Below are 72,089 nucleotides of genomic sequence, written 5' to 3' on the forward strand. Positions count from 1 at the left end.
GTTCATAAACTTTCCAGCGCCATTGTAACTAAAGAGAAGTCTAAGAGATGGAAAGAGAATTACGTACCTGTCAATGGCGATAATTCCCAAGGTAAGCATACTGGCAGAGCTGATCAGCATGTAAAGAAGTGCAGAAAAATTGCACCACACCACTCCAAAAATCCATTCTCTCAGGATTGAGCTGACAACAACGAATGGCAGGACCAGCATAGACAGTAGGAGATTGGAGAGAGTCAAGCTGAACACAAACTTATTACTGAGGGACAGCAAGTAGGACTTCTTATATAGTGTGATCACAATGACCAGGTTACCCAGGCATATCAGAATGTCTATGATAATAATGGCGATAGATTCCGCTACAATGGTCGCTCCGTTCTCCGCGGTTGGCTCCGTTTCCACACCATTTCCTCCGGAAGAGTTGTTGCTCATTGTCATTTACAGCGAAATCCTATCTGAGTCATGCTGGGAACCTGAAGAAACAGAACCGAATACATAAACCTCCTTGCCGTTCTGCAATAATAATACAATGTATTCCCCAGGGTGCGAGGAGTCATTTAAAATGGAAGCACATTTGGTACTAAAAAATGTAAATGGACATCAGTCAGTGTCCCTGTGGCGGCTACACCAGTAGAACAGTCTCACAGAATTACTGGGAATTAAAGCGTCCTGCGGCAAAAATATAAATTACAGACACAAAAGCTACTAGGGTTCACAGAAGAGTGCACTGCCCTTTACAAATAATATAGAACCTTTAGAAAATAATTTAAAAAGTCATCCTGTGCACTAGATGGAAAAGTGGAGTAACTCCCCCGAAAAGGGCGACCCCGCACATAAACTTAACCCTACGACACCCTAGCTTTCCTTTAAATAAAACAAATAGGAAGGTATCCAACATTCAGGGTTAGGAAAAAATGAGATTGGATCCACATAATGCACAGAAACAATACAAATTATTATTATTTTTGGTCATTATTAGAGATGAGCGAGCATACTCGATAAGGCAAACTACTCGAGCGAGTAGTGCTTAATTCGAGTACCTGCCTGCTTGTCTCTAAAGATTCGAGTGCCGGCAGGGGGCGGGGAGCGCCGGGGGAGAGCGGGGAGGAACGGAGGGGAGATCTCTCTCCCCCTTGCTCCCCGCCACAACTTACCTGTCACCAGCGCCGGCAGCCGAATCTTTAGAGACGAGCGGACAGGTACTCGAATAAGGCACTACTCGCTCGAGTAGTTTGCCTAATCGAGTATCCTTGCTCATCTCTAGTCATTATGCACCTAGTATGTGCAATGTTCAGAAGGTCATTGAAAGATTGGATGGAAGTTGGACCCATTAAAATCAGTGGGTCTTTTCACACTACCAAAAAGAAAAAGTTGCAGCAGGTCTTCTCCTGGTCTGATTCCCGGACAAAAGTAGCACATGCAATGTCCATTCTCCAACACAGCGCACGGCAGACAAGCGGGGTGTCCATGAGAGTCAAAGCGACGCAAGATGTGACCGAGAATCTCGAGCGTAACTCGCACTCTGCTGCATGAACGCGGCCAAATTCTCAAAAAATATGGGAAGCATAAAAAGTTGATGTCAGCGATGGCGGTTTTTTGATGACACGTTCCCTTTAATTGCTAGAGGGTCACCCAAGGACTTTAGACATCGGAGTGCTTGTCCATATACAGCTTAGCAGAGACCCCCATAGAGAAGACAGGTGGGGTTTATCACACGCTTCCTGATGGGCGGCTCACACGGGCGGAAGTGCTTTTTGGCTGCGCAAATGCGAGGCCCATTTGCACGACTGAGATGCACTTTCCGCGCTCCTGCGTGTATTTGCAGGTTTTCTGTGTCACATTTACACTAGCCCATTGATTTCAATGGTCTCATGTGGTGTGCAAATACAAGACGGGCCACGTCACGCCATCGCACATCCATGGTGGGTTCTATTCGCTGCCTACTATGTGCGTGTAACAATGCTGAGCAGATATGCTGTGTGAGCGAGCCCTAAGGGACACGACAATATGGGAAGTTAGATACAAGGTTTGCAGAAGTCCCTTATTTCTTCTACGTCCGCCGGCGTTCTCCCTCGGAATATTCCCGCAGCGGCGCCAACTTTCCTTCATACCAGTTTTTCGGCTGCCTGTCCATTGGCGTAGCGATACCCCACAGCGGAGATCTGCCACCGGGGAGCAGGGGGGAGCTGACGGTTCCCCACACTGACAGGCTGACCACTGAGAATCGCTATGACTCTCCGCTCATGGACAGGGGGCTGCGCTCTCCATAGTAACACAATGGAAAGCGTTCGCTGCATTAACCGCGGACGGATTATCACCGTGGGGAACGCAATGAACATCCGCCGGCGGACAGGAGGCCTTAACTGCAGGTATGTTGTGGTGAGATGCTTAACCGCATCCACAGGTGAGGGCGGCTCTGCGGGGGGCACAAGGGCGCAGGTGTGTGTAGTGCAGCGTCTTGCCGTTGGGCGCGGCGGCATGCTGCTGCGTAGGGGAGCGATATCACACTGCGGCTTTATTCTGTCTCTCAGCGGCGTTGCGTGTAAACCCGCTCAGACAGGGCAATCACCGCGCAGCGTTTATTACACACCCATAGAGAACAATAGGGCTCTCCTGTGTGTAATACGCAGTGAGATAGAACACGGGCGGGCGTATTACACGCAGTGTCACCACCACACAATAGAAGGAAGGTAAACAGATACAGCAGGGTGCGTCCTGACGGCGTTATCTGCAGACTAGTCTGGAGCCAGCACCCCGTATATAGGGGAGGACACGGGTTACTACACAGATTAGTCCCATCACTGTCCCCCTGCAGAGACATCACCGCCGCCTGTCATACCTTCTGTCCCTCCGCTACAACTCTCTCATCCACTGCATGCCCGCAGCCACCCGGAACTACACGGCAGCCCGACCACCACTTCCGGTAACCCTCTCACTGCCGGGGGGCTGACCTGCGCGCCTCGCACAGCGCTCCAGCAGGAGGACAATCAGGAGGTTAAGGGTTAATCTATGTAATCCCTCCAATACCCGCTGCAGCAGGTAGAGCGCCTAGAGCAGGACACAGCCCGCTGGGGGGCTTCCGACAGACGACCTTTCTGCAGTGACAGGGAGGTGCAGAGCTGCCATGTCCTTGTGTGCTACAGACACTACAAGTCAGAAGTAGTAAGAGAGGAGGATAAACCTGAAATAGTCTGCAGAAGAGCAGAAATCCCAAGGGAGGGACACCACAGGGTCTCCAATTACTACATGCATTAGTGGGGGCGTATAGTAAAGAAATACTCATCCCCCACTGATGGGCTGCTGCTCTGTTTACTTTCTCTGCGGTGATCATGTGGTTATTTAACCCTTAAGGACGTGGACCTTTTTTTTTTTCATGTTCAGTTTTTCCTCCCCACCTTTAAAAAAATCCTATCTCTTACTTCTGCATCCAGGTCGGTGTGTGAGGGCTTTTACTGCGGGACGGCTTGGATTTTCAGTGGTACTGTGCAATGTACCATATAATCTGAAAAACTTACAAAAATCCTAAATGGAGAGAAATGGAGAAAAACCCCTAATTCCATCATTATTTGGGAGGGTCTTGTTTCTACGGCGTATGCACGGCAGCAGAGATGACGTGATACCGCTATTCTGTTCATCAGTACGATTACTACGATGACAGATTTATATACGTTTTGTTTGTTTTTTATGAAGTGCTACTTTAAAAAAATAAAATATCTTTAGAAAAACCCAATTTCCTGCCCCCATGTGACAGCCATAGCTTTTTCGTTTCTCATGGACTGCAGTCTCTATTGGTACCATGTTGGAATACATACCACTTTTTGATCGCTTTTTATCACATTTTTCCTTGGATATGATGTGACCAAAAAAGCGCAATTGTGCTGATGCTTATTTTCCTGTTGATGTTCCCTGTGCGAGGTACATAATGCATTAGGCCCAATGTCCACGAGTGGGTTCTATGTGCGCAATCTCCACGGAAGATCCGCAAATTAAGCCGCCTACAGGAAAAAATGAAATAAAGCTTGTGGATTGCTTAATAGGCAATCTGCAGTAGCAGCCCTGGGGGCTTTCAGAAGGCACTCGGCTGCCATGGGAACAGAACTCCATGATCTCATTGTGGGGGGCCTTCTGTACCCCCAAACTCCAATCAGGGCATTTAGCGGGTTAACATCCACAATCAGCAGGAGTGCTGCTCATATCTGTTATCAGCAGGTTCAGCTGTACGAAAGGCTCAGGATCCTCCTCTATACATACCCCGAACCTCCATGATGTAGCTGTACGCCATGGAGTGCTGAGGGGTTAAAGGGGTCTCCAATTAGTAGATACATTGGTGGCAGCAGGGGAGATAAAATGTATGTTAAAAAACCCTCTCCACTGATCCGCGACAACAAACTAAACTTTAGTAAAGCAGAATTTGATCAGCTTAGAACTACTATCAGTCACATTAATTGGGACAACATCCTCAAAAATAATAGTACAGAGGACAAACGGGAGAAGGATAAAAACATCCTAATCGCCTCATGTGAGCAGTTCCTACCTCTTAAAGGGGTTGTCCCGCGGCAGCAAGTGGGTCTATACACTTCTGTATGGCCATATTAATGCACTTTGTAATGTACATTGTGCATTAATTATGAGCCATACAGAAGTTATAAAAAGTTTTTCACTTACCTGTTCCGTTGCTGGCGTCCCCGTCTCCATGGTTGCCGTCTCCATGGTTGCCGTGAAAAAAAAAAAAAAACGTTTCGGCGCGGGACAACCCCTTTAACAATAAAAGAACTACAAGTAGAGAGAAACCATTGTGGCTCGACAAATTGCTAGAAATGGCATGTATAAGAAGCCCGTGCTTTCCTATGGGTTCCTTCACGCATGCAATGTATTGTAGCTCATGTTTCCCTATGGAGCCTTCCTCTCTGTTGCAAAGCATGAAAACGCTTTTTTTGGGCGATGGGATGCAACTTTGACAATATATTCATGAACGACCTGATAGAGGGGCTGCACAGTAAAATATCAATATTTACAGCTGACACGAAATTATGCAAGATAATTAATACAACGAAGGACAAGGTACGGCTACAAGCTGGATAAGCTGGGGGCTTGGGCAGAAAAATGGCAAATGGAGTTCAATGTTGATAAATGTAAGGTTATGCACATGGGAAGGAGGAAAGGATGTCACCAATATACACTAAATGGGATACTGCTAGGGAAAAGTGATATGGAAAAAGACCTGGGGGTACTAGTGGACTGTAGACTAAACTGGAGTAACCAATGCCAGTCAGCTGCTGCAAAGGCAAATAAAGTCTTGGGGTGCATTAAAAGAGGTACAGGGGCGAGGGATGAGAACATTATCCTCCCAGTATATAAGGCACTTGTCAGGCCTCACATGGAATACTGAGTACAATTATGGTCACCGGTGTTCAGGAAAGATGTTACAGTGCTGGAGGGGTTTGAAAGAAGGGCAAATAAACTAATACATGGAATGAGAGGACTGGAATACCCAGAGCGGCTATCCAAATTGGGATTATTTACCCTGGAAAAAAGATGACTAAGGGGCGATCAAATAACTATGGATAAATACATGAGAGGACAATACAAGGATCTCTCCCATGATCTGTTTATACCCAGGACTGCGACTGTAACGAGAGGGCATCTGCTACGTCTAAAAGAAAGCAGGTTTCATCGCCAACACAGAAAAGGGTTCTTTACTGTAAGAGCAGTGAGACAGAATTCTCTGCCTAAGGACGTGGTGATGTAAAAATCCATAGAGGAGTTTAAGAGGGGACTAGAAGTCTTTCTAGAGCGGAAGGATATTACAGGATATAGACATTACATGACCAGTGGGGTTGTTGATGTCAAATGTTGATCAAGGGATTGCTCTGGCTGCTAGTATGGAGTCAGGAAGGAATTTCTTCCTGTAAATGAGCTAAATTGGCTTGTTGGAGTTTGTTTTGCCTTCCTCTGGACCAACGTGGGTGGGGGGAAACAGGCTGAACTAGATGGACATTGTCTTCATTCAGCCTAACAAACTATGTTACTATGTTGTCGCTCTGTCTGACCACTACAGCCAAAAAGAGGCTCCGACAATGGACATCATCAGTGACGTCCTGGAACTAGGCCAGCGTTTCTACAGGACAGGTGATCTGTTTATAGGATGTCACCAAGGCAGAAGACCCAGTGACATCACAGGTCAGGTGTCGTAGCTCTGGAATGCCAAAATGGCAATCCGGCGCCATGGTAAGTATAATGATAGAAGAAAATTTTGAGTAGGAGGGTTCAACACTTAAAAAAAAAAGTGAGGATCTTAATTCAATACAAAATCTAGCTCACAGCAAAACCATCCTATATGAACCAGCGCTATCCTGCTCACTCTCTCTGCAGTCACCGGATGCGGAATAACGTGTTGCCATCGGTGACATCACAGTCTACTCCAGGCACCCCAGCAGGTCATGTTTTCAGGATATCCTCAGTGGTGATGTGATTGTCAGTGCCGCGGATGTTCTTACTATAGGACATCCTGACAACATGACCTGTTGGGATGCCTTGAGGACTGGAGTTGGGAAACACTGCTCTACAGCATAATCATGGGAATTCCGGATCACTTAGCTCAGCTCACCACAAAGGATCAGCTCTTCATTTAATACTACCGTGTTTCCCCGAAAGTAGGTCCTACTCCAATAGTAAGTAATACTGAAATATAAGGCCTCCCCGGAAAATAGGAACTACACAACATGCTCCCACAACCCCCCAAAAAAATCAATACTCACCTGGTCCGCGGCGTCCCGATAGTCTCCGGTGGCGCTGCGGCAAACTTCAGAGTCCTCCCCGTCTGCCATCTCAGCTTTGCTGGTGACGGGGCTTTGAATACCCCGCCTCGAGCAAAGCGAGCGCTGTGATTGGCTGATCGAGTGCCAGCAGCCAATCATAGCCGGCGCTCAATGAGCCAATCACAGCCACTCAGTGATGTCATTAGTTTCATATGTTCTATTTCCCTCCGCAAAAGTGTGGGAAAATAGAACATGCATTTTTTGGGGGCAACGGAATTGCGCATGCAAAATACACGCTTGTAAACGAACCCATTGAAATCAATGGGTTCTGTTCACTGCGTATTGTGTGTGCAAATTTTGCATGTGCAAATACGCCTGTATGAATTCGTGCCAAACTCTCAAGATGGTGGCTGACGTGAGGCCACACTGCATGAAAGTGCCTAGAAAACAAAGAGGAGACCTCCAGAGTGTGATGGGGCAGGCATGGAACAATGGCCCTTTAACGAAGAGCCAAAAGAGTCATTGGGGAGCTGACTGGTTTTGGCGACCTGCGACAAATGACCTGTTTGACCTGTTTCCACGTATAATCATGTTGTCATTGCTATCCGGCAATCAGAACAGTTCCTGTGTCACTTTGTTCAAGCTCAGATGACCGTAATTCAACCAACAGGCTTGTGTGAGACAGTCCTTAAAAAGAGTGAGGGGTTACTTCAGTTTTATAGTCAACAGTGTAAGGGGTTAACTCCCTCAATGCACCTGTCTGTACATGGGTGGACTTGTGTATGTTCGAGGACCTGCAGAGACAGAGGTCACATGATTTTATTCACTGTGTTTTTGTAGATGTAGGCTGAAAGGACCTCTCAGTCCAGCTGGAATTCACTCATTCACGTGATTGGTTTTAGTGTATCTTGACGCCACTGGAAGCTAGGGGTTTGACAGGAGTAACGCCCCTCTCACACCCCCAGCTCCCGATAGGGTCAATGTAGTAAGGTCCTAGCAGCACAGTGTCCTAGCAGCACCACGCACAAATCAATGCACAGTGTGCTGCTGGCTGTGTGTGCTGCAGGGAGGACGTCTCCTGGGCGCCAGCTGCGTGCTATGTGCAGGGGGCCAACAAACTGCTGTGTCTTGCGCCAAGCGTCTGTCTCGTGGGTGCCGGGCGCTCCATATGTGGCAGCCCCGAATACTGCGGCCGCGGCTCACTGCAGTCCGTCCCCTGACTCCTCCGTACGGGGCGCCGGCTGCGTCCTCCGTGCAGGGGGCTGACAGACTGCAGTGTCTTGCACCGGGCGTTTCTCTACTGGGTGCCACCCGCTCAACCGGTGGCAGCTCCCAATACTGCGGCCGCCTCAGTGGTGGGTAAGGGCGGACACCTATGTGCGGGGGGCCACTGACTGCGTCAGCCTCTCTGGTGGGTAAGGGCGGCCGCCTCTCTGACCCCGGACGGGTGCTCCACCGACAAAACATCAGAAATACGTCAGGAACCTCTGTCATGTGCTAGCCGTTCAGTAGAGCAGCCAAGGAAATAAGTAGCACCAGGCCCTGTTATTAATTTAAGTGGCCTTGCAGGACCTGCAGGGCAACACCCAGTGCAGCCAATCATGTTGAGGGGGAGTCACCCCCTTGTCAATCTTGACTCCACCAGGAATTCCTGGTGGCGTCAAGATTCACTAATACACATGTGATCTTTAGTGCAGTATAGGAGTGATCTTTTCCCGCGCCTATACTGCACGCAAACAGCCATAAGGGAAGGAGCTGCATCACAACTCCTGAGCAGTGCGGAGCAGCATTGTAGAGCAGAGCCCAAGCAGCAACCTCCAGCAAGGACTCTTAAAGTGGCGGAGGCCCTGATGACCTGGGGGCAGAAACAGATGACAGCACCATAGACTTGGAGCAGTGTCTGCATGAGTGCACTTATTCCCTGGGACTGTGTAAATCCCTGGTCAGGACGGGGTATGGACTGGACAAATATATATCCCAATGGACTGTTACACGCTAGCTTACCGCAGTACGCATATAATATTTCAGGTGACATACAGATCACAGCAACATCTTTTGTGGAATTTACACAGGAATTAAGGAGTTGAACTAAATAAACCTGGATGTCAACAAAACTGCATTACACAGTGCATTACTGAACCAGCTACACGGTGACTCCTCCAAGCAGTGAGCATACCGCCAAACTGTACCAGTACCAGGATAGTCTGGTTTGTAATGTACACATTGTACAGGACTATTTCTCTTTTATTTTTGTACTGAAGTACACAACAAATAAAGTTGAGCGTTGGGACATGAGAGTAATCAGCAGATCTGATGGCAGTGCTCGGAGGGACTCGCAGAGCTGATGGTGGGGTCAGGAAATCACATAGTGACTGTGTACTGTGTAATGCATCCATCTATGTATTCTACTCCTTGTCTGGGTTCTGCCGCAGTCCCGCACAGACATCACAATGCTTTATACCTGTACATATAATCAGATTAGATGTAAGAAGATTTGTATTACTGCACTGAGATGTAACATCTAGCCAACCCTTCTGGTGTGCACGCCGGGGATGAGAATAGGTAAGGGGCCGTCATCCTTATCCCTTAGTACATCATTAGACATAGTCGCAGATATTAGATACTCTTTACTCTATTTCACTTTATATCTTTATGCAGCACTTTGTGGCCCAAATAATGAATGTATAGAAAGTCCTTAAATAAGCAAACCCTGTTTTTCCTCCCAATAATCAGAAAGGGGGGCTGAGGGCTCCGGAGGACTCGGTGTTATCAGCTATTATATGCCGTAGGCTTCCTGCATACAATTTTGTTGGCAAGATCGCGATCGCCCGTGTTGAATTAGCCTTAGTGTCTTTTTATTTGAACACCTTTTTTTACATGCATTTTTTCTAGTGTTTTTTCATGTCCAATAGAGAATCCTATACAAAAAATATCAGAAAAAAATGCATTAGAAAAAATGCCAAAGACCCATGAAGCCGCCTTCACACGGCCGAGAAAATCGCATGAGATTTGTGCGTTGCAAGACTGCAGAAATCTTGCATGAATATGAACCCTATTCTTTTAAATGGGGTCATACACATGAGTGATTTCCCCTCCCTCCCACCTCCGCATCTCAGCATGTCTAATCATTGGGCGTTCCCTCGAGACGAATCGCTCATTGTTTTCAATTGGACCGGCAAAGAATCGCACGGCGTGCGAGGTGCACGCGAATGCAATGCGATGGTTGCCATTGAAGATAATGGGAAACACTCAGCGGGGACATTGCATGTTGGTTGGTGAGTGCGATATTGGGCAGAGCTTTCACTCACCAGTGTAAAATTAGCCTATGGGCTTATTCAGACAGGCGTATATCGCCCAGGTTTTCATGCCTGGCTGACATATGCTGTCCCTCTCTCCAAGGGCCTGGCTGCGAGCAGTGCAATGAGCTCCTGCCCCCTCTCCACTGCTTGCAGTAAAAGGGGTAGGATGGGCAGAGCTAAGTTCCACCCCACCCCCTCCCATTGCAAACAGTGGCGAGGGGCGAAGAGGGGGCAAGAGCTCAGTGCGCTCCTCATGGCCCGTCCCGACTCCTCCCCTTGCAGAGAGGGACAGCGTATATAGGCCAGGCGTGAAAACCCGGGCGATATACGGCTGGCTCCACACAGGTGATCACGATTTTACTGTAAGAAAATCGCGGCAAAATTGCCTCTTTATTCACTGCGCTTTGTGAGAGTTAGTGATGCTTTTTTTGGAGAATAATCTCACATTGCTCCCGCCCGCAAAAAAATTCTTATTGCATAAGTCCATGGGACTTTGTAGTGTTGAAGTCGCATCGCATCACAACGTGCGTGTGTAGCATCCTGCAATTTTTCTCGCCCGTGTGGAGCCAGCCTCAGGCATCAGAGTATCACGAGTGTTGTCCATTGATCGCATCGCACTTGCATGCACATCACAAGGCATCCGAGTGCCATCCGATGTCTTTAAAGGTCCAATTGAAAATAATGGGCGAGGCGTTCTGAGGGAAAGTGAAAAGATACAAAGTTTCGATTTACAAAAAAATCGCTCATGTGAATAAGTCCATTCCAAAGAGTGGAAGTCATATGCTTGTGAGTTTTGTGCGTCTCGCTACGCACAAAACCCGTACGGGAGTCTCACCTGTGTTAATGCAGCTTTACTGCCGGAGAATAAACATGGGAATAAACATATTGCAATCAATGTGCTATTTTCATGCGCAAGTTCAGTCCCTATCTCTGTCGGACGGAACTCGCCCCGTGAATGCATCCTACATTTGTTGAGCTGTGGGGAGCCTCGTCCTCCCATCGCGCCCTTTTGCTATGTTGCACCCACTTTTCAAATCATCGGCCACTGTGGTGTAAGAAGCGAACAAATCGCACAAGATTTGCGTGTTGCTTTCCTCAGAGGACACAGCCAGGCAGAGTGGGCAGCGCCAGCACAGGGAGAGGGTGCCATCTTAGATCCTGATCTCTGGCGCACCTCCACACTGCTCGATTCAGCAGCTCACAGGTGGCAGCACAGCTACCCGGGCAACCTAGCCCCCCTCCAATGTATGAAGCTTGGAAAGAGGTGGAAGAAAAGAAACATCATCATAGTGCAGAGAAGTCCGTTGCCATGGTAAGGGGTAGCTACAATTAGGGCTCGTTCACACTGGGGTGCGCAGATTTGGTCCGTGAAATACACAGTGTTTTCAGACTGAAATTGTGCGTATTCACTGTGTATTTGGACATTCTTGTGTTTTTTGTACGCATATCCACTGTCACATGTGCACATATTTCTCCTGCGCTCATACCTAGATATGTGTACCATGCGCGGTCACTGTGTATTTACACAATCTCAGTGACTGTAAGGCTATGTTCACATGGGGCGGATACGCTGCAGAATTTCCGCAGGTCAGTTGATAAACTGTTGTGAAAAACTTAGGCCTCATGTCCACTAGGAAATTTGTGTCCGCGCAGATTCTTCATGCAGAATCCCGCAGCGGGTCCCTCCTTTCCCGCGGACATGAGGCCTGAAAATTGAAATAACTCACCTGTCCGGACGCTGCAGGTTCCCATCCGTCGCGGCCGGATCTTCTTTGCTTCTGTCCGGCGGATGTGCTCAGCACGCCGGCCGTGCGCCGCATACATGCACCCTTGCACTCTTTTTTTTTTTTTTGCACTTTTTTTTTTTAAACTCCTGCTCTCTCGCGCCGGAGAGCAGGAATTCAGCTGTGGCTGTACCGCGGATACGGACGGCTTCCATGGAAGCCTGCGGGAGACCCGCACTAAAATGGAGTATGCTGCGAGTGTTTTCCCTCACGTGCGATCCGCGCGGCAGGGTAAATTGACATCCGCAGGTATTTACTTACCTGCAGGTGTCCAATGCATCCCTATGGGCCCGGATCACGTGTGCGGGACTCCCGCACGGATTTCCTAAATAGATTTATCCAGTGGACACGAGGCCTTAGGTCTCATGTCCACTAGGAAATTCGGGCCTGCGCGGATTCTTCATGTAGAATCCCGCAGCGGGTCCCTCCTTTCCCGCGGACATGAGGCCTGAAAATTGATTTTTCTTACCCGTTCGGACGCAGCGGATCTTCCCTTCGTCGCCGCCGAATCTTCTTTCTTTGGCCCAGCAAATGTGCTTGGCATGCTGGAAGCATGTTGCGCGCATGCGCCGTGCACTTTTTTTTAAACTCCTGCTCTCTCGCGACGGAGAGAGCAGAAATTCAGCTGCGGTTGTGCCGCGGATACGGACGGCTTCCATAGGCTTCTATGGAAGCTTGCGGGAGCCGTTTGCGCGGGAGACCCGCAGAAAATGGAGCATGCTGCGGGTGATTTCCCGCACATGCGATTTGCGCGGCAGGGAAAAAGGACATCTGCAGGTATTTACTTACCTGTGGGCGTCCAATGCATCCCTATGGCCGCAGAAAATGCGTGCGAGACACCCGCACGGATTTTGTAATTATAATTGTCCAGTGGACATGAGGCCTTAGGCTGGGTTCTCACATGGCGTATTCCTGGTGGAAATCTCACGGTTTGGCCACAGCGAAAAACACGAGATTTCCGCCAGGAAAGCGCTGCTTCAAAACCCGCGGCACTTAGTTGCAGGGTTTGGAGCGGCTCAGCCGCAAGCTTTTCTGTTGTGGCCGACGCTCCCATAGAGGAGAGCACGTCCGCAATGGGAAAAAAAAAGTAATGGACATGCCGCGGCTGGCGAATCCGCGCCGGCTTGTGCCGGCTTTGCTGCGACGGATTCGCTGTCCCGTGTGGATGAGATTTCTGAGAAGTCCCGTCCACATGGCTGGCTGATCCTGGGATTAGCCGCGGAGAAATTCCGGACGGAATTTCCGTGACAAATCGGCCCTGTGTGAACCCAGCCATACAGTTGCTGTTTGTTGCAGATTTTGTGGCGTTTTTCTCGGCTATGGCATATGCACAACTATGCTCAGCAGTACGGCGCACAGTTGCGCAAGAATGTCTTTTTTTTTTTCTTCTTTAGGCTTTTCAAACTTTGCAACATAGCGCACGAGTTTGAAAGAAATAGTGAAAAGATGGGTCCTGCCCTGCCTTTCCTCACCCGTACTATTAATGGGCGAGAAACCCGCTAGTGAAAACAACACCACTAAAATCAATGGTTTTGTTTTGGCCCGTTATGCAACCGCGATTATTACAGCAGGACTAAAACACGTTCATGTGTTTAATCCCTATTGGTGTGTTTATTCGGTGCGCATTCTAGTACGATTTTCATTTCCGTTCTTTATGCGGATTTTCCTTTATGTTACTATCTATATTACCTCAAACTTAAATTCTGCAATGGAAACTTCCAGAAAAAGACGTTTATATGCTGCTTTTCCGCAACATTAAAATCTGTTCCGCAAGCACAATTACGCAGTGGATATTATCCAAATCACAAAAAAAATCACTAAAGGCTTACTCACACGTGCAAAATCTGCACACATAACACGCACTGAATAGGACCCATTAATATCAATGAGGCTGACTTCACACGGGTGGCAAAATTGCGCGATATTTGTGCGTGGCACGAATATGAACCCCATTCCTTTGCATAGGGTCATACATATGAGCGGTTTTCCCGCATCGCACTGCAATGCAGGAAACAAATGGCGGTACGTCCTATCTTTGTGCGTGCTCTCGCATCGCATCTCCCGCTGTCTGAATGGGGCCGGCGGCTGAGTTCGTTCACCTGCGTGTTATTGTATGTGCACTTTGGTCATGTGAAAAATACATTATATGCTCTATGTTGTGCGCAGCGACCATTGAAATCAATAGGCTCACGTAAATCTGTGTAACATATGCTGAAACATGCCACCACACACAAGGGGAGCCCTGCTGTATGCCACCACGCATTAGGGGAGCCCTGCTGGCACTACTGCATGCCACCACACATGGGGGAGCCCTGCTGGCACTGCTGCATGCCACCACACGAGGGGAGTCCTGTTGGCACTACTGCATGCCACCACACATGGGGGAGCCCTGCTGGCACTGCTGCATGCCACCACACGAGGGGAGCCTTGTTGGCACTACTGCATGCCACCACACATGGGGGAGCCCTGCTGGCACTACTGCATGCCACCACACGAGGGGAGCCCTGTTGGCACTGTTGCATGCCACCACGCATTAGGGGAGCCCTGCTGGCACTGCTGCATGCCACCACACGTGAGGGGAGCCCCGCTGGCACTGCTGCATGCCACCACACATGAGGGGCGCCCTGCTAGCATTGCACGTAGCAGGTAGTCAGGCGGCAGCACTATGGGGGAGTCAACAACAAGCACACGTTGCCAGGTTAGCGGCAGCCACACTGCCATTCCACGAGCCGCCTGCCAATCACAGCGCTCAGCCAATCAGAATCTTCTCCCTTCGTCTCCATGACGTGAGGGGCGGGACTGTCTGTGGTCAGCTGATCAGGATCGGAAGCTGCTGGAGACTTCATGGCTGCAGGTAGAGGGGTGTATAGAGCGGTCCTATATACATGCCGGTGCCACTGCTGACTGTCCGGCATGTACAGCCAGCTGCTTGTATGTGCCGGTCTGTGAGGGAGTGCCCGCTGTCACTGGGCGCGCCTCCAGCTGCTGGCATCTGTCAGAGTCCTGGCCTGATAATGTTACTACTTAGTGACACACTTTGGCGCACCGACATAATACTGCTGTACCGCTATGTGTGCACGACCCCGCGCCGTACAGCGCCATAGTCTGCGCAGAAAGCTGACGGCTGTGAGCGGCAGATTGGTGGCGCGGCTCGCCATCTTATTAATAAAGGAGATTCCGTGGAAGGCGATTTATTTATTCGTGTTGCTTGTATAGCGCCAACATAGTCTGCAGCGCGGTACAGGTCGTCATCGCTCACATGCGCCTACTAGTGGTTACACGCTATCAATCCCCCGCATGTACAAGAGGACGTATACGCCGTTGTCAGAAGTAGTCGGATGGAAGGACACTTACAACGTGTGACTGTAAGGCTGGCGCACCAACGTATTACATTGTGTATTACATAGTGTAATACATGGCCCATGCACATTGTAATATCTACCCACACATATTATAAACAGCGCAGCATGTGATATCACACGCGTACCGCCCAGTGTTTCTCTACGTGTGTTCGCACACAGCCTTACACAATTACATTGTACGCCGTTCTTTACACTCGTTGCTAGGAAACCGGAGTTAAAAGCTTAAAAAAAAAAATAGAAATCAGCTGCAGAAAATCCACCGTTCATGCACGGGCGAAAACGCAACAATGCGCAGCGCCCTCCGCTGGTAATACGCTGGGAGTTTTACAATTCATCTTACCGTACGGTCGTGTGAGCGCGGACTAACATCCATATATACAGGATTATATCATCAGAGCAAAAGCATCACTTATTGTGGAGAACCGACCCCTTGTAGGGAGGCTCTAGTACCCTGTTGGACCACCTCTAGCTTGGATGTAAGATGTGATATGGGTGGGCATGGCGGCTCTAGTACCCTGTTGTACCGCCTCTAGCTTGGATGTAAGATGTGATATGGGTGGGCATGGAGGCTCCAGTACCCTGTTGTACCGCCTCTAGCTTGGATACAAGATGTGATATGGGTGGGCATGGAGGCTCTAGTACCCTGTTGTACCACCTCTAGCTTGGATACAAGATGTGATACGGGTGGGCATGGAGGCTCTAGTACCCTGTTGTACCACCTCTAGCTTGGATACAAGATGTGATATGGTGGGCATGGAGGCTCTAGTACCCTGTTGTACCACCTCTAGCTTGGATACAAGATGTGATACGGGGGGCATGGAGGCTCTAGTACCCTGTTGTACCACCTCTAGCTTGGATACAAGATGTGATATGGTGGGCATGGAGGCTCTAGTACCCTGTTGTACCACCTCTAGCTTGGATGTAAGATGTGATACGGGTGGGCATGGAGGCTCTAGTACCCTGTTGTACCGCCTCTAGCTTGGATACAAGATGTGATACGGGTGGGCATGGAGGCTCTAGTACCCGGTTGTACCGCCTCTAGCCTGGATACAAAATGTGATACGGGTGGGCATGGAGGCTCTAGTACCCGGTTGTACAGCCTCTAGCTTGGATGTAAGATGTGATACGGGTGGGCATGGAGGCTCTAGTACCCTGTTGTACCGCCTCTAGCTTGGATACAACATGTGATACGGCTGGGCATGGAGGCTCTAGTACCCTGTTGTACCGCCTCTAGCTTGGATGTAAGATGTGATACGGGTGGGCATGGAGGCTCTAGTACCCTGTTGTACCGCCTCTAGCTTGGATGTAAGATGTGATATGGGTGGGCATGGAGGCTCCAGTACCCGGTTGGGCCATGTTTAGCCTTAATGTATGATGTGATATGGTGGGCACGATTCTGTTGTATCTTGTCGTACTGCTTCTAGCTTGGATGAAAGAACTTAACCTCTCAAAAACTGATCTTCTCATCTTTCCGCCCTCAACCAGCCAACCTCCCCCAGCATCTCCATATCAGTATCTGCCAGCATCATAACCCCCAGACAACACAACACTGGACTCTGACCTCTCCATTATCCCCTGCATCCAGTCCCTGGCCCGAACATGCCACCTGCACCTCAGGAATATTGCTAAAGTCCGTCCGGTCCTCACCATGGACACGCTAAAGACACTCATCGTCGCCCTCATCCACTCCTGCTTTGACTACTGCAACTCGCTATTCATGGCCTTCCCCACACCAGACTTTCCCCTCTTCAATCCATATGAAACGCGGCAGCTAGACTCATCTTCCGATTCTCAGAATCCTCTGCACTATGCCAGTCGCTGCATTGGCTGCCCATGTATTACAGATCTCAATTCAAACTCATCACCCTCACCCACAATGCTCTCTATGGCACCGCAGCACCATACATCGCCTCACTCCTGTCCGTACACCACCCAGCCCGTGCTCTCTGATCCGCTAACACACTCGGACTAAACACCCCTCTGACACTCACCTCCAGGACCTCACCAGAGCAGCACCCATCCTCTGGAACACTCTACCCCCAAACAGACAGACAATCTCTGATGCATGGAACTTAAGGCGTACCTTAAAGATGAACCTCTTCAAAGAAGTCTACCAAATCTCCTGATCTAGTTTGCCACCCCCACATTTACTCTTTGTTTGGCACTCAACACAACCGGCCTGTAGACATTTCTATGCTGCCTCATTCATTCCACTATTTTAATTGGCCGCTAATAAGAGGGTTGAAGGCTTACAGTCTATAAATGAAAGTACATATTAGACGCTGACAACTCTTGAGGTTCATGGACAATATGCTAACATTATTATTTCTTGGCTTAGAAGCTAAAGAAGCCAAGGAACCTCCAACCAAGTTGGAAGATTCGGAGGTAAGTAGTTTAAAAAGTGAATTCCTTACCTAGTCAGTTACCCATTGTATAGCAGGTGTTTCTTGGTTGACTGCTTGTTAGGCTGGATTCAGACGAACGTATATCGGCTTGGTTTTCACGACAGCCGATATACGGCGTCTCTCTCTGCAGGGGGGAGGCTGGAAGAGCCAGGAGCAGGAACTGAGCTCCCGCCCCCTCTCTGCCTCCTCTCCGCCCCTCTGCACTAGTTGCAATGAGGAGAGGCGGGATGGGGCGGAGCTAATTCTTGCCATTTGGCCCTGCCCCTGTCCCGCCTCTTTCATTGCAAATAGTGCAGAGGGGCAGAGAGGGGGTGGGAGCTCAGTTCCTGCTCCTGGCTCTTCCAGCCTCCCCCCCCCCCTGCAGATGAGGACGACGTATATCAGCTGGGCGTGAAAACCCAGCCCATATACGTTCGTGTGAATCCAGCCTTAGAGTCATTCCAAGTATTTCCCCACTCCTAAATCTTGTCTGTAAGGTGACAGGCGTCTTGGTATGCTGATGTAGGTCTATTGTGTAAAGGAGCAGATGGAGATGGCACAACTTTATTTCTCTTCTAGGATTCTGACTCCAGTGAAGAAAACAGCAGCGCCTCAGAAAGTAAGTCAGAAGGATAACGGAATAATTAGTGCCACAACTCTGGTTTATTATCCCACGCAGTAAGCTTGGATCCACACTCGGTTTTTTATTGAAAAGTGCCATCTGGTTTATTGCTTTATCTTTGCCAAAAATAACCCAATCACCAGATTTTGCTGGAACGGCTTATTCACACGAACGCATCTGTCTGCATATTATGCAATACATAGCAAATAGAACCCATTGATTTCAATATTTCGTTTGCTTAACAAAAGGCGCAGCATGTTCTATTTTCATGCATATTGCACATGCAAATAAACAAAATTTCCCATTGAAATTAATAAGAGCATGCTTGCAATCCAATGGATAGGGGATGACCAGCTGATTGGTGGGGGTCTGACCAATCCCCCCCCCCCCCCCCCACACCTCTTTAAGGGCTTTGCTATCTTCGTCAGTTCCACTGAAATGAATGGGGCAGTGAAGCCTTGTTGCTGTCCGTGCTGGGACGCTTCAGACACTCGCTCTCCTGATCAGAGGTTGGACTCCCAACTATTATTTAGTTATCAACTTAATTTCAACATGGCGCATGGTACAGACTATCACACCTCTGCTTTTACACAGGAGTGGTAGTCCTTCAGAGAACGGAGGTGGAGTGGGCCGGAGATATTTGCCAGCTGCCTGTTTTACGGGTCCATAGCCACTTTTCTGCTCCTTAGCTATTGTATTGTAAGCCTGACATTATATACTACTGATGTACAAACCTCTCTCACACGTATTTGCTCCTCTAAACACAAGGATAATGTGTCGCCGTGGCTTTTCGCATAGGCTTGTTTTATTTCAGTATTTCCTATGCGTGTTCCTTGTCCATGTGGATCCCGTATCTTCTGCAGAAGTTGGTGATTCTTATTAAAAGACACAGGGAGAATTATAAAAACTAAAGCAAAGTAAAATGGCGCCGTTGCCCATAGCGTCCTATCAGATTGCTGCTGGCATTTTACCTGTCGCTCAGAAAAATGAAAGCTGTAATCCGATTGGTTCCTAGAAGCAACTTCTGCACTCTTTTCCCCACATTTTCTGCTAAATCTCCTCTATTGTCTCTTATTGTATTCCATATTTACATTCTTATTTTCCAGTGGATTTTCTTCGTGATCTATTCAGTCGGACCTTGGGTATAGGAACCCCAGACAAAGTCCTCGATGAACTGAGCCTGGAAGGTGTAGGCAGGTTCTTGCTGAGTGGTAAATGTAAGTCAACTTGGATACATAACTTTTATTGCATAGAACAAAAGGAACACATTTTGACACTATATACACAAACGTTGCAGAGTTAGAGTGCTTTCACATCTGCACTGGGGATTCTACTTTCCTGCTCCGTTTGGGGAGCAGGAAAGGGGAATACATGCAGCCAAATGGTTCCATTTCTGGACAGAACTAAACAGCACCAGGCGGACCCCATTGATTATAATGGGGACCGCCCAGCTGGCCGGCTTTCAAACAGAAGAAAAGCCACTGCATACAGCACATTTACTTCCGGTATTTTCAGCCACATCTGTGATGGAACCTTCGGCCGGAGGTTCCGGCGCAGATGTGAAACCACCCTTACTGTGAAAGTGAGAGCTTATGCAGTGAACATACGAAAATGGCACCAGTATTTGTGCTTCTGGATACTTTCAGGTACTGAAAAGGAATACTTGAAGGTGTCGTCCAAGGATAAAAAACATGGCTGCTCTGTTACAAAAGCACCGCTGCATTCTGTCCACAGGTTGTGTGTAGCATTGCAGCTCATCCGCAGTCACTTCAGTGAAGCATAGCTGCAATATCAAACGCAACTGATAGATAGGTGTGCTGCTGTTTCTGGAAGGAATCAGCCATGTTTTTTTCTAATAATGTACAACCCCTTTAATCACCCCAACATCTTTAAAACATTATTACATTGTATGATCACTACAATGTTCCAATATGGAGAAAATTTAAAGGGGTTGTCTCGCGAAAGCAAGTGCGGTTAAGCACTTCTGTATGGCCATATTAATGCACTTTGTAATATACATCGTGCATTAAATATGAGCCATACAGAAGTTATTCACTTATCTTCCCTGCGCTGGCGTCCCCGTCTCCATGGCTCCGTCTAATTTCAGCGTCTAATCTCCCGATTAGACGCGCTTGCGCATAAGGGTCTTCTGCCTTTGGCTCGGTCCGGCAGAAGCGGCGTTCTGGCTCCGCCCCTTCTACGCGTCATCGTGTAGCTCCGCCCCGTCACGTGTGCCAATTCCAGCCTCCTGATTGGCTGGAATCGGCACATGTGACGGGGTGGAGCTACGCGATGCCGCATAGAAGGGGGCGGAGCCAGAATGCCGCTCGTGCCGGACCGAGCCGAAGGCAGAAGACCCTTCAGCGCAAGCGCGTCTAATCGGGAGATTAGACGCTGAAATTAGACGGAGCCATGGAGACGGGGACGCCAGCGCAGGGAAGGTAAGTGAATAACTTCTGTATGGCTCATATTTAATGCACGATGTATATTACAAAGTGCATTAATATGGCCATACAGAAGTGCTTAACCCCACTTGCTTTCGCGAGACAACCCCTTTAAACATAAAGGAACACTCCCGGCACATTTGATGTTCTTTATATCATTTATGTCCGCAATGTAGCTTTTAACTCTTCCTTTTATATTTTGTAATTTATATGTTATATATGTTGCAGGTAAGAATGTGGTGTTTATGGCTGGAGCAGGTATCTCAACATGTGAGTATATTTCTTTGTGTGTTAACCATTCTGTGCACACTTGCATATTAGAGATCAACCCCTCAGCAAAGAAAAAAGCTTGCAGCATTTCCGATGCCACAGGTGTAGAAACCGTGCAGCTCCAAGGAGTAGTAAGGGAAGAGCCAGGAGTCAGAAACAGGTGGTCTCAGGTTCAGAGTACAAATGGAGGAGGCGGATGTCATTTTCAGGAGGGAAGCCAGAGGTCAGTATCAGTATGTCTCGGTACGCAGTACAGATGGAGGAGGTGGATATCATTTAAGGAGGGAAGCCAGAAGTCGGTATCAGTAAGTCTCAGCAATTGTATCGAGAGGAGCAGCAGTACCAGGAGCTAGACTAAATGCAACCAGCACAATAATCTCGTACTGGGGTAGAGGCAGTGACAGGCTTTTATAGTTTGTTTGATTGGGAACTGGGCGGAGCTAGAACAGGGGAAACCGAGGGTGGAGCCAGTCAAGGAAATACAGGAGCATGGCTAGGTGTTTAGTAGAGGAGCTGTCCAAGTCCTGGATGGCTTATTGGAGAAAGGTGCTGACTGGAGTGTAGGAGGTTCAAGCCCTGACATAACTCCTTTGATCACACAGTTGAGTGAATCGCTTGAAAAATAGGTCACCCTATTGGTAATAATCTTACAGTTATATAAAAAAAAATGTTAAATATAAAAGTTCAGCTGAGCGACCATCAAGTGGGATATGGCCAGCTTCATGAGTGTACTTTTTCTGCCCTCTGGACCTGTTCACTTGTGCATGGGACACAAAGACGCACCAATTGAAATGGGTAATTCATCTAATGGGTACCAGATGTGTTCTTTTTCCAGCGCAATAACATATCTCCTTGCATATTGCACTCACATTTGCACCCCCTCATTTACTTCTATGAAGGCCTTTGGTGCGCAAATACACAAAAAAATAGAACATGTTCTAATTTTTTTGGCGCAAACAAAATGCATACACAAAATACAGAGATGTGAGCTAACCCATTGAAATCAATACGCTCTCTGCAAATTGCTAACACAAGTACGTCCATGTGAAGCCGGCCTGAGACTCACAATTCTTTAGAAGGTATATAAAGGCAGCATGTAGGGAAGAAGCTGCCAGATATATTTCAGTTGGAGCCAGAAGGAAAACTATTGTAGTTCTAGTTAATGTCGTCAGGTTAAGGTGGACAGAGTCTTTGTTTTTTTCTTATTAACTAAGATTAGTGTTAACTTAAAGAGCCACTTCACTGATTTATTTTTTTCAGTCATTATGTAACTGGCCAGTGTGTGTATATATCTATATATGTCGCTTAGTATCACCTTGTTTAGTTATTCCTTTTTATCAGAAAATTCCCGGAGTCTTTTTCCTCAGATGGTCATGTGATTTTTTTTTCTGACCAGCTGAGTTTATGTGTTCTTACTAGAGATGAGCGAGCATACTCGATAAGGCAAACTACTCGAGCGAGTAGTGCCTTATTCGAGTACCTGCCCGCTCGTCTCTAAAGATTTGGCTGCCGGCGCGGGTGACAGGTAAGTTGGGGCGGTGAGCAGGGGGGGGGCAGGGGGGAGAGAGAGATCTCCCCTCCATTCCTCCACGCTCTTCCCCGCCGCTCCCCACCCCCTGCCGGCACGCGAATCTCTAGAGACGAGCTGACAGGTACTCGAATAAGGCACTACTCGCTCGAGTAGTTTGCCTTATCGAGTATGCTCGCTCATCTCTAGTTCTTACATTAGTCAGTTTTGCAGTCCGCATATTTTCTGAGATGGACCTTACTGGCCATTTATAGGAAGCCCATTTCTTGTGTCGTCCCTCTAACCAGTCCTTCTACTCTTTCTGTAGCTGCAGGAATTCCTGACTTTCGTTCGCCAGGTAGTGGATTGTATGCCAATCTACAAAAATACAACTTACCATATCCAGAGGCCATATTTGAAATTGGATTCTTCAAGGTAATGATACCAAATAGCTGCACGCTGTCACAGAGAAGGATGGGTAGAGGTCACTTCTTATATGCTAAATATGGGATCGTTTACGTACTGAAGGTGACCACACAGAGGCTCATGGATACAGGCTAGAGGTTTCTTATATCTCAGAGACCAATTACATTGTGTCACAAGGGTATATTTTCCTGTGTACTTACCTATATTTATGGTGCTAAATCCAAATATGGCAACCACAGTTGGCTGTCGGGCAGGAAAATGAAGCTATAGACATTATATGAAAGTAGGATATTCAATACTGTTCCATTTTGTTACAGAATGTTGACCATTAACACCATGGGCCCCATTTAGCACAACTGTCTAACAGTAAAACTGTTTTTGTTGCCCATAAGAACCAATCACAGCTCGGCTTTCATTTCTCAAACTGCCGAGGTAAAATGAAAGCTGCGTTGTGATTGGTTGCTGTGGACAACAGTCAGTTTTACTGTTAGACAGTTGTGATAAATAAGGTCCCATATTTTCCTAGTGAAACAATAAGGCACCTTCCAAATGCCGAAACAAACCAGACAGCTTTTACTATAATTGTGGGGAGTTACCATCTGGGAGACATAAGAAGATGTCATCTGTAATATGGAACGACTACAAGCATTACTTTGGATGTGAAATCGGAGATCAGAGCATTTCTGTTGTGCCACTTGTTATGTGACATTAATAAACTAGTGGAAAGGTCCAGGTACATCAGTGTCATTTGGGGTACCTATTATATGGAGGGAGCAAAAGGACCATGTGACGGACTGTTCTGTCTAACACACATCAAGGGCTTCACAAACAGAAAACCTAAAAGTCACATTGTGTACCCCAACTTGCCGTCTGCAATGATGCCGGTACTGCACTCTGAAACTATAACTGTTGTTGAGACTCCTATACCCATCCAGTGTAGCTGTTAGATGATATGGGTATATAAAAACACAACATTCGCATGAAGGAGTGATCCTCTGCTCTGGCTGACAAGCGTCACAAATGCTGGAGCCTCCTGTATGACATCAATAGGAGGGTGTATCTACAGCAGTTGGTGTTCGAGCCATAAAAGTTCTTTATACTAATGTTGAATTTATATTTTCTTTCTTGTAGCAAAACCCAGAACCATTCTTTGCTCTGGCCAGAGAGCTGTACCCAGGACAATTCAAGGTGAGTGCATGCGAACTTTCAGTATTTGTCAGTGAGCTATATACAGCCACCCCTTCTACTACTGTATGTGGTTAGAGATGAGCGAGCACGCTTGGTTAAGGCAGTTACTGGAGCGAGCATCGCTCTTCTCGAGTAACTGCATACTGGTCCGAGCAGATTCGGGGGGCGTCGGGGAGGAGAGAGAAAGATCTCCCTCACTCTCCCACCCTGCTGCCCCCCGCCGACCCCCCGAATCTGCTCAAACCAGTATACAGTTACTCGAGAAAAGCGATGCTCGCTCCCGTAACTGCCTTAACCGAGCGTGCTTGCTTATCTCTATATGTGGGGCAAGCACTACTGTTATACAGGGTATCGCTTCTACATTTCACCCCATGTTTCATTCTGGACAGAAGTCAGGAAGGGAATTTTTTCACCTTTAGAAGAGCACCTAGAAGGTGAGTGAGGAGACTTATAAGGCCATTCATGCTCCTCTGGGTAATATGCAAATAGGTAAGATGGAACAATATCTCTGCAGCGCCACCTATTGAAATGTAGCATTTCTGCACGTCAATGTCAGACTCTTGAAAACAAGTCTTATAACAATGACTGGGAATATGTAAACCAAAGTCGGTATAACCATACAGAGACAACTGTTTCAGTGTGATTGCCCCTCATCGGTGTGCAGTAGGTTTCTGGCTTGGCTAGTGAGAGGCCTATAGACGTGGAACTGGAAGGGTATCGTTTCTCTAGAAGGCTCTTAACTAGAGATGAGCGACTATACTCGCTAAGGCAGATTATTTGAGCGGGTAGTGCCTTAGCCGAGTATCTCCCCGCTCGTCTAAAGATTCGGGGGCCGGCGCGGGTGACAGGTGAGTTGCGGCGGGGAGTGGGGGGGGGGGATCTCCCCGGGATCTCCCCTCCGTTCCTCCCCGCTCTCCCCCGCCGGCCCCCGAATCTTTAGAGACAAGTAGGGAGATACTCGGCTAAGGCACTACCCGCTCGAGTAATGTGCCTTAGCGAGTATACTCGCTCATCTCTACTCTTAACCTGTGAATTTCCTTTCTCATCTTCTCCTGTACATTTATTTCTTCATTTGACTTACAATTTTCACTAAAATGTTATTCTCTTTTTTTTTTTAGCCAACGATTTGCCATTATTTCATGCGGCTAATGAAGGAAAAGGGTCTATTACTTCGCTGCTACACTCAGGTATTACATTGTTTTTTTCAGTACCTACATGTAACGTCATGGACATAATAATATTCTTCTCTTCACATTGACACATAGAACATTGACACTTTGGAGAGAGTGGCTGGTCTGTCTTCTGAGGACTTAGTTGAAGCTCACGGAACTTTCCACACCTCTCACTGTATTGGAACCTTTTGTAAAGCCGAGTATCCACTTTCTTGGATGAAAGGTATTATATTATAATTATATCATTACTCAGTGTAATTCTTGTCTCGCTCATATAACATCCTGAGAGACCAAACCTGCTTTATGGTGCAGGCAGATAAATGGTTTAAAGACTATGGTAACCTTTGTGCATGACAAATCAATAAACGCATATCTTACTAAATCCCTGCAGAAAAAATACGACGCACTTATCTGTTTTTTGCTTTGAGTTTTCATTCTCAGGCATTTAGAAAGTCTCATACTTGCATTGCCTCAAGTCCTCCATTAAGATTTCTGACTGCCTGGCATTCCCAGCATTGATCAGCTGGTGTCTCTAATTAACAAGCTCAGTTCCCCCTTACCTCTCCTTTGTCATAGGGTGTGCAGACACATCCATTCAATACTACACAGCCTTCTCTTCCTTTTACTATTTCCTAGAGGGGGAGAGATTGGTGGTGGAACAGAGAAGCAGGGTGTAGTTGATTACAATACAGCTCAAATGACAAGGTGGTGTGAAATGAGCTCCACTGAAAATGGAGCCAAATTAAACTATGGCTAGGTGGTTGGGGGGCAGATGATCTGGATGGAAGAGCAAAGTGCGATGAAATAGTAGCACTAGAAAGTGCAGCATGCTAGGGCATGAGGGCTTCCACCACTGTCATACAGCACTCTGTAGTACGTTTTCTCTCTCCAGACATATCACAGATTTTGCTACTTGTGGCTTGAAGTGAATATAATAAACAATGACCATCTGCTTTCCATAAACTGCATATTCCTGTGTGGAAGATTCACATCAACTTACAAATGACCGTGTGCTGCCTTCTTCTTGTCACAGCAGAAAGCCAAGTGGTCGTTTCTCAGAAATCCCTCACTGTGTAAGCAGCCATCAGTTTACTCTCACTGAGGATTTCGCTAACATGTTAGTCCTCTAGTCTGCAGTGCCTTGGAAAACATTACAAGCGTAAAATCCAAATAGTCAAAAGCTTTTAATGAAAACCAATTACAGAACCTCTTCATTTTCAAAAACACATTGATTAAAAGAAAGAAGCAACGGAGTGCTATGGTGTACATAGCCTTTAACGTCTGTCCATCCTGTCCTATATAAAGAATGCCATTTATTAGGGCCAGTTGCCTTTGACTGGGGCTAAATCTGTTGCAGAACTCAGAAACAGATCGTTGTAGCTCTGCCACAGATTGTGTAAGATCCACGTCAGAAACATTTGTGGCTCTGGCACTTCTTTAACGAGGCCTTAGGAGCTGAGCTTCACTCCTCTAAAACTCTAGACATACATATACACTATTTAAAATTTGTGAATGTCATATAATAATTTTGATTCTTCTTTTCAGAAAAGATCTTCTCGGATCTCATCCCAAAATGTGATAAGTGTAATAGCTTGGTTAAACCAGGTAAGACATTTCAGATGCAAACCACTTCCAGCACTTTCACATATTCATACATTGCGATTTGACCACAACAATTCTAGTCCCAATATGCACAAAAGCCAGTGTATGTAAATACATTTTAACATAAGACCATGTAAGAGAGGGGGGGCAATTTACTAAACCTGTCTAATAGTTAGAAAGTGTAAACGTAAACTAGGCAGTCTTTAAGTGTGCCAGATTTATCACAATGACTCATGTGGAATGATAAATCTGGCGCATTTTTAGACACTTCTGTAAATTATACACCACCTATTAGTTGGCATAGTTTATGCCAGTTATTGCGCCAAAATATTGGCACATGATATTCCATTTAGGTTACCCCCCTTTCAAGCAAAGCCCCACCCCTTGTTGGACAAGACATAAAAAGTCTCTAAAACACATTAATGTGGAGCAAGGCATGTAAAGGCCCATTTAAATGCAACGGTTATCATTCAAAATTCATTTAAGCGATCGGAAGTGAGCGATAATCGTTACGTGTAAACGCAGGCAGTCGTGCATTTTTCGTTCAATATTCGTTCGTCGTTGACTTTTAGTCCGCGTAAAATCAATCGTTTTTGGCAGTTCGCTTGGTTTAAATGACAATCGTTCAGCGATTTGTGGGGAGGTGTTATCATTTGGCGGGGTGTACTTGCTTGTGTCTAAAAAAGCAGAGCGATTGGCTGTCAGAAAAACAAAGCAACTCCTTTTACACACCCCACTTCAAACAGCTATACAGTAGAAACAAGTACAAGCAAGTTCACCATCTAAAGACGGAATAAACTGGCCAAAATATTTCACACAGAGTGAAGCTTTCAGCGGTGGTTTTGTTGTGCAGAGCTAGTTGAATCCTCAGCTGTGGTATTAAGGCCTTCAGAATATCGAATGATTATAATACAGCTTTTTATACCATATTGCCTATGGATACAGTGCTATTCCTTCAATAGCTGTTCTACACATTTCAAAACTTTTGTTTTCCCAGCAACTACATACCTATCACTTACTGATTGGTTCACAATACCTAATCAGAAAACGCCTATACTAGACATTGTTTTCTGCATGCACCTACCTCCCACTGATTCTTTCTCAATGCCAATACAGAGAACGCCTATACTAGACATTGTTTTTTTTTACCAGTGATTACAAACTTGACTCCTAGAGATTCTTTTAAAGGTCAATTCACAAAATTCCTTTTTTTTTTGCACTCAGATTCTGCACAGCCACCTAATTAGACCTACTTTCCAAGGCCAATCCATACTTACACATTTAGTTTCCTTCAGTAATGCACACGTCCTCCTATCAAACGATCTTCACTTGTAAACGCTACCCAGCGACACACTGAACGACTCAAATGCCCAGGCACGACGTCCATTTCTAGCGATAATCATTAGGTTTAATTGCTTATCTTTAAAAGCCCAACCGTCGCTCACTTTTGATCTCTTAAACACATTTTGAGCGATAATCGTTGCGTGTAAAGGGGCCCTAAAACAGTTTTTTGCTGCAATTTGTACCGGAAAATCGGTGTGTTTGCAGTAGTAATGTGATGGGAGCTGCTACTGATTAAATGTAATTAGAAAACCACAAACACTTAAAAGAAACATATCACTGCAATCCCCATGTCTGTTACTACCAGATGCTGTTGTCAGAGATGGCAGGATAAAGGCAGTGACAGATTCCATTGAGGTAGAACTGTAGAATTGTGAATGTAGAATGAATATTCTATAATATAATAAGTACATAACTATCAGAATTACCCCACTTCGCACGGTTCTATTTTGTGTAACTGCTTGTGTGTGTGGTTAAAAACTTTGTTTGCTACTAATATGAATTCAGCATGATAAATAGAGATGAGCGAGCGTACTCGGAAAAGCACTACTCGCTCGAGTAATGTGCTTTATCCGAGTATCGCTGTGCTCGTCCCTGAAGATTCGGGTGCCGCTGCGGCTGACAGGTGAGTCGCAGCGGGGAGCAGGGGAGAGCGGGCGGGAGAGAGGGAGAGAAAGATCTCCCCTCCGTTCCTCCCCGCTCTCCCCTGCAGCTCCCCGCTCCGTGCCGGAACCCGAATCTTCAGACCCGAGCACAGCGATACTCGGATAAAGCAAATTACTTGAGCGAGTAGTGCTTTTCCGAGTACGCTCGCTCATCTCTAATGATAAAGTATTCGTGGCAAGTAAGGCCTCCTGCAGACGGCCAGGTCAGATCCCGCTGCGAGAATTCTCAGAGCAGGATGCGAGCCGTGCCCCTGCAGTGACCACCACGGCTCACCTCCTCCCAACGTCTCCCCGCTCTGCTATGTGCCGGCTGCCGCGGTGAAATCGTGGCTGTCTGCACAGGATTGCATTATCTAATGCAATCCTATGGCAGCGGGCACGAACAGAAATTCTGCGGGAAATCGCACCGCGGAATTTCCACCCGTGTGCATTTGGCCTAAAGAAAATTGGCTTGGTGGTTATTCACAGAAATTTGACGTCTTGCCAGTGGCATACCAAAGAGATTTTAGTTAAAAGGGGTCGTCCAGTTACCGGATATCCCTGCTTCAATAGAACCCCCTGTATCAAAATAATAAAGTGATGTATACTTTAGGGCCATTTACATAAGACGATTTGTTCAAACAATCAAAATGGAGCGATAATTGTCCCGTGTAAATGCAAAAAAAATCGTTTACTATTTGTTCGCTTCTCCTTATTGCTGACTTCTAGTCAGCACAAAAAAACATTGCTGGATCGCAGGGTTCTCGTTGCGTGTAAACACTCAGCGCTTCACATAGAAGGCGAATGCAGCGGTGGACTCTGGCGGTCTAAGCACTCTGCATGAGCACTCACAACCTTAATGGTGACTTCAGTGCTCATTTAGATGACTGTTGTCCCATTACTCCTCCATGGCTGCCGGGATCCAGCGCCATGGCCCCGCTGTGGTCCTGCTGATTGCTGTGACAGATAATGTCACAGAAAATCAGGGAAACACTGTTGGCAATGAGAAGCTGCAGCATTGCAACCCATTCTCCTGGCCTCTGTGTTTACATCCTGAGCACCGTGATGCCAGAAACATGATGCTGCATTTCCTGTGACATCATCTGTCACAATAATCACTGGGACCACAGCACAACTGCAGCTCTGGATTCTGGCAGCTGTGGAGGAGTAAGTATAGTTCATGTTATTATTTTAATACAGGGGTGTCCAATTAAAGCAGGGTTGTCCAGTAAGGCCTCATGTCCATGGGCATAATCGAATTGCGGAATTCACATGGGTAACCCGCGTGGATGATTCGCAGTTCAATATGCCCATAGACTATCATTGGGCATCCACTGGTATTTAAATACCTGCGGATGTCAATTTTTTCCCGGCGTGCAGTTCGCACATGGGAAAAAAAACGCAGCATTCTTCATTTCTCTGCGGATCCCCCAGGGACGGCTTCCATTGAAGTCAATGGAAATCGTCCGGTCCGCGGCACGCCTGCAGCTGACACTGCGGACGTTCCGCGGATCGACGGGAAAGCAGGAGATTAAAAATAATTTTAAAAAAAGAGGCAAGGTGCATCTGCCGTGCAAAAGAAAGAAGATCCGGCTGCAACGGAGGAGACCCGCGCCGCATCCAGACAGGTGAGTAAATGTTATTTTTGCCTCATGTCTGCGGAAACGGCAGGAATCCACTGCAGGATTCTGCACTCAGCATCTGTGCGTGCCCGTGGACATGAGGCCTAACTAGGTAACCTCTTTAATATTTGTGTTTGTATTCTGATTTCTTTGCAAATATGTCCAGAACGGTAGGTCCTAGAGAGCTGAAACAGACCGTGCATAAAGAGCAAACAACTAAAATTAATTTTTATATATATTAAAAAAAATATATAAAATATATTATTGTTTTAAAATTATTATTACACTTAAGGGGGTTTCCAGGGAAATACTATTAATGACCTACCATCAGGATAGGTTATTAGTAGTTGATTGGCTGGGGTCCACTGCTCGGGACCCCAACCGATCAGCTGAGCAGGCAGTTACAAGCATCGGCCACTGCATGGGAGGTAGGCGCGGAAGCTTCTGCTCCAAATACACAGAGGTCGGTGTGGAAGAAGCCTCGCGCCAACCTCCTAATAGTGGCTGGTGCTTGTAACTGCGGGCACAGCTCCTATTGATTTTATTGAGAGCCATGTCTGCAGTTACAAGTGCTGGCCACTATTAGGAGGTCAGTGCAGAGACTTCTGCTCTGTGTTATTGTGGTGCTGACAACGTGCATCCGCTCAGCTGATCGGTCAGGGTCCCAAGCGACGGAGCTTGGTTGATCAACTATCGATGATAGGTCATCAGTAGTATGGAAAACCTCTTTAAGGATTAACTTGTGCTTTAACCCTTATGGTTCATATAAGCTGAAATGATTAGATATTGTAATAGTGAGATTGTAGAGCAATGTCACAAGGTATCTTTGGATTCAGTCCATCATTTCAGTTTGAGATACCCAAGTATGGTCCAACAAGGAAATCCAGTAGAGATCTATTTGGGTGGTCACACAACGGTCCTCCCATTTCACCGCACAGGTTTTCATGTTTTTGTAGACTTGACTTGATAAGAGACTAAGATGTTTTCATTAAAGGAAACACAAAGTTACGGTGCTGTTATGGAAGGTGATGGGGAGCCGGCTGATGTATTTTTTATACTCCCCTGATCTTCCAATCCCGCATGAAAATCTGACTCTTTTCAGATTGCTTGTTCTCTCCCATGGACTTGAGAGCTAGAGCATGCGCACGGCAGTCTGAAAAGAGACGGATTTCAGCAGGTAACAGAGCGGGACGGGAGAGCAGATGAGTATAAAACATACATGACCCAGCTCCCTGTGACCTGCCCTAACAGCACCATAACTTACTTTATGCTGCTATAAGGAGATGGAAGGTTCCTTTTAATAAGTACAGCAAAGAGGCCTTGAGAGCTAATTTCTAATGTAATGTATGCTTACTTTCAGATATTGTGTTTTTTGGAGAAAGCTTGCCATCCCGATTCTTCTCTGCCTTAAAATCTGTAAGTTGATAGCTATTGATATAATAAAATGTGCAATATTTCACCTCTTATATTAATAACTGGAAGAACATATCAGAATATTGGCTTACACACAGATTCCAAGTACACTTTAAAGCAGCTGTTCCACAAAATAATACTAACTTACTGTTACATCTGACAAAACAGATTACATTTTTAATTAGAATCATTAAAAATGCCCTCTTGTGTAGACATTGCTGTTACATACTTGTTACGAAGACTCTGGTGTTTTTCATTCTCATTCCTCTTGTTCATCTCTGAGAAGTTTCTACACCTTGATTGGAGTCACCTGTGGTAAATTCAATTTTAAAAGACTCACCCCTGTCTATATAAGGTCTCACAGCTCACAATGCACATCAGAGCCAAAACCAAGTCATAAAGAGGAAAGAACTGTCTGTAGAGCTCAGAAACAGGATTGTGTGGAGGCACAGATCTGGAGAAGGTTACAAAAATATAAATATAAGTGTTCTGAAAGTTCCCAGGAGCACAGCGGCCTCCAGAATTCTCAGATGGAAGAAGTTTGGTACAACCAGGATTCTTCCTAGAGCTGTCGACCCACCATACTAAGTAATCAAAGGAGAAGGGCCTTAGTAAGAGAAATAACCAAGAACCCAATGGTCACCCTGACTGAGCTCAAAAGATCCTGTGTACAGATGAGAGAAACTTCCAGAAGGTCAACCATCACTGCAGCCCTCCACCAATCTAGGCTTTCTGGCCAGAAAGAAGCCTCTCTCCAGTCAAAGACACATAAAAGTCTGTCTGATGCTTTAGAGCAAAATTCAGAGATATTCTTAATGAAAACCTGATCTGGTCCGCAAGGAGCCTCAGATGGGGCAGAAGGTTCACCTTCCAACAAGATAATAACCCTAAATATACAGCCAAGACAACACGAGGGTGGCTAAGGGACAACTCTGTGAATGTCCTTGGGTGGCCCAGCCAGAACCCTGACTTGTACCCAAACGAACATCTCTGGAGAGACCTGAAAATATCTGTCCACAAATGGCCCCCATCCATCCTGACAGAGCTGGAGAGGATCTGCAGAAAATCCCTAATCCAAAACATGTGACATCATACCCAAGACGACTGGAGGCTGTAATCGCTGCCAAAGGTGCTTCAACCAAGTGCTGAGTACAGGGTGGGAAGACTTATGTCAATGCAAAATATGTCAGTTTTTCATTTTTATAAAGTTACAAAGACTTCTTACATTCTGTTGTCACTTTGTCATTATGGGGTACTGAGTACAGAATGATGCGTTGGACACGACGTGGGTTTTATCAAGAGAACAGCAGGGTGCGCCATAACAAGTTTGTAACAGCAATATCTACACACAGGAGCATTTTTTTAAATGGTTGTAGTTGAAAAATTATGTTTTGTCCAATCTAAGGGTAAATTAACCCCTTAAGGATATTCGCCATGCATGTACGCTGGATGTGTAAAATGTTTATATGGAGCAGGTTCGGGAGGTAACTTCGACTGCAGCTGGTAACCATGTAGATGAAGTATAGCAGTATATTGTAGAAGCAATCAAACGATCGTAAGTTTAAGTTCTCCCAAAGCGGACTAAAAATAATGTAAAATGTAAGCGAGAAACTATTGTAAAATCTAACACTACAGAAAAACAATTCAAGAAGAATCCTGTGAATATGACAACAGAAAGCATTTTTGTTTTTAATGAAAGGGTTTTTAATATTTTTTCTAAAGTAATAAAATGGGCAAAACACTGTAAACATAGCATCATCATAATGGTACTAACCCATAGAAGATGTTAACATGGCATTTTTACTGCAGCAGAAATGCCTTTACACCCACTTAAAACAAATTTCAAAGTTCCCCAATACATTATAAGTTGCATTGTACCCTTAAGGCTGGGTTCACACCTGTGGCCGCTAATCCAGGGATTAGCCAGCCATGTGGATGACCTTTGTCAAAAATCTCGTCCACATGGGATGGCCAATCTGTCGCGGCAAAGCCAGCATTAGCCAGCGTTGCGGCACGAATTTCCCGGCCGCAGCATGTCAATTTTTTTTTTCTGTTGCGGACGCGCTCTCCTCTATGGGAGCATCGGCTGCAACGGAAAAGCATGTGGCCAAGCCGCTCCAAAACCCACGGCTAAGTGCCGCGGGTTTTAAAGCTGTGCTTTCCAGGCGGAAACCTCGCTGTCTTTCGCTGGGCCAAACCACGAGATTTACATCGGGATTCCACCTTGTGGGAACCCAGCCTAAAAAAATACAATTCATCCTGCAAAAAACAAGCACCTGTACAGCTGTGTTGATGGAAAAATGACAAAGTTAGAGCTCTTCGAACGCAGGGAAGAAGAAAAGGGAAAACAAAGACCCTAAAAATAGTTGGTAGTTAAAAACATAAAAAGGGCAAACAACCCTGATGGAGGGCAAAAGGACACTCAGCCCTTATGCAGGTTAATGGGGCCTGTGTACTGGCCAGGAGTTTCCAGATACATACAGCAGCCATATTCATGTACTCGTGGTGGTGGAAATACTTTGTAATACTTGAGCTGATTGTCTTCCTTGCCTCACTAGGATTTCAAGAAAGTCGATCTCCTTATTGTGATGGGAACATCCCTTCAGGTGCAGCCATTTGCCTCACTTGTTGGCAAGTAAGTACTGTTCTGTCTTTTCCCTTGCACTAATAAAGTACTGTCATCAATGCCCATTTTTCGAACGTGAAGTTGTTTTTTACTATGGTACTTAGGAGACTCTTGGCATTTAGGCTGTCTTGACTTTGCTTGTAAGATTGCATGGTGAAGGCACCAGAGAATTGTTTGTTCATAACTGATGTTGGACATATAGAAAAATATTACCCACAACCAGAAGTAATGGCTGTTTTCTGTTTCCAGGGTTCCTAGTAAAACGCCGCGTTTGCTAATCAACAAAGAAAAGACTGGAGAGGTAGGCAAACGGGAAAATGAAACGGTCCCCTGTCTGTCTTTAGGAGTCTAACTTATATCACTTGCTTTGATTTCACACCTCAGGGCGACTCATTTTTCGGACTTCTTGGTTTGGGAGGTGGCATGGACTTCGACTCAGAGAAAGCTTACAGGTAATACAACATATTCGCATGTCATTCGGAAGCATTTAGTGCACTTGCTCGGGTATAAACTTGCAAGTATTTTTCATTTAGACAGGGGGGGGCACAAGCTGTGGCCGGTGGTGCCGATCAGTGCTGCCCTCGACACCCTCAGTTTTGGCACTGTTGTGCGGAGGAAGCGTTGTGTGGTTGGCACTCTTATGGGAATGTGAAGTAGAATTTTGAGCTACTTAAGGAGTAAGGAAGCGTTCCCACACTTTAGGATTACATCAGGGGTTCCGGCACAGCTGTTTTCAGCAGCTATGACGGAACCCCCAAAAGGGAAAGGAATGGGACCATTCACTTGCATCAGTCACAAGGACACCACCTTGGTGTCCGTTCTACAAAGATTCTGTTTATTTCCATTTTATTTGGAGTATAAAATAACGTAGTGGACTACACTATTCTACATCCAAATATAATGGAACCCTTGTAAAAGGGGCACCAAAGTTGTACCCTTTTCACTATTGCAAGTGAATTGGTCTACTTCTATTCTATTCTGAATACGTCTGATGTGGCCTATTATTGTATCTCTGCCATTCTAATTGTTACTTGCATTTGCCTTAAGGGATGTGGCCTGGCTTGGAAATTGTGATGATGGGTGCCTTGCTTTAGCTGACTTCTTAGGATGGAAGGTACGTGCAACTATAAGATAAACCACTACAGATTTGTGAACACACACAGCTCCTTTCACAGACTGCTGACGTCTGCCTTCGTTTTGGATTCTGATCCTTCTTAGGATGAATCCAAAAAGTAGGCAGATTTGGGGCTTTGTAATGGGATGCAAATAGCAAGATGTAGGCTGATATTTCCTGTATACATGGATTCAGACTCCTTGGAAAGCAAAAAGTAGCATCAAGAACTAGGTAGGCTGATCTTGGATCGCTTCGGGTCATTTCAATTGGACATGTTAACCTCATTGCTCTGGCAGGGTATAGGATGCTTGTGTTCTTCCACACTTCTTGTCATATTACAGTGCATAAATACAGCAACTGCTTTATTAATAGTCATTCCTTATTCAGAATGCATTACACTAAGACACTGGACATTACAGATGTACTGTTTGCATCTGGAGCAGCACAAGTCGAAATGCATGTGTATTTCAATAAGTGACCACAAGATGGCATCAGAGTGTCTATTTGCAGTTGTAAAACTATGCAAAGAAGTGATGAAATAATCCTCTATGGTGCCACCTATTGGAAGGTAGCTACCCTGCAAGGCGATATTTGACCTTTCAAAAGACCTTGCAATATGACTAAGGACATAAGCCAAACTAGACTATCCATGTGCTGCCAGAGGTTTTGGTGTTCTTGCCCTTCACCAGTGCACAGCAGGGTTCTGGTCAGCTAGGTGAGAGGCCGTGAATTTGAGTTTTGCGGGTGTAGAGAGTCTTCTAGGCCTTGCTCTCTCTAATTGTACAAAAAAGCAGCAACCTGTTTAACCCCTTAGGGTTAATGCAGATTCATAAGGGCTTGTTTGTGAATTATATCAGCTGGATGAGTAACATTTCATGTACTGTGTTCTATATGTACCACAAATAACCTGATAACTTTATTTTGAGGGTTGTTGTTATTATGGCAATAACAAATTTATACTTTGTTTTAAATACGTTTTGCACAATAAAAACTTAAAATCAATTGCTTTTGGCCTCATGCCCACGGTGGGGTCGGATTCCGACTGCGAAATCTCACAGCAGAATCAGACCCTGTGCCCCAACATTAGCCTCCACGTACATGTCTTCTTTCTGCTTTGTGGATGTGCCAGCTGGCGCACCATCGCACATGCGCAGTGCAGAGAGCCACGCTAGCGATGACGCAGATACGCTGCGACTCGCCGACGGCTTGCATTGCCTGCAATAGAAGCCGTCCGTGCGAGGCTTGCATTAGAATAGGGCATGCTGAAATTTTCCCCTGCGCGTGGAAAATCACAGTTGATTTCCGCTCATGGGCATGGAAAAGCAATTTCCATAGCATGTCCTATGGGCGGTATTTGCTGCAGGATCCGGAGGCGAACTCTCGCTCCAGATCCCGCAGTGCAAATACGGCCGTGGGCATTGGGCCTTTGTGTTACTGCAGTCAAGGTGCCATAACTTTTTCACCGTAAAGGATAAAGTGTTCATTTTATAGTATTTTTTTTTCTGTTCTGTAAACTGTATTGAATGTTTGTTTGTTATATTCCCATTAAGGTAACCTTTAATTACTTCTGTAACACATTGCAATAGTTGTAATATATCATATCTGACAGGCAGTATAAGAGGCTCATGTACTTGCCAAAGCTGAGGGTCTTTGTTAGCTTGCCATGGCAGCCAGAGGCCTATCTGCACCCCTCTCTCTGTCAAACCACTTATTTGTTGTGGTGGCTATTGACCGAGGCATCTAAGCAGTTAAACAGCTAGGATCTGCAGCTGGGTGTCAGTTATATGTTGCATCTGACAACCACTATTAAGGTCAGCTTCTGAGCCTCCTCCATTCATCTATACTGTAATAGTACCCACTCCCCACACTGTACTATTGCCATAGTGGGAGCATTGCTGCCTACAAGGTAGACTAGGAGGCTGGAAATGACCAGCTGGACTTTGCTGTTTTCGTAGCTCTCATAGAACTGAATGCTTACATAATTTTCAACTACATCCGGCCAGCGCATACAGCCAGGGCAGTCGGGCCACAACTCGAAGTACGTACGGATCCAATCTCTGGGACCCACACCTATCAGAATTTTATGGTATATGCTGAGGATATATCATAAAAGTTGAGATGGGAGTACTGCTTCAAGGGAAACAAAATCACCGTTATGTTCTGATCTATCATACAGACATGTGAGAAGATCACATTTAAGAAATCCTATGCCTCCACTGATTTCCAGAATTAAAGGGATTTATGGAATGCTTATAGGGTTGTCCCCATGTTATAAATGAATTGCGTATATGGTAGCTCTGGGACCTCCATAATCCTGAGAATAAAGGTGCAACAGCACTGCATCTCTTTGGTTTCCCCTGAACCTCAATGCTCTTGTGGCCACCCGCCTGTGCAAGGAGCAGCAGCGTGACCCCACTCACTGGCAAGTAGCCGGTGCACCACTGGGAAGGAAAAGCAGTGAAGAGAACCTAGCCCCAAATCTGCTTTATAGGACGGTAATAAGACTTTAAAAAAATTGTCCCACTAAAACAACTTACCTGATTAGTGCCGGTGTGACCTCTAATACCTGCAGTGATCACTAGAATGGGGGGCCCAAGTCTCCCTGTATGGATGGAGCGGCGTTTATTTGCATACAGTGTCACGTGACTGACAGAGATGGCTGATCACAAGCTCTGAATGTAGGTCACAAACGTAATGTAAGTAGAGCCTTCATGCATCTACCACACCACAGAAGATCAATATCCCTATAAAGATGGAGAGTGTCTGCTAATGTCATTACTATTAAATGTCGATTTCTATTTTCTGAAGATTTTCTTTCATCGGGCTGCGACATTTTTTTTAAATTTGTGTATTAAACCGTTCACATGATCTATACATAGTTAAAATATATATATATAGACTAGCTGATATACCCGGCTTCACCCGAGTTAATTTGGTACTGGTGTTTATCTGGTGTTCATACGGAAAATCTTATGAAGTCGTGGTTACTTTAGAGATACCGAGGAAAAACATATGTTCACCATTTTGCATAATTCTCTGCGTTACCCAGGAAACACCACGTGGAGGTAACCATGTGACGTTTACTTTATATAAAATGACATCAGGAAGTGAGAGAATTAGATTACGTACATAAAATTTGGACACTAATTCTTTTGCGCATAGAATTGAATAATCAAGTTGAGACCCATTAACTTTTCCTATTTATGACATAATCAATGCTCGTGCCAAATTTCCCGTTTCTATGACATCGGAAAGTGAAAAAACTACATTCCGCACGTAAAATTTGGACGCTAATTCTTTTGCGCTAGAATTGAATAATCGAGTTGGGACCTATGAACTTTTCCTATTTATGACATAATCAATGCTCGTGCCAAATTTCACGTTTCTATGACACCGGAAAGTGAGAAAATTAGATTCCGTACGTAAAATTTTGGATGCTAATTCTTTTGCGCATAGAATTAAATAATCGAGTTGGGACACATTAACTTGTCCTATTTATGACATAATCAATGCTCCTGCCAAATTTCATGTTTCTATTACATTGGGAAGTGAGATAATTAGATTCCGTACGTAAAATTTGGACGCTAATTCTTTTGCGCATAGAATTGAATAATCGTGTTGGGACCCATTAACTTTTCCTACTTATGACATAATCAATGCTCGGGCCAAATTTTAAGTTTCTATGACATTGGAAAGTGACAGATTTAGATTACATACGTAAAATTTCGACGCCAATTCTTTTGCGCTAGAATTGAATAATCGAGTTGGGACCCAATTACTTTTCCTATTTTGGAGATAATCTATGCGTGTGCCAAATTCATGTTTCTACGACATCGGGAAGTTGGAGAACTTTTGACGAGTCAGTCAGTCAGTCAGTCAGTGAGGGCTTTCAGCTTTATATATATATAGATTTATTTATTTACAATATGCACACACACAGGGGTGGGCAAAAATATTTAAACACCATACGAAATGCATGTCTTAAAGGGGTTGTCCTGCGCCGAAACGGGTTTTTTTTTTTTTTCAATAGCCCCCCCGTTCGGCGCGAGACAAACCCGATGCATGTGTTGAAAAAAAAAACCGGATAGTACTTACCCGAATCCCCGCGCTCCGGTGACTTCTTACTTACCTTGCGAAGATGGCCGCCGGGATCTTCACCCTCGGTGGACCGCAGGTCTTCTGTGCGGTCCATTGCCGATTCCAGCCTCCTGATTGGCTGGAATCGGCACACGTGACGGGGCGGAGCTACGAGGAGTAGCTCTCCAGCACGAGCAGCCCCATTCAACACGGAGAAGACCGGACTGCGCAAGCGCGTCTAATCGGGCGATTAGATGCTGAAAATTAGGCGGCACCATGGAGACGGGGACGCTAGCAACGGAGCAGGTAAGTGAATAACTTCTGTATGGCTCATATTTAATGCACGATGTATATTACAAAGTACATTAATATGGCCATACAGAAGTGTATACCCCAACTTTGTTTCGCGGGACAACCCCTTTAAGTTACATGGGATTATAAATCATATTTCAATAAGACATGTAGAGACCGATTTTAAGTCGCAGTAGTATGTCACAGATGATGCCGGGCGGAAGTGAACATCTGCCTGAGCAACAAGGTTCCATTGGTCAGGGGTTTGAGCCAATCAGTTGCTGTTACCAGCTGGCTCCCAAAAGCACCCAGAGCAGGGCAAGAGGTGAAGTAAACACAAATTTAGTGGGAAAGCTCTCAGCCAAGCTAGGATCAAACGGGCAGCTCAGTGCTAATGAATAAAGTTCCATGCATTTCGTATAATGTTTCCATATTTTTGTTCATTCCCTGTATATATACCTTTTGCACTTTTTTTCTAACATTCCTGTGTACATTCATCCCAATATTGTAGCCTGCATGTGCCAGATTTTGAACATACGTACAACTGAGAGACTGACAATTGGGTGTCGCTCTTGTCAAGATGAGGGGTACACAAATCCATATATGCTGTATAAGGTCTGATTTATATTTACAGTGCACTTAAAACACAAGAAAGCCATGTGATCGACCGCATATTATACATGACCCCATAAACAAGTGGGCATTGGAGTTGCATTATAGCAGGGTAGCTGTGTATGTATAATCAGTAGATTAAGTACTAATGCTGGGAGAAAGGAACTCTGATATAATTACTGAAATAGTTTGCCTTTTATGCAGAAAAAGGAAGAAAATTAGAGGATTTCACATTAGCTTTGTGGAACATTGTGGTTACTTTTGTAAAGAGTGATCACTGGAAGCTAATCTGGTTATGGTGGACTGCGTGTCATAGTGTAACTGACTTTTACGTTGTTCAGTTCTACCAATGGAAATGTATCTGCAACTTCCTAAGAAATGTGGTAATTTGGCAACATTTCCCTCTTATTCTTGAGATGATGCATTAATTAATAAAGAGTAGGAGGAGTCTGATTGTACTAGACCTTCCCAGTGTACTTTCTGTTACTTTTTTAATATACATTAAGTATTCCTGAATAATTTTCTTACTATACTGTATAAGGGTTCAGAGCTCTGTTTGCTTCATGTGATGCTTTGAAATATCCTTTTTACAGAGGTAAGAAAAAAAAGGCTTGGCAGTCACCACTAGAGGGAGCAATCCGTAAACACCTGTATAAAAATGAACTGGGAAAAAACACAGTCCCATAAAGTAAACTGTACATACACACTAGAGACAAAAGTATGCTGACAGACTTCATAATTATTCAGCGCAGGTGCTTCCGACGCTCTTTGCAAACAGGTATATAAACAGCCCTGCAATCTCCACAGATAAGCAGTAGCAGTATGGGTCGTACTGAAGAACTGTCCTAGTACCTATTTTCACAGCATTGCCTTAGTATCTGCCCCAGTGATCTGTAAGTTCTGTTGTGAAGTTGAAGCGTTTAGTAGTAACAACAGCTCAGCCACAGAGCGGTATACTGAGCAAATGTGCAGAACAGGGCAACCAAGTGCTCAAGTGTGTGATGCATAAAAATCATCTACATTAGGCCGGTTTCACATCTGCGTTGGAACCTTGGGACAGAAGTTCCATAGCAGATCCAGCTTAAAATACTGGAAAATCCATCCAAACTTCCACGTGACCAGCGCTGCTGTGGGAGGAGCCATTCTGGAGTTTGGTAGAAAGTACTATATACTGTATAAGCACCAACACAAAGACCCACCTACTGAGCCAGACAGCAGCTATCAGGACCTGTGTTCATGTCTTTGTCATGTGATCAGTCACATGTGTGGGTGGAGTCAGCGATCACATAACCAGGGGCTGATCAGTGTATACAGGAGTCTGCAGTGGTGGTTACAGTCCATGCTGGATGAGCTGAAGGGATCAGGATATAGCAGAGCTGTGTGTATTATGTGTAGGCATCAGGATGGATGTAGTAGAGCTGTGTGTGTGATGTGTGGGGATCAGGTTAGATGTAGTAGAGCTGTGTGTGATGTGTGGGGGATCAGGATGGATGTAGTATAGTTGTGTGTGTGATGTGTGGGGATCAGGATGGATGTAGTATAGTTGTATGTGTGCTGTCTGGGGATCAGGATGGATGTAGTAGAGCTGGGTGTGTGATGTGTGGGGGATCAGGATGGATGTAGTAGAACTGTGTGCGGGATCAGGATGGATGTAGTAGAGCTGTGTGTGTGATGTGTGGAGGATCAGGATGGATGGAGTAGAGCTGTGTGTATGATGTGTGGGCATCAGACTGGATAGAGTAGAGCTGTGTGTGTGATGTGTGGGGATCAGGATGGACAGAGTAGAGCTGTGTGTGTGATGTGTGGGGTATCAGGATGGATGTAGCGGAGCTGTGTGTGTGTGTCTGGGGATTAGGATGGATGGAGTAGAGCTGTGTGTGTGTGATGTCTGGGGATCAGGATGGATGGAGTAGATGTTACCATGCAGGGCAGCGCAGGGTCCCGCGGTCAGCGCGCGCCACCCCAGCGTCGGCTCCGGCGTCCTGAAGCCCTGACGTCGGGGCTCTCCCGACGACGTGAACGGCTGGTGTGCAGCGGCGTGGGCGTGTCCACCCGCACTCCTCCATCTCTCTTGTGCAGTAGTGGGGGAGCTGGCTCCTCCCACTCTCCGCCCCAGGGCAGAGTGTTTCATTTATAAGGCGGGCAGTGACCTGAGCTCACTGCCAGTTATTGGTTCTGTTAGCCACTAGTCAGTTCTGCCTGTCTCTGTCAGTCAGTCAGTACTAGTTGCTAGTCAGTCTCTTTCTAGTGTGCCTTTTACTCAGTCTGTTCTGGTTCTGTCTGCTACTAGCTAGTCTGTCTGCAGCTACCCTCAGCGAGCCCTAGTTTGCCAGTCAGTTTCCTTCAGCCTGCCTGTAGCTTTGGTTGTTCTGTTGGTCTTTTCCATCTGCCTCTCTGTCGGCACTCTGTCCCCCCATCAGTTAGTTTCCCTTGTCAGTCGCCAGGTCCCTAGCCAGCACAGCGACCGTCGTCCAGTTGTCTGCCTGGGATTAGCCAGGGCCGAGGCAAGTAGGCAGGGACAGTGGGGTGCGGGAAGTTCAGGGCACCCCACCTGGCGCTCGGGGGGTCAGAGTGCTGTAACAGTAGAGCTGTGTTTGGGGGGAATCAGGATGGATGTAGCACAGCTGTGTATAATGTCTAGGGATCAGGAAGGATGTGCCATGTAGCAGAGTTGTGTGGTGCATTGCGCCACCAGAAGCACTGGTACTATAATGTCCTAATAATTACTAGTGTTAATACTAGCATACTAAGACATTTTGGGCAATTGTTTGCTTCCATGTTCCTGCATGACCATTTGAAGATTTTGGTTGCAGGAACTTAAGGGGCTGGATAAGCCCTGACCTGAACCTCATCAAACAGCTTTAGGATAAATTGAAGACCAAATGTGAGCCGAATCATCTCATCCCAACATTAGTGCCTGACCTCACATATGCTCTTTTGACTAAATGGGCACAAATTTTAATAGACACACTCCAAAATGGTGTGGAAAGCCTCCCTAGAAGAATGGAGTCTGTTATAGTTACTAAAGGGACCCAACTCCAAAATAACGCCGCATGGTTTCTTAATGAGATGTCCAAAATGCTCATACAGGTGTGATGGGCAGGGGTCCAAATTCTTGTGTAACTGTTCTAATATTCCTCAAACACATTAGGAAATCTGCTTACCACCGATAACACAAGTGTCGTCCTTTTTGCATTATATCCAGCTAAAAAGACTGACGGATGGAAACCTTGTGAAATAGAGAACAAAGAGGTCTCCACTGCACACATTAAATCCTATGGTTCCATCCTGGTTTCTGTCTGTGTCGTACTTGACATAAAAGATGGAATCTCGGGACTGAACCAGAGCTGCATAAGGAACCGCTATGTGAAAGTTATCCTTACTCTTCTGTGCTTCAGTCGCACTTCATTAGAAGTGATGGTCCATGTATTGTCTGCTGTACGTCTGCTCTGAGCAATGCCATAGATGGAGTCAACTGTAGTTTGACACAACCGGCTGACCTCTGGGTGAGACAGTTGTGTTGAAGTTATGCACCTTAAAGGTGTACCACCATAGACTTTTACCACCTATCTATAGGTGATAAAAGTCTGATTGGTGGGGTTCTCACCACTGAGACCAACGCTGATCCCAATAGGTCATGTGTCCCCCTCTCCTAATCACTGTGGACTAACTGCATTTTCAATGGGACAGCTAGGGATAAAGTGCTTGTACTCTGCTACATTGGCCCTATTGAAATGAATGGAGCAATGCTGTGCATGTATGACCACCACACCATTCAGTGTCCTCCTCACTGCAGGTGGGTGCAGTGAGCCCGCAGTGAAGAGAAAAGGCAGACCCCGTCCCCCCATTGATCAGACTTTTATTACCTATCCTATGGATTCACTGTTTGGCTTCCTACCGCTGACCCTACCCCCTTCCCAACCCCATAACCCACTTTCCTTGGAGTAGCTGAGTTTCTGGATACAACATGACCACACATAGTTCTATCTGGCCTTGATAGAACCCGCTGGAGTGGGAATCACATAGATGGTGTGGCAGAGGAGACGAGCTGTAGCTCAGCTGTATATGTTACATTTTTGATATGTACTGGATGAGATGAGAATGATAAAAACTGTATATAGATTGGTAAATGTGGGTTTCTAGATTAGATTACACGATATAATTAACTTTTCACCACGTGTGCTAAACTAGTCCTGTGAATCAGATGTGTGACTTTGTAATCGGAAGTACACTACTAGATGGACCTACAGTATCTAAAATTTGTCGGCTGTTTGGCTCCAGTCTAACTTGCTGATACTAGAGCATTGGCCTGTGCAAATCACCAATACTGCGGCATATATATGCTGCTGATGTTTTGGAAGAACCGATAATCTGGAACCTCAGCAGTCTCATGATGCCAGAAGATCAACATTTTGCCGTAATCTACATTTTGTGCCCCCATCCCATTAATGAATATTCAATGATTCACTTATAGCCTATTTATATAATGCATATTTTGGTTACTATTGTCCCTTTACCAATGCCTTTCATAGGACCACATTTCTATAGTTACTTAGAAAAAAAACTAACGTCCATTAGGCTGCTTTTAGACGGAATGATATCGTTCAAATGAGCGAACGTGAACGATAATCGTTCAGTCTAAACGGGAGCCCACGACCGAACAAGAATCATTCCCTTCTCACTCGTCATTCATTTTATGCAGGCATAAAAATCATCGTTGGCTTGTTCACTAATCGTTCCATTTAAACAGCAGTCGTTCAGTCTTTCACATTCGCTAATGTGAAAGACTGAACAATTCTCGTTCAATGAGTCAACAATGAATTTGCATGTCTAAACAGGCTGCAGGAGAGCGGACCAGTTAGTGGTGACGTCACCGGCTCATGCAAATGAGAACCAGCTGGTCTAAAAGGAGCCTTAAGTGCAGCTGTTCTCAGATCAATTATAATTAGACTAGGATACTCTATTTTACTTTTTTTTTTTTTTGTTATAGCCTGAAGTTTTCCCTATACAAAAGTAACAGTCACTGGAAAAATCTCTTGGCTTTTGCCAAACCATAGGTATACCAAATGGCAACTTATCACGTGTTGCCTTCCACATCTGTAAACTCTCAACACACTGCTTACACACCTTGTGAGGGGCCCAAGACTTATTTTGATCACCAAATTTAACTTTGAAATATGCAAAATAGGCCTGCTTGACAAATGCAGGAATGGTGAAACTGCCACAGATATAGCAAAAGGAATCTGGCCTGTTTAGGCGCTTACGACAAGAAATAACGGTTGCAGACATGATCTGGAGGAAAGGAAGTATGTGTGTAAATACAAAAATAATGTATCTAATTCACTACATAGTGTCACACAGCGCCTCACCACCCTGTCGCACTTGTAACTGAGTAGCCTAGACAAATAACGACCTGTTGCCAAGGTCATCCTCCACCCCTCCCCACTCCAGGAAGGAAGGTTCACTCTCAGCCAATAGGAGAACACTAGTGCTCCACTCGAACCAGGCTTTAGTAAACGCGTTAAGTTAAAGAAAAAAACTTGACGTAATAGAAGAAAACTAACTGCATTTTATGAATCAGCACGCCTATTTTAGTCTAAATCACCTGAAAAACCAAAGTCAACAAAAACTTTGTTCAAAATGTTTCCCCGGCATCATACATCATTAAGTGCTAAAATGCTTAAAACCCTCAATGCCATTTGTCTATCATTAGACACACATCTGGTCCTTTTTTAAAATGCCATCATTGTCCCTGCCATTACTACCTGTTAGGTCAGGGCAGTTATAGTTTCCCTACTTAAACCGTAAAGAACACTTCCTTTTATTGATGTCTGAATCGCCTTTTTTTCCGCATGTGAAGAATGTCTCCTGGTCCTTTTGGCTCTTGGAAAGGATAAATCCTGTGCCAGTTCTTTATATTAGCCACACACATCTTTATACATGATGTTCAGATCCCATTGGCCAAGTTTGAGAAGTCTAGTCTTGTTTTTAATCATGCAATAAGTTCAGCTATCACGTGTATTAACCCTTTCCAATCCAATTTTCCTGCCACCCGCACACTGCTCAGCTCTTATTTATTTTGGGTAGGAAAGCACATTGTGGATTCCTTGGAATTACTCAACAGGAATACATAAAAATGACCCCTCATGATGATTTTACTAGCAATTTTTTGAAAATTAAATGCGTATTTCACATCGGGAAGATCATTAGTAATAATCCTGTAAATATATATATATTGATATAACGTACATTTATATAATAAGACTTATTCATTTCTAATTTCTCTAATGCTATCTGTCTGTCTATCTCTGTAATACAGTTCTATACAGAGCATCCTATAACTGCTTACAATGTGTGTAGCACGTTTCTAACACTATGCCGGACAGCTTTCCGATGTTGGAGCTGTCCTGCATAGTGTTAGAAACATGTGCCGGACCTTGCCCGACAGCGGAGATATGCAGGGAAATCTCAATGTCGGATGAGGTCTGATACTGGATTGGAAATGGTTAAAAAGGCAGTTCGTGTCACCAGTGAGAAGTGAATGATTGTGACAGTACATCCTTTCATCAGATATTGATTGCAATATTGAACTTCTTCTCTTATGCTCTTCTGTTTTAGGCCGAGCTGGAAGAAATGGTGAAGAAGGAACACGCAGCCATTGATGCAGCTACACAGGAGAGCTCCCCTAAAAAGACAGAAGAGAACTCGTCCCCCAAGAAAAAGCAGGATGATAAATCAGCGGAATAACCGCTTAATGTGACCTCTCTCATCTTCATTAATACACCTCTAACAGCTGCGGCCACAGTTCTGGCTCTTTATACCGGGTGCTACCTGGGAACTTTTACTAAGGATATTTTCTATAATTATGTCAAAAGTTAGATAAAAAGCCTTCTGCCCCCAATAACGTCTAAATCTCCAGATAGTGCCATTCAGTGCCACAGTAATTACTGCTGAATCATATGTTACCATACATTAGTAACTATATAGAAAGAAACCAGGTGGCCTATATGTAATGTCACTCAAGCAATCAAAATACTAACAACCACTTGTCTGTGAGTGAGTTACATGCTCCACCCTGATCACATGATGGTGACGTCATCACAGGTCCTTCATTCCTGTGCAGATTACAGGCAGACTACACCCCTACAAACCCCCGTAGCCTCAGTTGCTATGAAATACTAACAACCACCTATGCGTAAGTGAGTAACTATGTGAGTTACATGTGAAGATGCCACTGTCATGGGATCAGTCACCAGGGCTCTGAGCTCCGCCCCAATCATATGACGATGACATCATCTCAGGTTCTGTATGCACACGGCTGCTGTCCGCCTCTGCTGGTTTAGGACCTGTGACTAACTCCAATCCCTTTCACTATATTAGCTTAGTCCAAACATAATGAAGTGTGAAATGGCTTCCTAAATTGTCTTCGTAATTCCGGCCCCTGGTGGCCATGACATAAAGACAGATGTTCTGAGCCATGGTTGACTGAGCTGGGAATACCCTTCTAATTAGTACATTTGTAGTTAACATAGGTAATTCTATTTATTGACTGAGATATTGACGTATTTCTATTCCGATTCCATATTTTTAAGTGACTGTGGGAAGTGCAGCCATATCGGTTGTTGCTGTAAAGTTAGCTTCTCAGCGACTTTTGCAGAAATATCATTTAACAGCCTGTGCAATCAATGGCTGAGTGACTGTTTATTGCAACAGAGAGATCTCTGACAGTAAAACACAGAATTACCAAACTCCGGCTGATTTACTAATCTTGGTTTGGGTGGAAATCCTCTCTAACCCTGGGGAACTACACCTACTCAGACAGATGAAGATGATAACTTTTTTATTTTTCAAAAGTAGCTGTACAACAATTGGCGAAGATCTCAATGCAGTCTTGTTGTAATAAAAGAAATGAAATTAGTAGTGCTCTGGTGGCGCCAGTTCGAAAGTTTGATGGGGTGAATTTTCACCCAGGCTTGTATTCCAGGGTTAGATTATGATTACTTGCAGAAGGGAAATTACATTCTCATTTAAACCAATGTAACTCGTTTCTTATCTAGGTGGTATATGCCAAGGTTTATACATGTGTAGCAGTTGTACATTCTGTAAATGCCACCCATACATCTAGGAAAATGCAAGTGATTTTCCATTGTACTCCCAGTGCTTATAAAGCAGTACTAATGGTGCATGTACACATCATTTCTTCATCTTCCAAGATTATGTCATTAATTGCTGTTATTACTTACCAATTGTAATACACTGGGCTCTTTTCAGTAGCTAATCTTAAATGATATCACCTACTCTAGCACAGTTGGCTACAATACGAGATAACTGTGACAAACGGGAACTACATTGCAGAACAGAAACCATATTGTTCTTCGGAAAAAGTCCCTTATGTCTTTTCTTTTTTTTAGATTCGTTATATAATCTTTCAAGCTATTGAAGGGGCTGTCTAGTTGTAAGCACTGATGACCTATCATTAGAATAGCCCATCAGTACTATATTAGCAGGGGGCTGCTACCCAGTATCCCCACTGCTCAGCTGTTTGTCACGCTGGTGTGCAAATACACTAAACCAATTTTTGCAGGAAGCAGACAGCTCCGTTCTTACTATACTGCCCAGGTTTAGTATTACAGGCCAAAGTCCTATTCATTTCAATGGGAATTTTTGCCTGCAGTACCAAGCTTGGCCACTGCAGAATGAATGGCGCTGTCTGCTTTCTGCAGAAATCAACTCTGGCCTAGTGAACAGCTGATTAGTGGCAGTCTCGGGCAACAAACCCCTGCTGATGTACTACTGATAGTTTACAACTGGGCAATCCCTTTAACGTGTTAATTTCCTAAAATGCTGCAAATAATTACTTCCAGTGTCTTTTCAGAGAAGATCCATTCATCGTCTATAAACTGAGTTATAGGCATGATAGAGAAATGACTCAGGGCCGTTCTTCACGGAACAATTATCGGTCCGTTTTATTGGTGGATCGTACAAACGTCGTAAACACAGCCAAAGATCGAGCAACAAACGATAATTTGTTCACTTACTGTTAGTTGTTCGTTTTATGCAGCCATGAAAACCTAATGATCACCGGCCCATATAAACACGCAGTCATTCATCTGTAACGACGGATTGTTTATTGTGAATGGAGGCGACCGACCAGAAGAGATCTCCGGCACACTCAGCGGCTATGTCTGAAAGCACAGGAGCAATAATATTTGGGACGACTGTTATCCCGTGTGAAAGAACCCTTAGCATAGACTAATATATCACCTATGATTGGACATATCCCATTGGAAGGAGAATGAGAATACCCAGTTGTCAGGATAGTAATATATTTCCAGGAGGGATAATAGAGGAATGTCCTCTTGCAGAATTCTAAGACGTTGCTTCACAATTTTTTTTTTCCATGTGGAAGACAAGTATTTCCTAAAAGAGAGATGTCAGGAGAGCAGAGAGGTCCTCTTTACAATACATTGAATGTGTGGGGTGCAGTGCCTTTTATAGCTTTTAGTAGTGTGACTACCTGAGGATGGTTTCACGTGGCCGAGAAACTGGCGTAAGATTTGCGAAACATGCAAACTCATGCGACTATGAACCCCATGTCATCTACATAAACGATGCAGTGTGGGAAAAAATTGTGCCGTATCTTTGGACGTTCCGTGCCACGCCTCACCACTTGATTTCAATGGGACCATTAATGCATCACATGGCTCTTGCATGCTGTGTGATGTGCATGCGAGGTGTCCCACTGAAATCAATGGAAAACACTTCTGAACCTCTCTCACGCATGAGGATCGGAATTTCACAGTTGCACTATGAGGCATTTTTGCCTGAATATCGCCTCGTGTCTTCGGGTAAATCGCACGTTCATGAACGTTATATCCGGGCGAGATATCGCGATTATCTGTGTGTAGGTGGCCTAACTGTGAGGTTTTAAAAACAGGTTTCTATTTGATGCCTAGTTCAACTTTGATCGGCAATTCCCTGCAAAACTACTCCGCAGCCTCATCCCAGATTGCTTAGTGATGGCCTGCTTTGTTTTGGTGCCATAAGGGCCTTTTTAGACGGAACGTTTAAAGCGTTCAGTCTAAACGCAAGCCAATGATCGAACGACGAACGATGATTGTTCACTTTTCATTGGCTCATTCAATAATTCAGTTTGAAAACCGTTCATTCAGTCCCTTTCAGTCACTAATACAGTGAATGTGAATGACTGACCGATTTCTCATCTTAACGAGGGAACGATCCCCAATGACATCACTGACATCACTCGCTCATTTGCTTAAATGATAAATTGGCTTGTCTAAAAGGAGCCACAGCCAGAATACAGGTTGCCACCTACAACACATTTCCATAGATTGCAGGTTGTATTCTGGTAGACACTTTATAGAGTAATACTAGTTGATTTGGCTTCCTGGTTGCAGGTCAGCTTTTATTATTGGAGCTAGTAGAAGTCTGTTAGGTAATATGCAGCCCCCTATATACAAGTGAGGTAAGTCCTCCGTTGGTCACCAAGGTAGGACCTACATATCCTACTCCCTGATCTCATTGTATTAATGCTGATCGTTCTGTTATCTGGAATGCTTGTGGTTCTCAGAGTTTGTTTCGTAGTTTAGAAGTACATGACCAAATCTAGTCCTGAGCATTGGAGAGTTTGTATTCCTTCCCCACTACTTCTAATCATGTGTAAATGACTATTTTCGGTTTTCCGAAATTCCAGCCATGAGATCTTATACCTGTAAAGATATTTAACAGCTTTTCATGAAGTTATTTTGAATGATTAAGCGTCTGGTTTACCTTTCACAGCTCTGATTGTGTGGGGGGAGCTGATAGAAATGATGGAGTCGTTCCATTATTTGTTGGATTAAAAGAATTGAATCTTCATATTGTCTGTCATTATTCCACTGCTGTGAGGTGGGCGCCATTACTTGTCAGCCTCAGACTGAGGCCTTCAACGTATAGATGTCTACATTGGATCATTCATGTAGTTGATTGCTCATGGGCCGGTGTCACTCACTACACGCAATGCTTGCCCCAACCGGGCATTTCTGCATTTTTCATTATAAAGACACTGGTAAATTCACTATTCCATATCCACACCGTTTTGCTGCATATCCACACTTAAATCCATTCATTTCAGTGGGACTAACGAAAATAGGCAAGAATAGCGCTCAGCTATCTGCCCGCTGATATGAATGCAGCTGCTTTTATTGCAACGTTACAGAAGAAAATAGGTAGAAGGGATCCTAAACTCTGGGAAAGGGGTGGACATGGGTTACCCGTTATCGGGGTTGTCGGGGTCCCAATGGTTGGATCCTCACCTATCTATCAGTTTTCACAACTTGTAATTTTCTCCATTAACCGGGATACCCTTTTAACTGACAAGATACTGGCAGATTCCCCATTGCAAACCCACAGCGATTCTGCTGCAATTCCGCATCAAAATTAATTCATTTCAATGGGGCGGACAAAAATAGCCAAGAATAGCGCTCCGTTATCTGTTTGCCCTGTTGAAGTGCATGTAGCCATGGTAGCCATGCATGTGTGGCCTGTTTGCTTTCACTGCTACGTTACAGAAGGAAATAGGGAGAAGAGATTCTACAATGCAAAATAGGGGGACACAGGTTCCCTATTTTTCGGATCACGAGGGTCCTAAAGGTTGGATCTCCACCTATCTATCAGTTTTCACGACTTGAACTTTCCTCCCGGATACCCTTTTAACTGACAGGGGCACTCTATGTGCTGGGCAGGGGTAGACTGTGTGTTGGACTTCCATAGCAATTAGCTGTTTTGATCAACTGAGGAGCCTAATTAAAGCGGTTTTCTAGGACTAAATTATTCATGACTAGAGATGAGCGAACGTGCTCGGCCACGCCCCTTTTTTGCCCGAATACCGCGATTTTCGAGTACTTCCGTACTCGGGCGAAAAAATTCGGGGGTCGCCGTGGCGGCGCGGGGGGTTGCAGCGGGGAGTGGGGGGGAGAGAGAGAGAGGGCTCCCCCCTGTTCCCCGCTGCTACCCGCCACGGCGACCCCCGCCCCCCGGTGACCCCGAGTACTTTTCACCCGAGTAGTGAAGTACTCGAAAATCGCGGTATTCGGGCGAAAAAGGGGCGTGGCCGAGCACGTTCGCTCGTCTCTAGTCTATATATATAAAATTGAATGTATGTCTGTCTGCGTGCGTGCGTGCGTGCGTGCGTGTCTGCGTGCGTGTCTGTTTGTCCTTTATGCGCTACTACACCATTCATCCGATCGCCATGAAACTTTGGGAAGTTGTTAAGTACACTCCTGGGAAGATTATAGGCATAGTACAAATATCCTACGATAAATGGCGCGCGAGCTTCGTCGAAAGTTACGCCCCCCCCCCACGTAGATCGAATAAGTAAGCCACCTGCTATTGTGATGTCATCACTGATGTCATCAACATCGGACGCCCTTGAACATGCCCCAACATGTTCTATAAAGCTGCATTGTGATGTCATTAAGGCTGTCAGTTCTATGGCGACATGTAAAGAAATTGACTTTGAAAACCAATATGCGTGTTCAACTACAAAATGATGCATCCGCCGAACGCTTCGCAAAACAATTGCTGGATATTGGAAATGGGAAAATGCCTATCGACAGATCTACACAATGTATCACATTGCCAACAAACTTTGGAAAGATGACATCAACCAAAGACGAATTGATCCAAAAGGTGTTCCCAAATATTGCGCGGAATTACCAAAATCATCAGTGGCTCAGCGCATGTGCTATATTAGCAGCTACCAACAACGATGTCAATGCCATCAATTTCAGCATTCAAAACGGAATACCAGGCGAAGCGACAACATATAAGTCCATCGATACTGTGATGAATCAAGATGAAGCTGTCAATTACCCAATGGAATTCTTGAATTCACTCGATTTTCCAGGTATGCCACCGCATATTTTAACATTGAAAATAGGCGTGCCTATCATTCTTCTCCGAAACATCCATCCACCAGACTTTGCAACGGTACAAGACTTTCAGTGAAAAAGATGATGAACAATGTCACCGAAGCTACAATTCTGAATGGGAAATTCAAGGGGAAGATGTTCTGTTGCCACGGATTCCAATCATCCCAACAGATATGCCATTTGAATTCAAACGTTTACCGTTTCCGGTGCGACTCGCTTTTGCAATGACCATCAACAGAGCACAAGGACAATCGCTGCAAGTGTGTGGGCTAGATTTGGAGAGTCTTCGCAGCAACGCGCGACGGGTACGCTATTATGACACGTACAGCTTGGAACCACTAGAGCACGCCAGCCAATTACCATTGGAGTTGGAAGTGGGTAAACAAGTACTAGGATATCTTCCTAAGAAGCCACAGTAGCTGGATAAATTGGATGTTCCACCCAATGGCTATTTTATTCAGCCCGCAAGGGGGAAGCAGCGGCCTACAAAATCTCATTCAGGTAGGTAGGTTCAGTTCTTGGAGGTTGGGGAATGCTTATGGGCAAGGCCTTATGTCTCATCCCAACTCGATTATTCAATTCTAAGCGCAAAAGAATTAGCATCCAAATTTTATGTACGGAATTTAATTCTCTCATTTCCTGATGTCATAGATAGATAGATAGATAGATAGATAGATAGATAGATAGACTGTATGCAATAACCCTGATAGATAGATAGATAGATAGATAGATAGATAGATAGATAGATAGATAGATAGACTGTATGCAATAACCCTGATAGATAGATAGATAGATAGATAGATAGATAGATAGACTGTATGCAATAACCCAGATAGATAGATAGATAGATAGATAGATAGATAGACTGTATGCAATAACCCTGATAGATAGATAGATAGATAGATAGATAGATAGATAGATAGTATGCAATAACCCTGATAGATAAATAGATAGATAGATAGATAGATAGATAGATAGATAGATAGATAGATAGATAGACTGTATGCAATAACCCTGATAGATAGATAGATAGATAGATAGATAGATAGACTGTATGCAATAACCCAGACAGATAGATAGATAGATAGACTGTATGCAATAACCCTGATAGATAGATAGATAGATAGATAGATAGATAGATAGATAGATAGATAGACTGTATGCAATAACCCTGATAGATAGATAGATAGATAGATAGATAGATAGATAGATAGATAGATAGACTGTATGCAATGACACGTACAGCTTGGAACCATAAATACTAGAGCACGCCAGCCATTTACAGTCAGTCTCCATTGGAGTTGGAAGTGGGCAAACATGTACTAGGCTATCTTCCCAAGAAGCCACAGCAGCCGGATAAATTGGATGTTCCACACAACGGCTATTTTATTCAGCCTGCAAGGGGGAAGCAGCGGCCTACAAAACCTCAGTGGTCGCTGCTGCCGTCATCTAGATATATAAAAACGAATGTATGTATGTATGTCTGTCTTCGCAGCAACGCGCGACGGGTACGCTAGTTATATTATAAATAGGAAAAGTTAATGGGTCCCAACTCGATTATTCAATTCTAAGTGCAAAAAAATTAGTGTAAAATTTTTACGTACGGAATCTAATTCTCTCACTTCCCAATGTCATAGAGACTTGAAATTTGACACGAGCATTGATAATGTCATAAATAGGAAAAGGTAATGGGTCCCAAATCAATTATTCAATTCTAAGCGCCAAAGAATTAGCGTCCAAAGTTTACATACAGAATCTAATTCTCTCACTTCCCGATGTCATAGAAACATGAAATTTGGCATGAGCATTAATTATGTCATAAATAGGAAAAGTTAATGGGTCCCAACTCGATTATTTAATTCTAAGCGCTAAACAATTAGCGTCCAAATTTTACGTATGGAATCTAATTCTCTCACTTCCTGATTTCATCTATATATATATAAATGAATGTATGTCTGTCTGTCCTTTATGCATTACTACATCATTCATCTAATCGCCATGAAACTTTGGGAAGTTGTTGAGTACACTTCTGGGAAGATTACTGGCATAGTACAACTATCCTACGATAGGTGGCGCACGTGCGAGCATCATCGACAGTTATGCCCCCCAGACAAAGATCGTTTGATTTCCATCTCAAGCACGAAAGCAAAAGGCATTACGAGCAACGGGATGCGTGTTCAACTACAAAATGACGCATCCGCTGAACGTTTCGCTTGACAATTGCTGGATATTGAAAATGCTGAGATGAAATGAAAGCTGTGCTGTGATTGGTTGCTATTTCTTATACTGCTGAGGTAACATGAAAGCTGTGCTGTGATTGGTTGCTATATATTATACTGCTCAGGCAACATGAAAGCTGTGCTGTGATTGGTTGCTACTTCTTATACTACTGAGGTTACATGAAAGTTGCGCTGCGATTGGTTGTTATATAGATATATAAAAACGAATGTATGTATGTATGTATGTATGTCTTCGCAGCAATGCGCGATGGGTAAGCTAGTCATGAATAATTTAGTCCTAGAAAACCGCTTTAATTAGGCTCCTCAGTTGATCAAAACAGCTAATTGCTATGGAAGTCCAACACACAGTCCACCCCTGCCCAGCACATAGAGTGCCCCTGTCAGTTAAAAGGGTATCCGGGAGGAAAGTTCAAGTCGTGAAAACTGATAGATAGGTGGAGATCCAACCTTTAGGACCCTCGTGATCCGAAAAATAGGGAACCTGTGTCCCCCTATTTTGCATTGTAGGATCTCTTCTCCCTATTTCCTTCTGTAACGTAGCAGTGAAAGCACATAGGCCACACATGCATGGCTACCATGGCTACATGCACTTCAACAGGGCAAACAGATAACGGAGCGCTATTCTTGGCTATTTTTGTCCGCCCCATTGAAATGAATTAATTTTGATGCGGAATTGCAGCAGAATCGCTGTGGGTTTGCAATGGGGAATCTGCCAGTATCTTGTCAGTTAAAAGGGTATCCCGGTCTATTCATGACCTATCCTCAAATAGTCGATCATCAGTAGTTTATCAGCAGGGGTTCGCTACTTGGGATCTCTGCCAATAAGCTGATTAAAGTGACAGCAGTGCTTGGATGAGCGCCACTATCACTTTAGCCCATACCAGGAACAGTGCTGTACGTTGAATAGTGGCTGTGCCTGGTACTGCGCTCAATCCCTTTCACCTGAATGGGGCTGAGCTGCTCTCAGGCTATGTGACCAATGAACATGATGTAACATGCCTGAGAAGAGGTAGCAGTGCTCACCCAAGCACCACAGCCTCTTCAATCAGCTGATGAGCAGGGATCTCAAGCGACAGACCCCCTCTGTAGAAAGATCATCAATGGCTTCATCCCGGAAAACCTGTTTACGGCACTTTTGGGAACTGGTGATCACTTCTGAAGCTGGAGCACTTACAAGTTGAGGAGTTAAGGTAAGTCTCTATGGAACAGCTGTGCGGCCAAGAAGTGGTGGACAGTATGGTGGCACAGTTTGCAAATAAATCGATATTTGTAACATAGTTTTATGAGTAAACAGCAGATTTATCAGCACATCTGCATGGACAATACTATATTTGCAGATCACGCTGACTTGCTTTTTGGAGCAGTTACTGCCAACCTCACAGCCACCCAGAAAGCACTGCATGGGCATCTTACCCCTTGATTATGTTGCATTAATTGGTTGGGGGAAGGTGGTGAGACAAATGGAGTTAAACTTCAAATATGGGGGTGTGAAATAGATCAAGACCCTGTGTACAGGAAACTACCTCTGCTATCTATATCAGTGGAAAGTCATTTTAAAGTATGCTACGCCTTTCTACTCTCCGTGTCTTCATGTGGTTACTATACAATGTGCTTTGTACTACATCTACAGCAGCCAAAACACAGCAAAGGAAATGAGAAGGTGGAAGTGCAGTTCATAGATTCCAGTAAAGGTTTGGTTCTTTGGTGACACGATGCGACCCTCGCCTCCCATTCATGCCGCACTCTTGATCCCACAAGATGAGCACTTTTAGCGTTTTGTTAGTCACTACAGGAAGCCAGAGTTGTATATGGGCGTTTATTATACCATTAGTGATTTTGTAATTGGAGGATATTTAGAAGGATGGGTCTCCACATAGTAATCATACAACTTGCTACAGTTTATCTATTTGGTATAGGTCTGTATCCCCTACCATAGATATGGATACCACAAGCATAGTTATGAGTAAGAACCCAACGTAGGTTGAAACTTGTAATAGATTTATGTGATTGGCTGTGAAGTTGCCTCTTATCCATCATACTTGTATTCTTGTGCCCACTACAGTGCAACTCAGAGGACGCCGGATAGATGTGTCCCCTTTGGCAGGATTTTGGTGAGTTGATAACTTTTTCTTTGAATGTTAGAATAAGTCAGTGTAGCCCTGGTGAAGAGTGACAAGGAGGGGACATCATGTAATCACATTGCTGTGCTAACCGAATGCCTCAGACATGATGCAGCCCACCTACATGGTGAATCTCTCCCCGGTGTCTGTTTCAAAATGTTACTGAAATGGAGATTAAAGAGCATTTCTCAATAAAATACTATGATTTCAGAGTGTTACATTCAGTGGGGAAAATGTATTATCACTGGCGCACTAAATGAACATTGTGACGGTCTAGGCTCCAGGCCCGAATCCGCCATTTTCATCAATAGTACAAATATTTTGTTGCAGCATTTTTCGGCATCTTAAAATAGCATCAATGGCAATGTTTTTGCCGATTTTCAGAATTGGGTCAGAATTCTTTAATGAGTTGATCTCGGATAAACTTTGAAGCCCCACCCACTTTTTCCAACAGCTTTATAAATGGCGCTGTAATCTTAGGGTCCGTTTACACCAAACAATTTATTGTGCCTAATGTATGAAAAGGCAGACATCTCTTCGTATATTAGGTGCATCTCCGCACCGGAACATATATGTACACCTGGTTGACCTGGCGTACATTTCTGGTATAACTTACACCAGTTTTGGGGCAGCCATGCTCCCTCTGACAAGCCCCGCATTTGCTGGGTTGGCTGCACCCGGCGCCCCATGCATATACCTTTTTTGCCACTTTACCCTCAGGATACCTAATTAGGACAAGGACCTACTCGCCCCCACCGTACCTGACCTCCACTGAGCTAGCTCCACTCCTTTTTCCTCACTGTATCATTTACTGTATACAGAAGTTCTGAGGACTGCACAAACAGCCAAATAGTATTCATTTTTGCTCAAATTCCCCCAAATTTGTGACTTTTACACCATAAAGTCTTGTAAAAAGTTTTCTGAATGTCCTTCCATATTGTTTGTACGTATTTCCTTTGGAATACGGATGTTAATACATTGATAAACCTGTCCCAGTGTGTAGCACCCTCGCTGATATGTGATTCCAGAGGTAGGTGATAGTGATGCAGACAAGAACTGCTATAATCATCACATCATAAATGCAAATGCATACATACTACTGAAATTGTACCCGTGGTATGGTGCCAGGGTCCAGCAGGAGGAGGACATTGAAAGCTCCCAGTATTTTTTTTTTGGGGGGGGGGGGGGGGGGTTACATTATAATGACTAGGATAGAAGGCTGGAGAAATCCTCATAGATTTGCAAAGGAAACCACTTCTAATGATATAATTAAAGGAACCCTCCGACAGGACTTGTGGCACTTGTAGTGGATTTGCTAAGGATTTTCCACAACAGAAACATTTGCACCACACCCAAAGATGCGTCAAAATCCACACATTTGTTAAGATTTTGGTGTGGATTTGACATGGATTTTTGCTGCAGAAAATCCACCATATGTGACTCTACCCCAAGGGTGGGACGCTACTCATGGGCCAGTGTTTTGTGCTAAAATTTGTCAACCACCTCCTGTGCGGCATTGTGCTTGGCTGGTTGATCTGTGGTTTGCCTCTGTTGCGGAGTTGATGTCCCCACGCTGCTTTTCCTAGCGTTTCTTACTATGATGGGGCAAGGGGGAGCACCCCAAAAATTTTTTCTCAGGGTGCCACCTAACCTAAGGCCGGCCCTGGGTCAGAGCACCAGTCTACCTGCACTGCTATCTAGGAGACTTCTGATTATTGATTATGCATATTTACTGCCTTAGATAGAGGATCATAGGCAGCTGCAAGATACATCTTGTACACTTATGTCCTACTTGCAGAGAGAATCAGACGTGTTAAAATCCAACAAGTTAAACCCAGATTCTCTCAGTGACACACGTGAAGCAGCTACATATTAGGCTGCCATTAGACACATGCTGGCAGCCACCATTAGAATACAAGCATTCTAGAGGGTTGCCAGACTGAACTTGTATGTGTTGGCCGGGCAATTAGCACTATTACATGAACTCGAGCGGCACTCCTGTAATAGTGTCCTTAGATTGTAGTCCTGTTGCATCAGCAGGATTGATCTACTGGTAGTTATCTAATGTCTTACACGATACCTCTACTAGCACGGTGAGGGCCTGACCACATTTTTTTGCCCAGGAATTTTACCAAACTGTACAAATTTACCAAATTGTAGTTTATGCGGTGTAGGTTTAAAGTTCATGACTTAAAAAAAGTATCTGTGTGTGTGTGTATATGTGTGTGTGTGTATATGTATATACCTGAGGAAGAACTTCATTATACCTAATTATACCTGAGGCTCGAAAGCTCACGATAACATCATGTATTTTTGTTAGCCATTAAAAGGTATCATATCTACAAGATTACTTTAAAAAATAAGTCACTTCTAAACATGGAATCCACACTGAAATGGGCTAAATTCAAATGAGGATCTGTGGTAACTGAGTGTGAAAATGCGTGGCTCAGCCTCTGAGTATTTGGCTGAAAAATCCAATGGACAATTGCCCATGTGGACAGGGCTTTACAATTTCAGAATGCGGCATCTGGGGCAAACCGCAAATCCCCACTCCCGGCCCCCCAGGGAAAACGTAGCCGGCAATTTTCCAGCAGCGTCTCTCTAATCTGGAGATTTCCGAAAAGGGGACCCTGTTCATATGCCCCAACAAGGAACATGAAGAGGGGTTGTGTCCTTGGCGTAATCACTTTAAACACTCTACCTGTGAAAAACCAGATTTGTAGGTAACATATCCATTGTACAAGCTGCTGGTTATAATCAATGGCCTCATTAATGTTTGGAAAGCCAAGAATATCAGCAAATAGGTTACTTACTGTTTCCGGTTATACTTTATACTTCTATTGTAACCACAAACAGAAGTGAAGAGTCAAACCGCACAGAGTATTACAATGTATTGTAGAGGAAATACAGGGAGGAGGGAGAGTGGACATAAAGAACTGACCCCTTCCTGTTAGAGAGTTTTAGGAAGTCAAGCAATGTTTTTTGATGCAGTATCCCACTAAGGTCTCATTTCTACGGACGCAACAACTCATGAGCTTTAGGTAAGTGAATAGGCATGCGGCTTCTGGCAACATCTAAGTAGATTTATATCTGCAGTATAGCTGGTATGAGCTGAAACTGTGCTGTTGGTTACTGAGTGACTAGTTTGAAAAATCTGGTATTGGCTTGCAGGTGAATCTAATATCCAACTGTTAATATTGATTTTTAAGAGACAATATATACTATATGATATAATATAGTTATATACTATGTGATATAATTAGCAATATGATTTTAATTAATTATTAATCTTATTTATGGTGTTCTCTCAACTTTATATAAAAGTTAGGTCTGTATTTACCATATTCTGCATGTAGATGTGTGCTTTGTTGCTTTCTTTAGGGGTTTCTATCATTTGATATTGTGTTTGAATCGGTAGATGTGCTGGATCAGATCCCTGGGTGTAATGTTCACAATGGTACCTTCATATAGTGCAAAATAATATGCCGCATCAAAACAAAAAGTGCATAAAAGGCCCACATAATGCGGCCATATAATACTGGGTGGCTTAAGTTTATTCCTGAAGTTTAAGGCTGGATTCACACAGGCATATGCACATTTGCGGTGCGTTTTTGCTGAATGTTTGTTGCATTTTTGCACGTGTTTCGGCGTATTTGCTGTACTTTTTGTGTGCACAAGTCGTGCATAATTGGCCGCGCACAAAAAAACACATACCAATACTCTCAGCCATTGAAATGGCCAATTAGTTTAATGAGGTGAAGATGTCTTCTTTTAATGTGTATTTGCGCTGGACAAAAAAAGCATGCTGCATATTTTCTTCGCAACCAAAGTGCGCCAAATTTGCTCTTGTGAACAAACCCATTGGAATCAGTGTCCTCTCTTTTCTATGTATTGAGCGCGCAAAATTTTCATGTGCACAAATATGTCTGTGTGAATCCGGCCTAAATGCCCTGGGCAATTGCCTAGTTTACTACCCCCTAAAACTGGTTAGAAATGCTCAAACATACTTTTTAGCTTGGGTTCACATACATCAGTTATATCCAGCCAGTGTTTTTATGCCGGAGCCAGTTATAAATCATGACATTTTGGTGTTCTCTGCATGCAGCGTTTTTCTGTCTGTCACAGGAAGGCATCCAACATCAGAACTGATGTGACGGATGCCTTGATTTGTCACATATGGGATCAGTTTTGACATCAGTTTCCTTCTGGTGTTTCACTACAATGCTTAAAGGAAAAAGAGCCGGATCGGCAGACATAGTAGAACCTGGCCTTGTTTTATGTTATTGTTGTTCGCCGTTTAGTCCTTCACAACCCTCGGTGACCCCAAAGGCGAGCTCCCTCCGTGTTTTTCAATTTTGCCCTGCTTCTTTCAGTTGTTTGATATCCATGCCAGTATTCTGGTTTGAAAGTCTTTCCAAATTTCTTCTATTTATCACAACAGTGTCTAATATATAAAGCTGTTTCCCAAATACAGTATATTCTTGTTGGATGTGACATGAAAGTGGTTGGTAGGATTATATATGCAGTAACGTTGCAATGCAGAAAACAAGGTGATTCACATCTGTGTCAGGGACTCCCCTTTCCTGCTCTGTTTGAGGAGCAGGAAAGGGGAATCCCCATGGCCGAACAGTTCTTCTCTGGACGGAACTGAGCAGTGCCGATTGGACGCCATCGACTATAATGGGGTCTGCCTGCTTTCCCCTCAGCTGAACAACTTTTGGATGGAAGAAAGTGCTGCATGCGGTGCTTTTTCTTCCGGTGTTCTCAGTTGCATCTACAACAGAACCTCCAGTCGGAGGTTCCCATGCAGATGTGAAACCAGCTATATTACTCTCAGTGGAAAAGTGGCTATACACATACTTAACTGCTCTCTATTGAAGTAAGTAGGAGTTATGGAAACCTCCAGCTGAGAAGTATGTTCTCACAGCGGATCTGTCGCCATACCATACTGGTCTATTTAAAGAGGACCTGTCATGTCCTGTGTGAGCGGGGCCGGCTGCATAGCTTTCAAACTGTGGCCCACTGACTCCAACAATGTCTGTCTTTATTTTGTTCATACTCACCCCAGTTGCCATGTGCTGGCTTTTTTTTTTAGATTCGGGGACCCGGTGAGTATAAAAAGAAGCTCCCCAGAAATGTAAAAACTCCCTGCTCCCGGCTGGTATGAGTAGCCGAGAGCAGGGAGCTGTCACCGGGAGCCGCTTTATGCAGTTCCCGGTCACATGATCGCTGCTATCCAATGGATTACAGCGATCATGTAAAAGTTAAAAAAAAAAGTTAAAAAAATGCGTAAAAAGAAAAAAAGTTTGTTTCATCTCCCCTCATGGATCATATCCGCAGACCATAGCCAAGATGGCAAATGCATGCCCAAAAGCCAGAGATTGCTGGGGTAATTTAAAATCTCCCCGCACCTGGCTATTAAATGTAGTCGAGAGCCTGGAGATCTCACGAGGAGCCGCAGTTCCGGTTATTGGTCATGTGATCACCGTAGTCCAATGGATAATGGCGGTCACGTAAATGTAAAAAGAAGCTATAGTTTCACCTCCCATCACAAATCCGAACCATGAGGGGACAAGAAATTACTTAACTAAGTCCACTGGCGATGTCCCCAATGGGATCCTTATCCATGGACCTTTTCCCAGGTTTGGCGCATGCACCTGTCGCCAAAATAGTGGACACAAGCGCAGAAGCTGGGGAGGACCCGAAAAAATTTTAAATTTCTTTCCTCCTGGCTAACAAAGATAACCGGGAGCTTGGAGCAGTAACTGAGGGGCCTTGGTTAGCGGCCACTAGTCACGTGACCGCTGTTATTTAATGGATAATGGTGATCATGGAAAAGTTAAAAGACAGTTAAAGTTTGATGCTCCATTTGGTTTGGGCTCTGTTGTGCATCCAGGCAGAAGATTAGGGCCACAACGGGTATGTTTCTGAACACGGGACAAACGGGGGTATCCATTTTGGGGTGAAAGTCTTCATTCCTATTTGTGCTGTACAAAAAAACCTATTTTTAAAATGACGCAATTGCCAAAAAAGCAAAAATCATAATTTTTTTCCTTCTCCTTTGCTTAGATTTATTCAAAAACTGTGGGGTCAAAATACACAAAAGACCCCTAGATGAATTCTGTGGGGTCATTTGCGGGGGTTCTCTTTTGTTTTGGCCACTCAAGGACACTACAAGTGGGCAACGGGGCCTAAAACGCCTTCAAGCAAAATTTCTGTTCTGAAAGCCATTGGCTGCTCCTTTCGGTTTGGGCTTCATTGTACATATGGACAAAATATTAGGGCCACAATGGGTATGTTTCTAAACACGAGACACAAGTTCATTTATAGGTGTATCTATCATTCTGACACCTATGAGCCTTTGCAATCTTGGCTTGGTGTAGAAAAACAAAATGTTAATAATCAATGTTAAATTTGTATGTTTCCTAAATGGTTTTAAAAAAAACAAAGTTTTTTCCAATGTGTGCCTAGAATTGAGTAAACAGATGGAAATATATATATTATCAAAAATGTATACAGTATGTTTGCACATATTTGAGATATTGCAGTTGAAAATGTGAAAAAAATGATGATTTTTAAAAAATGTTCACAATTTTGGCGCTTTTAATGAATATACACAAATTCTATCGGACTATTTTCACCACCTAAATGAAGTACAACATGTGGCGAAAAAACATTGTCAGAATCACTTGGATATGCAAAACCTTTAAGGAGTTTTTCTATGTTAAAGTGACATATGTCAAATTTCCAAAATATGGCTTGGTCATTAAGGCGCAAACAGGCTTGGTCACTAAGGGGTTAAGAGCCTCAAAGGTGCTGACAAGTTCCCTTTAAATGATTTTGCAAAGAAAAATAACATCACTGTATAGAATTCTTGTTTTTTTTTCCTTTTAGCTCGTCAGACAACCAATTGGGGTTCCCCTTTTAGGGCAGATTGGTCCATGCGGGTTTTTTTATTGTCTTCCTCAGAATCAAGAGACGGAGATAACGTTTGAAGATTTACACCTCCGCTTCCTCTCATTGCTGGTTTCCCTTCACGCTAGGGTTTTGCTTTCTTGCATGCTTGTTCTGTGTTGTGTTTGTCTGTGCAGGTGGCCGGACATGTGTGTGTGTGAACAGTAATGTGTTCTGTCGGTCTGTGCAGGTGGCCAGACATGAGGTATGAACAGTCCTGTTCTGTGTTGCATGCAATCCCTAGTGTGTTGCTGTGAAATGCGTCCTGTCTTGCTTTAAATTGTTTTCCTTCATGTGCGAGTTAGTTCCATAGGTTTCAGCATGGAGTCGTCCCTGCAAGCAGGCAGTTTTCATGTGGACGTTGTCTTGAGTGAGTAGGGACCCGCAAGACAATGAGGACCCTTGTCGGCGGGCTCGCGCGCTTGAGTATCTTGGTCAAAATATGAACTAATACCTCGTACTATATCTATTCCATTTGTTTATGCATTCAGGTATGCAAGGTGAGTCTTTTGGGTGTGTGTTAGTCATTGATTTATATCTGTCTGTGAGTCCCGCTTGCAGTTCTGTAGTTCACAGATGAAGGAGACGTAACTTACTATCTATCTGTCTGTTTGTCTGTCTGTCTAACAGTCTTATATGGACAGGTAAAGGGGAAGTAATTGAACAGAAAAAAACACTTGATTTCTCGATAATTTATTGAACAAAAAATTCACAGTTATCCAATTTCCTTCTGCAGGTACAACCATAAGTACATCCCTATGTTTAAAGACAATCTGACAGATCCCCTAAGTGGCCCGGGCTACGGGCACGAGAGTATAGTGGCATATTGATTTAAGTTTTCTGTCACTTATGGTGATCGGTTTAGTGGTTTTGAAAATCTTACTTTTTGAAATTTTACAGGGTTGGACAGGAGATGAGTCCAATGAAGCTCATGTATATTCATATATGTGTGCTCCCCATGTCTTTCTCCCCCTCCCCCCCCCCCCCCCCCCAATGCTGACTCTCAGGTCTTTCTGTGTGCAGAGTATTATGGAAGGACCTGCCAATCAGCATCTGGAGGGAAGAAAAGTTTTCTGTGACCTATCTTTTATACTGACAATTCGCTAAACTACTACTACTTATTTTAGTACCTGCATTTATATGTTGTGCTTGTATACTACTTGGTGAATTGTCTTTTAACAATTGTTAAACTAAGTTGATTCAAACTCCGAGGTCAGAGTCACGCCATGTGTTTCATCGCGTCACCTGCTTCACGCTTCTTTGAGGTTTTACATTGTGTTTTCCTGAATGTCTGAGCCCGGTAGACAATTATAGGAAATGACCGTTAGATGCTGTTTCTGTCGTACGGTACTTATCCGGTGTACTTACAGAGGGCAATGGCATCAGTGATTTTTTTAAAATAAATCAGTTAATCTATACACACCACAAGGATTTCTGATTCACGGAAAGAAAAACATATTTCAGATGTCATTTGCTTTTCAATGTCTTAACAATAAAACTTGGATTTTACTATTCTGGAATGACGGACACCATTCTTTGTTGTAACATAGAAACATGTACAATAATTGATGCTTTTGACACTTTCCATAGACAAAGGAGTATTTTCTTTTTCCACCTACATGATAGATATGGAGTATATTATGTGATTGCCTAATGAATATAGAATTCGATACTTCCTTAAACTTGGAAAGCAGAAGTAATAAATATTGTTCACAAAAAGCACTTAATATTGTGGTTCCTTAAGTTTTTTAACCTCAAAAGCAAGCCTGGAATATCAAAAAAGCTAAATTTGTCCATCTGTCTGTCTATATTGAATGTGCCATTTAGTAACACCTTTGGTAACCTGCAAAGATTCATGTTCCAGTTAAGACATTGCCATTGGTACGACCTAGGGACCGTTCACACCACTGCACCCAGTAATATTTTGTCCTACAAAATGTTGGATGGCTGAACGGAAACCAAACAGACCCCATTCTGGTCAATCGAGTGTTTTGCATCATTTGGTTCCATCATAAGATGTATCCATTTGGCCATTGGAAGGGAGCAAAAAAAATGGAATAGCTTAGTGCAGATGTGAATGAGGCCTTATACCAGTTTGACTCTTAGGGTTCCAAATTAAAGGGCAAAACCAATCACAGAGTAGAACCTAAAACATACCTTTTATTACAACTGTAGATAAAAACACAGCAAGCAGCCAAAAGCATACATATAGATACTTTTAACCTGAAAACACTACTGTTCCCACCATGCAGAATAAGGTGTCGGTGAATTTTTACAAAAGGGACTTCAAGGACATTCATCATAGATATGATGAATAATTGTAGAGGAGGGAAGATATGAGTCCACAACCCACCTCATAGGCACCACATCTGGTAGTAACTGTCCAAGCAGAAGGATGTATCCCCCAAAAATTATTGCACACCCCAATAAATTGACCAATGTGTAATAAGAAGTCCTTCCCACCCAAAACGAGGAAAAAAGGGGGATAATAAACACTAATGAAAAGCAGGATCTTATAGAACCACCTAGATGCTAAGAAACATTTTAGGGACATCTTCAGCATACCAAGCCAGTTTGAGTCTGGCTGGTGGGTCAACAGGCTCCGTTCTGGTTTCTAGGGTTGTATATAGAACCAGGGATTTAGCGATACCCCATTGGACCACAATTGGCCTCGTGATTCTATTAGATTCTGCTTTCCGCTAGTGTTTATTGGCCCTTTTGTTTTGAAGGTCCTCTTATTGCACAATGGCCAATTTATTGGGCTGTGCAATAGTTTTTTAGAGATACCTCCTATCAGGTGTGGTACCTATGAGGTGGGTTATGGACTTATATCTTCCCTCCTCCACATTTATTCATCATAACTATGATGAACGTCCTTATAATCCCTTTTTGAGAAAACACACTGACTCCTTATTCAATACGATAGGGACAGTAGTGCTTTCAGGTGGAAAGTATCTATATGTATGTTTTTGGCAACTTGCTTTGATTTTATCTATAGTTGTAATAAAAGTTATGTTTTAGGTTCTACTCTGTGATTGAGCCCTTTTACCAGTTCAGGTAAACATATGTGTGAAATGGTTGTATGTTCTTGATTTTTCTTCTGCACAGCAAGTAAAATCTAAAATTTACAATATTATGTTTAAACTGTCATTTTTCTGGACTTAATTTCAGGAATTTGGAGAGCGTGCATGAATTACCTTGAAAATTTTACATATAGAGCATGAAACTGGATTTGACACAGAGTAACAAACAAGAACAGCAGTTCTGTAGTACACAGGTCACATCTGAAAATGGCGCCCTCTTTATCATCAATCCGCTATTTTTGCATGAACATGGAGACAAATGGCTTACATGTATGTCAGACAAATCTGCTACTGAGAAAAGCAAGAGTGAGCCCTGGTGTTTTCAAGGCAAGCTAGACAAAATGAATGCTGAACCAGCAATGGAAGGTAAGTGGATTTCCAATGGCATACATTACATGTATTACATTGCATGACAATTCATATAATTACCTAATTCATAATGTCTGCTCGTTGAATATCAACTAATAGTCCTAATTAATTAGCTCTATGCACAGGTAATATTATCCGTTAACTGGCTAAATTTCTAATAACTGAGACTTTATTTGTGTAAACAATTTATGACCAGTAAAGGAATATGTATATACTGTCTCACTGCCTCATCTGCCACTGTCTAGAGACACAGTATGTAGGGCCAAAGAAAACACATGTCCATCCAGTTCATCCTGTTACCCCCCTAATGTTGATCTAGAGAAAGGAAAAAAAACAATGAGGTAGAAGCCAATTTTCCCCATTTCCCCCATGTCATTCACTGAATGGCTGTGATTGGCTGATTGAGCGCCGGCTATGATTGGCTGCTGGTGCTCGATTAGCCAGTCAAAGCGTTCTCTTTTCTGGAGGCGGAGTATTCAAAGCCCTGTCACCAGAAGAAGCTGAGATGGTAGACTGGGAGGACTCTGCATTTAGAGTCCGGAGACCATCGGAACGCCGCAGACCAGGTGAGTATTGATTTTGTTTTTGGGGGGTGTAGGTCAGCTAGGTCTTATTTTCGGGGGAGGCCTTATATTTTAAGCCTCCCACGAAAACCACTATTGGGGTAGGACCTACTTTCAGGGAAACACCGTAGTATACCCAAGTCTTTTATACATGTCCTGCTGCTTAGCTCAATTCCTCCCATTATGCCCAGAGGTAGGACTTTGAATTTCTCTCTGTTAAATACCATTCTGTTAGTCACCACCCAATAGCTTGTCCAGATCTTTTTGAATCCTCTCTCTTGTCTCTAGTGCTAACTGCCCCTCATAGCTTTGTGTCATATGCAAATTTGATCAGTTTCCTCACTTTTTTTTTCTTCTGCGATACAGATTTCACATCCAAACCGCATGAATTACGGCATGAATTACCATTGAACTGAATGGGAAAATAAAAACATGTTGATTTTTAGGTGGAAAAAAACTTGACATTAGCGGGGCCTAAAAAGAATAGGGAGCCATGCACCGTGTAAATGTGAACCTCAGGGTTATCTTTATAATAAGGTGGCTATTATTGCCCCATATTTGCACATTTCATTATGTAGCAATGACATCTGCTTTTGCTTATTACATAATATTTAAAGGATATATCTACTTTTGAAACTCATTTTACAGATATGTGAGCTCATTCTGGGCCCAGCACTGACGCAATGTAGCAGTAGATCACCATTATTAAATGCACTTAACATGAGGGAAACTCACTTTTACTGGGATGGGGCAGTGGGCAATAAAACAAGCTAAACAAAAAGTTCAATTTTTGAGAGATTCCGTTTTAGATAAAGAGACAACATAGTGTTAGAAGCAGTGGACAGAATCATTGGTGTTGTGTAGTAGCAAAGCTGTGATGTCATGGGAAAAAGTATATAATTTGGTATTGTCAGCATAAAGATGGTATTCAAACCCAAATCTACTGATAGTTTGCCGAATAGAGGGAAAAGATGAGAGGACCAAGTACCGAAACCTATTCCAACAGGGATAGGATAAGTAGAGCGGTCAGAAAGATAGGATGAAAACCATGAAAGCTCAGTATTCTTAATACAGCAGAGCAGAGTTGTGACTTAAAGCTCCTGGGCCCCAATGCAAAATGTGTAGCAGGGCCCCTAATTATTATGTTTTATTAATAGTACTGGGCTCCCTATATGGAGAAAAGAGGCCTTATGGGCCCCATAAAGCTCCTGGGCCCGGGTGCAACCACATCCCCTGCACCCACTATAGTTACGCCCCTGCAGCAGAGCATATTGAGGAAAATTTGATGATTTATAGTATCGTACGCCATGGAGAGATCCAGGAGGAACAATAGGTAGTGATCGCCATGCGATTTAGCCATCAGAACATCAATTTAATTTCAGTAGAATGTAGGGGAGGGGGACTTGTTATTTGTATAGCCAACTTATTCCATTTAGATTTTTTGTTTATTACTATAGTTGAGCGAGCGAGTAACTGTGTAGTCGCCTGAGCAGCATGTGGGGGGGGGGGGGGGCGAGCGGGGGGAGAGTAGCAGCCTTAAACTAGCGTGCTCGCTCATCTCAACTTTATGCGGATGAAGTTAAAAGTGGCATTCTTCAGGGATCCATGGCATTGTGATAAAAATCTGGGACATGAGCCCCAGATGGCCAATGCAAGCAATGCCAATGTTGTCTGGCTTACACAATAGCTGGAATCACTCCATCGTTTTCGGCCAATGGGATAGAGATTCTGGAGATGTTTATCCATCAGTATTGGACACATTAAATGGACATTTAAAGAGGGGACCGAAAAAACATTATGCATCATAACAACTCTGTAACAGCAATATCTAGATACGGGAGCATTTTAGGTTTTTTTCAATTATTTCAATTGAAAAATTATGCTTTTTGTGATCCAGTTGTAGGACAACCCCTGTAATAAAAACTTCATTAATGTTATAGAACACCCTTAACTCAAAAAATTCTGATCTCTTGTCCACCTCTTTCAGTGGTTTAACATGGACTGCAGCTATTTTTCAGCTATCAGGTGCATTATCTGATGCCATTTGACAACGATATTAAACAGTAATTTAAGTATGTTTGAGTTTTAAACTTTACGTTAATTTTGTAGATGTAAATGTCCACCATGGCAATAATGCAGAAGAACAATCAAACAATTATGAAGCACCGAATGGAGAAGACTTTGACCCATTAATAAATCAGGCGACAACTGAAAAAGAAAGTTGTGAACTTCCAGAGCATTCAGGGTCACATTTACGGAATTCAACATTTCTCAGGAAATCTGCTGTAAGAACACGAAATCGATTCAGTAAACACCAAATAAAAGTATTTCAAAATCCAGACGAAGGCTCCAGTGATAGGGATACCACATATTCGAAGGCCCATGTGAAAAGACATTCACAAGTTCCTCACAGAGTTTCGTGGATTGAAAAACAAGAACACTTTTCACAGACAACTTTGACAAAATCAAGCTCTGAGTCCTCTCTAAACTCATCAGACAGCTTCTTACTGCCACCATTGGCAGAAGTGGACTCAGTTTCTGTCAGTAGTATTGAAGAAGAGGGAGAATGCAACTCCTTGAGGCACAAGAGGCAGCATTCACATGGACTTGGGGACATGGTTAGACATAGCCTTCTAGCAGTTAGTACTGCACTGACTGGACTAGTTGTTTCTAATGAGAAACACCTTGCAAACAGAATACAGCTGTTTGCAGAAGACTCGTCCACGTATCTTGGAAATACTGTTCAAACATTCATATGCCAAATGAAAAAGAAGTCGGTACAATACATCTCTACAATGGAAATGCTACAAGCCATACGTCAGCAGATGACCAACATCAAGAATTATCTGCTTGTGAGCACTGAAATTTTGGAACATGTGGAACATCAAGAAATGGCTGATTTAACAATTGGTAAGAGAGCTAAATATATTTTTTATTAAAACATACCTCACTTTTCAGAATAAGCTACCGTATATGTAAATGAGGAATAACACTATTTTTGGCCATTATATGACTTGTGTCTTGCATTTTCCCTCCATTCTACCCAATCTGCAGGGTGTTTCTGTGATTCTCAATTTTCTCAGAACAGGTGGTGAAATTACAAATTCTATCTGTAATATACACAGAAACAGAACATCATCATGTAGGATACTACAGCAGTACCGAGCAGTGTACATGTGAATAAACAGCAACAGATAACTCAGTATCAGTTCTGAGTTTTTTAATGTATCTTCCTGCCCTTCCTACCCCTCCTCTATGCTCTCTGCAATCTAT

At 44.2% G+C, this 72,089-nt stretch overlaps 3 protein-coding genes across 5 annotated transcripts in view; 2 read left to right on the plus strand and 1 right to left on the minus strand.

The window, feature by feature from the left end:
• Positions 1-2,921, minus strand: part of GPR161 (G protein-coupled receptor 161) — an 18,698-nt gene extending 15,777 nt beyond the window's left edge. The window contains exons 1-2 of the mRNA XM_066600007.1: positions 2,837-2,921; positions 68-470 (exon numbers count right to left, since the gene is read on the minus strand). Coding sequence (XP_066456104.1) covers positions 68-435 — 368 coding nt within the window. The 5' untranslated portion in view covers positions 436-470; positions 2,837-2,921. The remainder of the gene's footprint in view (positions 1-67; positions 471-2,836) is intronic.
• An 11,718-nt stretch (positions 2,922-14,639) lies between these two features.
• SIRT2 (sirtuin 2) lies at positions 14,640-51,433 on the plus strand. Its single transcript, XM_066600008.1, has 16 exons — positions 14,640-14,692; positions 17,539-17,585; positions 18,164-18,203; positions 19,313-19,423; positions 20,879-20,920; positions 22,756-22,862; positions 23,985-24,041; positions 25,160-25,228; positions 25,307-25,436; positions 26,759-26,818; positions 31,783-31,838; positions 34,394-34,470; positions 34,711-34,762; positions 34,846-34,913; positions 35,509-35,575; positions 47,174-51,433. Exons 1-16 carry the CDS (start codon positions 14,683-14,685, stop codon positions 47,300-47,302), a joined length of 1,122 nt encoding a protein of 373 aa, XP_066456105.1. The 5' UTR covers positions 14,640-14,682; the 3' UTR covers positions 47,303-51,433.
• Positions 51,434-57,702: 6,269 nt separating this feature from the next.
• LOC136625641 (ras and Rab interactor 3-like) overlaps positions 57,703-72,089 on the plus strand; it is a 21,475-nt gene continuing 7,088 nt past the window's right edge. For 2 of the 3 annotated variants that reach the window (XM_066600009.1, XM_066600011.1), the window contains exons 1-3: positions 60,819-60,888; positions 67,973-68,250; positions 70,926-71,726. In XM_066600009.1, the coding sequence (XP_066456106.1) occupies positions 68,022-68,250; positions 70,926-71,726 (1,030 nt within the window). In that variant the 5' untranslated portion in view covers positions 60,819-60,888; positions 67,973-68,021. Of the gene's footprint in view, positions 57,839-60,818; positions 60,889-67,972; positions 68,251-70,925; positions 71,727-72,089 lie in introns of those variants that run through there. The other variant, XM_066600010.1, reaches the window with a different exon arrangement.

Source organism: Eleutherodactylus coqui, chromosome 4, assembly GCF_035609145.1.
Source record: "Eleutherodactylus coqui strain aEleCoq1 chromosome 4, aEleCoq1.hap1, whole genome shotgun sequence".
Taxonomy (NCBI): domain Eukaryota; kingdom Metazoa; phylum Chordata; class Amphibia; order Anura; family Eleutherodactylidae; genus Eleutherodactylus; species Eleutherodactylus coqui.

What these genes read in the sequence shown, in the direction of transcription:
- SIRT2 (XM_066600008.1), top strand. An exon ending in TTGAAATTGGATTCTTCAAG is followed by an intron (nt 22,863 to 23,984) that starts GTAATGATACCA and finishes TCTTTCTTGTAG; the next exon opens with CAAAACCCAGAACCATTCTT. An exon ending in ACAAAGAAAAGACTGGAGAG is followed by an intron (nt 34,763 to 34,845) that starts GTAGGCAAACGG and finishes TTCACACCTCAG; the next exon opens with GGCGACTCATTTTTCGGACT.